General features: G+C 38.1%; 11 protein-coding genes across 11 annotated transcripts in view; 1 reads left to right on the top strand and 10 right to left on the bottom strand.

The window, feature by feature from the left end:
* Positions 1 to 3,438, bottom strand: part of LOC102810088 (aminopeptidase N-like) — a 17,639-nt gene extending 14,201 nt beyond the window's left edge. The window contains exons 1-3 of the mRNA XM_085497303.1: positions 2,762 to 3,438; positions 583 to 871; positions 52 to 184 (exon numbers count right to left, since the gene is read on the bottom strand). Coding sequence (XP_085353429.1) covers positions 52 to 184; positions 583 to 871; positions 2,762 to 3,438 — 1,099 coding nt within the window. The remainder of the gene's footprint in view (positions 1 to 51; positions 185 to 582; positions 872 to 2,761) is intronic.
* Positions 3,439 to 4,498: 1,060 nt separating this feature from the next.
* On the bottom strand, positions 4,499 to 8,283 carry LOC100373295 (uncharacterized). The gene is made up of 5 exons (XM_002741570.4): positions 7,797 to 8,283; positions 7,135 to 7,266; positions 6,198 to 6,281; positions 5,498 to 5,922; positions 4,499 to 5,246 (listed from the first exon to the last, which is right to left on the bottom strand). Exons 1-5 carry the CDS (start codon positions 8,167 to 8,169, stop codon positions 4,731 to 4,733), a joined length of 1,530 nt encoding a protein of 509 aa, XP_002741616.4. The 5' UTR covers positions 8,170 to 8,283; the 3' UTR covers positions 4,499 to 4,730.
* Positions 8,284 to 11,541: 3,258 nt separating this feature from the next.
* LOC146747495 (uncharacterized protein F54H12.2-like) lies at positions 11,542 to 12,075 on the bottom strand. The gene has a single exon (XM_085497302.1). It carries the CDS (start codon positions 12,073 to 12,075, stop codon positions 11,542 to 11,544), a length of 534 nt encoding a protein of 177 aa, XP_085353428.1.
* A 246-nt stretch (positions 12,076 to 12,321) lies between these two features.
* On the bottom strand, positions 12,322 to 12,870 carry LOC144349287 (uncharacterized protein F54H12.2-like). Its single transcript, XM_078007949.2, has one exon. The coding sequence runs from the start codon at positions 12,868 to 12,870 to the stop codon at positions 12,322 to 12,324; it is 549 nt and encodes a 182-aa protein (XP_077864075.2).
* Positions 12,871 to 14,001: 1,131 nt separating this feature from the next.
* Positions 14,002 to 14,478, bottom strand: LOC146747494 (uncharacterized). Its single transcript, XM_085497301.1, has one exon. The coding sequence runs from the start codon at positions 14,476 to 14,478 to the stop codon at positions 14,002 to 14,004; it is 477 nt and encodes a 158-aa protein (XP_085353427.1).
* Positions 14,479 to 17,254: 2,776 nt separating this feature from the next.
* Positions 17,255 to 18,004, bottom strand: LOC146747493 (uncharacterized). Its single transcript, XM_085497300.1, has one exon. The coding sequence runs from the start codon at positions 18,002 to 18,004 to the stop codon at positions 17,255 to 17,257; it is 750 nt and encodes a 249-aa protein (XP_085353426.1).
* A 96-nt stretch (positions 18,005 to 18,100) lies between these two features.
* Positions 18,101 to 20,074, bottom strand: LOC146747492 (uncharacterized). The gene has a single exon (XM_085497299.1). The coding sequence runs from the start codon at positions 20,072 to 20,074 to the stop codon at positions 18,101 to 18,103; it is 1,974 nt and encodes a 657-aa protein (XP_085353425.1).
* Positions 20,075 to 28,956: 8,882 nt separating this feature from the next.
* LOC144343147 (anti-lipopolysaccharide factor-like) lies at positions 28,957 to 33,041 on the top strand. The gene is made up of 3 exons (XM_078005867.2): positions 28,957 to 29,096; positions 29,792 to 29,881; positions 31,593 to 33,041. Exons 2-3 carry the CDS (start codon positions 29,810 to 29,812, stop codon positions 31,788 to 31,790), a joined length of 270 nt encoding a protein of 89 aa, XP_077861993.1. The 5' UTR covers positions 28,957 to 29,096; positions 29,792 to 29,809; the 3' UTR covers positions 31,791 to 33,041.
* A 3,400-nt stretch (positions 33,042 to 36,441) lies between these two features.
* On the bottom strand, positions 36,442 to 40,581 carry LOC100373449 (aminopeptidase N-like). Its single transcript, XM_002741571.3, has 9 exons — positions 40,459 to 40,581; positions 39,918 to 40,075; positions 39,621 to 39,709; positions 38,890 to 39,227; positions 38,183 to 38,259; positions 37,951 to 38,061; positions 37,550 to 37,816; positions 36,950 to 37,022; positions 36,442 to 36,600 (listed from the first exon to the last, which is right to left on the bottom strand). Exons 1-9 carry the CDS (start codon positions 40,579 to 40,581, stop codon positions 36,442 to 36,444), a joined length of 1,395 nt encoding a protein of 464 aa, XP_002741617.3.
* Positions 40,582 to 42,301: 1,720 nt separating this feature from the next.
* On the bottom strand, positions 42,302 to 49,289 carry LOC144343140 (aminopeptidase N-like). Its single transcript, XM_078005859.2, has 4 exons — positions 48,655 to 49,289; positions 46,976 to 47,246; positions 42,586 to 42,706; positions 42,302 to 42,498 (listed from the first exon to the last, which is right to left on the bottom strand). Exons 1-4 carry the CDS (start codon positions 49,287 to 49,289, stop codon positions 42,302 to 42,304), a joined length of 1,224 nt encoding a protein of 407 aa, XP_077861985.2.
* A 10,079-nt stretch (positions 49,290 to 59,368) lies between these two features.
* LOC102803151 (uncharacterized) lies at positions 59,369 to 64,276 on the bottom strand. The gene has a single exon (XM_006816199.2). The coding sequence runs from the start codon at positions 64,274 to 64,276 to the stop codon at positions 59,369 to 59,371; it is 4,908 nt and encodes a 1,635-aa protein (XP_006816262.2).
* Positions 64,277 to 71,680: the final 7,404 nt, after the last annotated feature.

Raw genomic sequence — 71,680 nt, 5'->3', positions numbered from 1 at the left:
CTCATAAGACAGACAATAATACACAGTGCATCCTCTACGGCGATTACTCACCCATTTTTGTCATGTAACCAATGTGATTGTATGGAATTTTGTACGTCTTCCCATAGTAATCCAACATAGAAGTTCCTACCATAAGTGAAAAATCCAGAGTGTGGACGAAATAAGGACGACTCCATACACGGAACTGTATCGAAAAGTAACCACATTAACAACGTGACAACGCGCAACGCTCCGCAGCTTAATAAAGCAGAGGTGTTCGGTATTGTGTTCTGAAACACTGAGTCACGATTTGTTGCCATTTAAAAACGATATTTTGATACAAAGAAGTATGTAATTAAAGAAATAACGAATTATGAAAATGCGCATGCGTTTTGAATTTCTTGTACGTACTAATAATTCACTGTGAATGTGCATACTTCATTACTTATATTTCATGACATGCATACTATTGTGTGTGCTACAAATAAATCTAATGAGTTTATTACGTAATGTTGAACTCGACATACAATACCCAAATTTATTCATTCATAACGAGACCAGTTTGCAATACGTTAACATTTTTGCTGAGAGACAATCGCTTACCAAAACTCCCTCCTCCGTATAGTTTTCTTTGTGCTCGAAGTCTGACACCACTATAGCGTTGAGATAGGTGGGCATTCTAACGGATCTATTAAAATACGTGGTTACCCAAGTGCTGTCTGTCACTATCTCATCGTCAAATTCTTGTCCTATTTTCGGCATGTTGCTCAGTGCATGGCGTCTGTTTCGATGCCGTATGACCATGTCAAACGTGGCCTTCAGGTTGGGCTCATCGAAACACGGGAAAAGCCGCCTTGCATAAGTGCTTTCTAACTGCGTCGCTGCATAATACCTGAAAATAAGTCACGTAATATACACAGTAAGGTCGAGGTACCCGGGTGATCTAAGTCTGTTCTGAAATGTTACATATTAGAATGATCACACTGACAATTGCGTGATATTGTTTCAGGCTGTTAATTATTTGAAATGAGGGGGGGTAAAGTTAATTTAAAGTAGTCGGATTTTTATCTGGCTCTACAAACTGGAAATAGCGATATTGCTGAGTAGAAATAGATGTGTAATTACAAGTTATTTATTAACAACTCTACGTACTTATTATTTTTACACGGTTTGTCATGGAGTGTAAGAAGCCGTACGACCAAGGATAGCAAAATCCGTATTCAGTCCATAAAGGTGTTATCATATACTAGTAACCTATAGGTGTAATTATAATTTTACTACGGAGTGACCTCAAACACACGAAGTAATAGACCATTTTCCGTTCACTGCGAGAATCACGCGTTATGCGTGAAATCGAACGTAAAAACAGGACAAACAAAGGTCATAGCGTCGTAGTGGCGTCAAACATCGGGTGGGATTCGACAAACGCGAAAGTATTTCGGGAACATTTCCATGCTTAATAATGTGCTGTCCACATTTGATGATAGGCAATTTCGATTAAGTAAGGGTATTCGGAAGCATATTCCTCTGTCGATGATCGGCCGGTCAATGTAAGCTACGAAATAAAGAAATTCTAGTTCAAAATCAAATCGTTCGATTTTTAAGGCAGACGCTCGGCGCGCGTCTTTCATGCATCTCGCGAGATCTCGCAATTGTACAGAAAATCGCATATTTAGAATGAGGCGTTTTGTTTTGATTGATGAAAATTCAAATACGCACACGTAACCCTGTAAGCAAGCCATGCTAAGAAGTTCGATTATCGACCGATAACTCTTTTTGTCTGGCAAGATACATATCGTAGCATTGAAAATCTAACATAAGCATCTTGAACAAATATATCAGTATTTGAGCAAACAATGATTTTGATTATCTGCATTTAAACCGTTTGTTTTTATCAGATTAATCGGTATAGCAACAAATCCTAATCATGCCCAGTGTGCCCGTGTGTCAATCGTCAACAATGGAGATAATAGAACTGATTTATGTTAATAAGTAGGACTGCCCTTGTACACAGTAAGATAACGTCGTCCTATATAAATCACATTGCATACTCATGTGACATCAGACCGGCTGGGCACAATTTGAGCTTTGGCTTTCCTTCAATACGCACCCGCCACGCTGATGAGTTTAAGAAACAAAATGGTATTTATGTAGGACAAATCGTTCAGATCGTCAGAATAATAATCTCTGACAGAGATTAGCCACTGTTTGTTTGTGGGTAATAAAACTAACATTTACAAGTGCCAAATATATACATGTACAACGCGATCGCCAAACTAGTGTGCATAGCAACAGTAGTATTCAATGTCAGGAAGACCGTATTTGTTTTTCGTGATCCACTCGATACAAGGTGGATCGGCCAGAAAACCCATTGAAATAACAGAATAAAAAATCAAATGAAAAAGATACTTAGCAGATATGTATTTATATGTACTTGATGTGAAATAAACTTAGTATGTTTTAGGTAATTTGTCAAGAAATTGTAAAATAATTGCATTATTTTCATGGGCTGATTTGGGTCAGGTCGGGTCATAAACGACGAAAACAAATATACGGATGGTTATTAAAAAGGTCGCCTGAACTCAACAAAATCATTTACTGCATTAAAAATGCAATAACAAACAAAAGACAGATTAATTGTGATTAAATAAGACCAAAATTAAAGAAGTGGTCGAATTAGACAACCGTTGCGCTGAAATGTGATTAATATTTTTTATGAATATATTGAAAGAATACATATTTCATATTTAATGTGTTTAATGATTTAACGTGGTCGTCGTACCTGGTTTCGTTGCCAAAGGGATACCAGCCTAGATAAAAACCGATAGTTGATGTCTGTTTCAGTGTTCCAGCATAGTTCATACTGATAATATAGCGCCGTCCAACCTCAAGATCTTGGTCTAACTCGATGATGTAGAAATCATACAGTGGGTCCAGGACCGTACCCAGTACACCAATATGTGTACCACTACTGTCAGTTACCAACAACGTAACGTCCTCTACAGTTATTGTGTAAATATGCAGTTTTATGATGGCCGTGGGTTTTAAACATTCTACCTCGAATTGCAATTCGCCGTCAAAGGTAAATCGTTCCTTTCCCAGGTCCTCGACGTCTTCCTCGTCAAAATACGGTGTGACTTTGATATAATAATTGATCGGTTTCAAAGTGTCCGGTATGCGTCCGTCAAACTCTTCGCGAGCATCATCTTCTTCCACGGGTTGAGGCCAACCTTCTGGCGGCAGTTCTGTTGAAACAGATTCGGGCGACTCGGCCACAGTGTCTTCATAGACTGCGAAATAAGTGATGACTGCCGTTGCCGCAATGGCCAGTATTACCACAACTACTATGGCGACAACGGCTTTAGTCGACAAGAATATTCCATTTTTCTTACCGCTGTTTTGAGGATCCTCGATTAGCATGCTTCGGGACTGACTAGCGGACTTCTTAGACGGGTCCATGACTGTACACTAAACTTATCAAACTACATTAATATGTAAAGTACGGGTGCTGTATTCTATAAGAGTGATGATGTTTCGCTTCCTACCTATGACCCCCACTCGCAACATCGTTGGCTTTTACGTTTGTTGTCTACACGCCCCGTTCCAAGTTTTTCCGCTAAATAAATAAATAAATCAATCAGTCAATAAATAAATCTGTCAATAAATAAATAAATAAATAAATAAATAAATAAATAAATAAATAAATAAATAAATAAATAAATAAATAAATAAATAAATAAATAAATAAATAAATAACCCCAAACGTAGGCAATGTATTTGTTTCATCTAATACACTAAATTCACCCAATGTACTCAATGTAGGCAGTGCACTTGATTCACTCACATGCATTCACGGGGATTTGTCATTTGACTGAAGGCCGGCAATGCACTGGTCATGCATATCCACCATCTTACTCATAAAGCCTTACATAAAACACATACCACCAATGAAAAGTAATAAATACTGTTTTCATCACAAAACCACTATTTTAGCATCAGTATATGTAAGCCACACAAGGGAGGTAATTGCTTATTATATACCTAATTTGCATATTGATTATCTCATTTCAGCCTGTGTAAACAAAATCTCAAGAATTTCCCATCAGAATTTGATAAATTTAGGTACATAGATACCTTCAGGGTAATGTGCAGACATTAGTTTTGGAGCATATTCTTTCATTTCAGCCTGTGTATGCACCCCCCTCAAAAAAACACGAACGAATTTGCTATATGTTGGTATTTAACATCAGCTGGTTGATGATTCTTATCTCTAATGCCATTACTCCTTCACTGACTGTTTGGTATTTTCTTTTCCTAGATATATATTTTTTTATAAAACACCAATGATTGCATATATTCTGTATTGACACAGGAGTTTTACAGAGTTGAACTTTGATATCTCCAGCGATTCACTCTGTAAACATGACATATCATTTTTATTTAGAATGTACACCTTTCTTGATATGACTGTTACTGTCAGCTAAACACTAGATAACACTGGATAAAAAAACGAATAATCTTGTGGTTGTTTTCTTGTTCATTTTTAATAATAAAATACATTACTTGCATCAATATTTAAAATACATTTGTACTCACAAATTAAGTGCAAATTAAGTTATTAATTCAATTTCAAAATTATAGTGTTAATAAAATAATTAATAAATTAATTTATTCAATCATTTTTACTCAAACTTACTATCTGGTGTACTCTTGATTAATGCCCATTTGTTTTAAAGTACTGGGATGTCTGTCTATATAGATGAATTCATACGTGACACTATGGGAGCATTGAACTCGTCAGCTTGACACGCTTTGTTAATTCCACCCATCTGGTTCACTGAAAAAGCTCTCGTAATTGACCTAGATTTGCCTGAAAACGGGGAAACGGTCGTTTTCTTAAGCTGTTGTCTCTCTAGGAACGCCACCTTCATATATTGCTCTAACGCTTCTACCCGCGGAATGAGGTAGTCGTCATCAATTTTAAATCGATTCGTTGAATCAACTATAATATAATGTAAACTAATCAAAGTGGATCGGACCGCTATATCTAATATTAAAAGAGCTATACACAGATTAAGCACTGACAATGGAGAGTCCAATAAACTATGTGTGCTTGAATATAGCTGATAAATACCAATACAAATAAGAGTTATTTCAAACGGAAGGATAAATAGAAAAGTCTTTCTGATATATTCCATTTCAGTCTTTTCTTTCGCTGATAATTTTTGTATATCTTTTCTGCATTGCTCCTCAATATAGTTGATCCGCTGAAAAACAAACAAAATATAAGACTTTATATAAAGGTTAATTTGTTTAATAAATATTAAACATCGGCATGTAACGTTGAAAATGCTTTAACGGGAATTCAAAGATGTCATATTTTTGTTGTTGATTAAAGAATATCTAACAATATCATTTTCGATTGAGGTTTGATCTTTCGTCAGTAGAGACAGGGTTAACAGAGAAACGAATTAACGGTGGAATACTGAAGAATCTATCAAATATAAAGTAGACTAACCCGCATAACATAGGGAGTGTAATGTTTTGCTTTAATCTCAGCTTTCTTCTCTTTCTGCCGTTCGCCAAGCATTTCCCGTTTCCGTAGCTCCACAACTATTTCCCACAACTTACGTACCATGGGCATCATCACCCAGTCCCCTATAACGGACATACCCACGGACAGATGCTCCAACACAGAGAATGCATGAAGAGAACTCCATAAAGTCAGGGTAGAGTTGAGGATGATTATGAAATCGTTAGCCAGTAAAAACAGAGCGACAATTCTGTTAGCCGCTGTGATGACGTGCAAAATAGAGCTCTTCATGCCGGTATCAATGCGATCTTGGAAGATATGTTGTCTGATGAATGATGTGATATCTGCTACAACCATCTTTAGATGTTGATAAATTATACATGGCACACTGGAAGACTGTCTTCTGCTGCCTGAAATACAGTTTATGATGCAAGTGTGATTAAATAATTACAACAACAACAACAACAACAACGACGACGACGACGACGATAATAATAATAATAATAATAATAATAATAATAATAATAATAATAATAATAATAATAATAATAATAATAATAATAATAATAATAATTATCATCATCATCATCGGAAAATTTGCGAATGCGGTAGCGATAAGTATTCAGCAATGTGCCATGCCATGTCAATGTCAATAATTTTGACATTGACTTTATTAATAACATACCTAGAGTTTCCACAGATTTTGGCACTGCTGGTCGTTGCAGCATGCTTGAAGAATATCCAAGAATATTATCGATACATCCTTTACCTAAACAAACAAACAAATAAAAGAACGAGCGAGCAAACAAACAAATAATATAATTTATTAATTGTATAATGGCCTCCGGCCCATTACAATCATACAAATGAATTATTGAATTATTGAAGAAATAAATTTACATTACAAAATATGTACGAAAATATAGATAATATAAGCACTATATAATAATGTGATGGGGATATTTATATATACATACAAGCTTATTAGGTTATTCTCATTTGATCTTTGATTAAAAAACACTTATAAATAAATAGAGCTAACGAGTTAATGATTTGGCTGTTAGAGGAGCTTAATAGTTGTACTAGGGTATTCAAATTCGGGGTTGTGTCTCATTAGGGAGATACTTTTTCCTGATTGTGTTCCATGCAATGCATTTTATTAAAAAAATATATTCATCATCAATTTCTTGCAGGCACAAAATGACAAATACGGCCCTCCCTAGGGATATTATTATGTCTGCCTCTTTCTATTTCTAAGGGGTGGCACGCACATCTTAATCTTGCTATTGCTCTGCGCAATTTTAATTGTGGCAATGACACATAGTTTTCAATCCCAAAATTTGTTTTGTATTGCCTATAATACTGCGTTTTTTCGCCAAAACAAACGTCTATATACCAATCTGTAATTCCAATATCTTTGATCCGTTCACAAAATTTGTACAAGAACATATCAGATTCCCCCACCCACCAGACATAACCAAATCCATATTTAAATAGCAATTCTTTAATTTCTGTGGCCCATGACCTTTGTCCCTCTTCGTCCAGTGAAAGTAGCATCCGGTAAGCAAACATATAAATAAAGAAAGAAAGAAAATTATTCAAACTCAAAAAGAAAGCCTCACCAGATGTTGATTTAACTTTTCTTGGTGCATTTTTCTCTCCTTTCGTGTCTTTTTCATGTGATTCTAGACTCTTTTTTGTTTTTCTTCGCCTAGCCTTTCTCTTGTTTATTTCATCATCTTCAGCATTAAAATCTGAAATTAGATAAAACAATAACTGTACCATTAATATTAACAACGTTGATATCATCAACAACTAGCAACAAAAATAGCATGACTAGAAATTAATAAAAAACTCATAATGCCCGCTACCCACTGACTTTCCTTTTCAGCCACACGCCACGCTTGGCGATTACTGTTTCTAAAAATAGACGGGTAGGAACCATTATGTTTGTGAATGATAATCGTGTCTGTTATTGGTGTGTTACGCCCACCTGTGAAAAAAATACTTCACAAACACTATTTGACGGCATAGAATAGGTTGGGATAGCGAAATTTAGGTTGTGGTTACACATCTATGCTGATTTAATGAATAATGATTATTATACGTATAGTAATTTATACATGGACTGGACATTATTGTGATATTCACGAATGAGAGACATCGTTCTAAAGTTAGGCCTGTTTACACTGTTGATACCGTATTTGTCACCATCCCTGAAGTGAATAATTTTCCAAATTACGTCTCATACAAAGAGTGAATAACATATAACAAGTTTTCTCACAAAAATTTGTTCCGGCTTGGTCCGGTGACGACGCCGCAGCTTTTCTTTTCAACTGACTAAAAATGGCTTCGTGGATGACCTCAACACAGTCATTTCGTTGCAAATCTCGCAACAAGTTGACGACCTCTCGAAACGTCTTGTCACCAAGAAATGTTTCCATAGCACTGCACGTGGGTCGATCACGTGTTGACGCAAACCTGATGTCATCGTAGGTCTGGCCAAAACCCTCAAAAAACCTTCGGAAATCCCTCCCATCGTCTCGTTTCACGTCAAGCAACGTAGAAAGCCGGTATATTAAGAGATATATGGACGGAAACAGTCGAATTGGCATGTCGCCTATTGTCGAACATACACTGTCCTTGCGTGTAAACATTTCGTCTAAACTCCTGTTTATGTTCCAAGCTGTGTATAATATAAACTATTACATAAACAAGATAACACCTTAATTACTAAAGCTAGAACTAAAACAGCACAAACTCGTAGTGACCCTAGTACGTCTTTATATGTCCGCAGTCTTACACAACCGAACAAAGTAGTTCAACAATTTTACCCGCTTCTTTTACAGTGAATGCAATTTACACTAAATCACAATGTTTTTAAACTGTAACCCAAAATATACACACTTCACGACAGTTGTAGATGATAAGTATGAATAATTGAAATGTACAGAAAATATTTAGCGGAGTGATTTATACAATGTCCTTGGGGGTGCCTCGTTTTGAAATGTCCCATTCGCTGGAACCGAGTCACCTGCATAACCCTATTTCGCCGAATCGTTCTGTTCAGAACAGCACGTCACGAAATGGTTTAGCACTGGAGTACAGTACTGGGATAATACTTGTGAATGTTGGTGTATACGAGAGAGAACAATGTTGATCATGTTATATATTTATTTATACCTTATTTCCAGTAGTAGCTTGAGAAGAACGGAATTATATATATCTCTAAGACAAGCCTACGTCACAAACTGGTCAAAATCCCCCAAACATTGCCAGCAACCAATCACAGACTAGCTTAAACAATAGCTTTCCCTGACGATAATACTTAGCAACGTTATTTCCCCCACGCTAACTTGAAAAATCTTTTGTTTTAGTCTCGTTTCCGTTTCCGGTCTGTCTTAGAGAATATTCGCGCGTGACACGTGGAATTTCCAAACGAAAACGGACACGAGTTTCTAATCTGAAATATCAATGGTGGGTTTGTTGTTTAAAGATGCTTACAACTGTGGACAAATTGACGTATCACACACACAACCTTGCTTGTATGTTCGTACGTTAACTACAAGCACTGTCCAGTTATCGTGTGGTAACAGGCCACCACGTTTATTTTTATTTATTTTATTTTATTTTGTTAAGCTACAGTCAACAGGCAGAAGAATAAAACATTACTAGTATAGGCTTGTACAATAAATTATTTCACAATTTTCACATTTAACAACAAATATTTAAAAATCAAAATAAATACCGACAAATTGCTTTCTAAAAATGCGATTTCCGATAAAATATAGGAATAATTGTACTAAGAATGGAGAGATTTGTATAAAAAATACCAATCTGATTAAAATCTGAAGTGTACACATTTATTGGAAGTGAATAAAAATATTCAATGTAATGAAAACAATTGTAAAATGCTGTGGAATTTCTTTTGTAAATAAAAATATACTAGCAATTTGTATTGATGGTTTATTCAAGTGGGCAAAATATAATGTACAGAAAGATAGCCCGTAGAGTATCGCTACACTGAAAAGTAAGCAACCGAAAGCCTGTATAAAAGGGGGGGCTGTGATTGGTTGTTACTTACGCGAGATTTGAACGGGACTTACATCAGCGTCGGATCAGATGTATGTAGGGCGGAATTAAAAAAAATCAAAATCAAAGTAAAATAATAAAATAAAAAGGCATTAATAACAAAAGTAATAAAAAATAAAATTAAAATAAGTTTATAGCCAAAATAATTAAAGCCCGTACAGTAGTTTACGTTACACTATAGGCACGACCATGAGGGCGCTGTTCATACTCGGATGCGATGACGTCATACGGGGAGGGATGACGTCACAATGGGAGGCCATGCATAGCTTAGCATAAATAATGACGTCACAATGAGAATTCGTGCATAAATTAGCATAAATGAGGACCATGGCCGTAAAGGGGATCATTTGAATGAGGATGACGTCACAATCGGAAATTGTGCATACATTTGCATACATAAAATAGATGTAAAAAGGGATCATTTGAATGAGGATGACGTCACAATGGGAAATTGTGCATACATTTGCATACATAAAATAGATGTGAATACGAGGTCGTGTCGAGGCCATCGTGAATACATTTGCATAAATTACCATCAATTTTTTTAATTATTTTTTTAATTATTTTTAATTATTTTTAATTATTTTTTAATTGGACAGGCGTGGACGAAAGATTTTTCAGAATGTATCGTAGAGGGCGCTCTCTCTCTCACACACACACACACGCACGCTAATAAATACACATCATTTTGAAAACTAACGGAGTTTATTACACAAAGAAGGGAAATCTACTAATGAGTAAATAATCAAAAAGAATGGATTAAAAACTGAGTAATTGAAATATATATAGAAAGTATACATTTTGTTTTTGTTTTGTTTTTTGTTTTTTTGTTTTTTTTTTGTTTGAGTAAATAATCAAAAAAGAATGGATTAAAAACTGAGTAATATAAGAATAAAAAAATGACATTTTGAGTATATAGAAAGTATACAATTTGGTTTTGTTTTGTTTCTTGTTTGAGTAAATAAACAAAAAGAATGGATTAAAAACTGAGTAATATAAGAATAAAAAATGACATTTTGAGTATATAGAAAGTATACAATTTGTTTTTGTTTTGTTTTGTTTCTTGTTTGAGTAAATAAACAAAAAGAATGGATTAAAAAACTGAGTAATATAAGAATAAAAAAATGACATTTTGAGTATATAAAGTATACATTTTCAAATGCGGATAAATATTCGATTATGATAAAAACAAGAAAACACGAGTAACACCGAAAAGTCAATACACACTTTTTTTCTAATTAGAATCGCTCATCTGTGATAAAAAGAAAAAAAAGAGAAATAATATGAAATCGATATATATATACATGTGAAATTTCAAAAGCATAAATCACACTTTTTTTTTCCTTATCAGAATCGCTCATCTGTGATAAAAAGAGAAATAATATGAAATCGATATATATACATGTGAAATTTCAAACGCATAAGTCATCTAGTAAAACTGTGTGGGAAAAAATATTTGTCATAAATAGGGAGGTTGAGTCCGGTCACGTTTTCGATATATCTGTTCACATAAAGGTCATTCAAATGTCTATCACGCGTAAAAGAGTCGGCTACGGACTTCATAGGTTCCCCTCGACATCTGCACAGCAAGTAATACAGGACGTATTGACCACAAACTGTAGAGAACGGAGCTTGTAGTATTTGATGATTGTAGACCCATGTACAAACGTTTTTATCGAGAAATCTCTTAAATTCCACGTAGTAGGGTTGACTACAATACGAGTCAAAATATTCTCCACGGTAGGGATCCTTCAGATAAAAAGCCACCCAATGTGTCTCACCTCCGCTACTGTCATCGGTGTTTGATACGAATGCTGCGGGATACTCCAACACTTTAGCCTTAGGCAGTTGATCTCTAGCATAAACGCCAAAGAACACGTTTCTAGTGTACGGATTAGTCGACAGAATACGATTCAGTTGATTCGTGTCCATCGCAGCTAGAAATCAGTCAATACGTTTCTATCTCTGTCAATCTCGATAACGTTATCGTATTCAGCATAAATCAAAACGGACACAGTCTCAGTCAATGCTTGTCTGAACTGAATCTCAAGACCAATCTTTCCTTCTTGTATCAAATTGAGGTGATAATCGCTGGCCGATTCGTCGGGAGTGAGGTCAAATGCGAAGATTGTGTATCCTTCGGGATATTCATCTCGAGTGATGCCGTTGCCTTGGTCTTGACCCATTTTATTTGTACCGGTAAATAGAGTGTAATAAGCCATGATGCAACTTCTGCCACCAGCTGCCGTGAAGTCTGTCTTCAATGGCTTTGCGGGAACTTGCTCGCCTCTAACGTTGAGAACGAGTGAAGTGATACCGTAATTCTGGAAGTTGAATGGATTGGTTTCGTAGGATCCATTGAAAGACTTATTAGAAACCAGACACAGGATGATTGTTTTGGGCAACTGACCAAGGAATATCAAATCTTTGTTTAATGACATAGTACCAGTCGGGATGGAAGCGATTTTCATAACGCATCGATCGATGGGGTATTTTGCAGTACCTTGTTTCAACGCTTCGACGTGTCCCAGTTGTACGCTGGGGCTCAACTTGACTTTTCTCACCAGGAGAGTAGCGTCGGTGATGACTACTTTGAATGCTGGATTTTCGGTTGAACTGATCAAGCAGAACTGATTTTTACTTCGATGTAATTTCAGTCTAACTTCCACCCCATTGAGTAAATACTTTGGTTGAAAAAATATGTCCCTGTGTATTCGTCAGATCATGTCGACCGTCTTACTGAGTGATGTATATGCGTATCGACGTTTGAGTCCCATGTTAGTGTCACCATCATCAGCCCTTGGGTTTGCAACATTCATTTTTCCAGCGGTGTCCTTCTCAAATATCGCAGCACCAATCTGCGTTGATTTGGCATCGCCTCCATAATTCAATAGCGTTTCGATCATGGCTCTGTAAGAATAGGTGGGAGATGCATCCGAAATCTGCTTTCCATTTAGGTACACGTCGATTTGATTGAAGAGGGAATGCAACCACAAGTTTGCAGGCCCTACAGCGGCGTCCGCAGCCAAATTACTTCCGTTTGCATTCGTGATTTTAGCCTTGATGTGCAAAGGCGTAGAACCAATATCGATGTAGTCACTTCCGGCCGAAGGTATTACAAATTCGATCGGACCATCGGCTATATTCGTGAGTGGGTTTACCTCTTCGTAACTTCCTTTTTCGATACTTGTCTGTGTCGGAGGAATAGTAAAGAGATCGAGTTCCGTCTTTGCGCATTCACAGGAGTGTTCGTGTACAAAAGCCATGATGTTCAGTCGAATATATCCGGAGATCTTCTCCTCTTCTTAGCCTTGGAAGAAATGACACGTCTCGTTGTTTGCTCTACTCAAAGCCACTTTTTTAAAGTTTTTCCCTTGTACAACATCACCTAGAATACCCAAACCGGCATCGAGCGCTGGTTTTGCCACTGCTTTCAGACCTTGTGTTAACAGAGGTGCGGCCGATCTCGCCAATACTTCCGATTCCATATCCGCGTTGCAGTCTCGCGCCAGAAAATACAGATCCTCGTCCAATCTGATTCATGTAGTAATTTCTATAAACCCCCACGTGAGGAGTGTAAGGGTGATGTCTGTTCATTTTTTCTTCACACTAGCGAAGGACGGGCTTTGCGAAAACTCAGCGTCACGATCACTCGTCCGCGTTGAAATGGCACCTTCTCCCCCATATCAGACCTTATATCAATCTCCACAGTCTCAAATGTTGACGTTCGAATCGGCAGGAAGTAAAGTTTGTTGTAAGTGTGATTGACGCTATCTCCGTGGGTTCCTTCAACATTGACTATTCTCAAGAGAGGTACGGAAACATCACCGACCATTTGGTGTTCGACTATATTGCAATACACGTAGAGGGAATACAAACTTCTAATGTCGGCAAGGTAGGGACTAGTGCGTCTTTCGTTTGTAATTGTTGTATTTGAGGGAAATCCTAACAGTTCAGCCAATCCACCCATCAAGATTACACGAGCTCCTTCTTCAACCGCCACGGTCACTCTCCTTGACCTCGAATTATATGTCATCAGTATTTCATCTGGTAGACCTTTTTCTCGAATCGCATCTAAAATCATTTCGATCGAGTTGTAGTAGCCCGGATTCAATTTCAGTTCTCCGTGATCTCTCATATTGGGTGAGGCATCGTAAAAGATCCTATTTTCGTCATGTACGACGTTGTACCACGAATTTGGGTAGTGGATGTCGGCCAATGCTACTTCCCCATCGCCATCTAGCGAAAGCGTTCTCGGTAGTTTGACAGTGTATTTTGTCAATGTGTTGTTCGGGAACACATCGATCGAGGCATTACTAGGGAGCGTCAAAAAGAAATCCTTTCCAGATATGATGATCTTTTGAAATGAATCGGTTCATCGTGTGTGTGAACGGTATTTATAAACGTTGCAAGTCCCTGATCCAAGAATTAAACGAATCATCACACCCACGCCACTTAACGAAATATTCCATGTGACCTTTACGTTTTCTCTTGCGCAGCACTTTCTCCACAATGTACAATGCATCGTCGTCTTTTACTATTTTCTGAAGTTCTTCTTCGTAGAAAGTACCTTCCAACATTTCGCCGTTGTAATCTGAAATTTTGTAAACAGGTGGTTGTGTGTTGAGACGTCCAACAATCGTGAATACCTCTTCGGTCCAATTGGGTAGGTAACCTTTCTTGAAAACGTGTTTGGTTTTACTGATTCTGACTCTGTCACCGAGTTTATAAATCTTCCTCTTCTTCAACCCCTTTTTCTCTGTGTTTAGATCACCGTACAATATGTCTCTGACCTTTTTCTGGTTTGCGTAGGTAACATGTGAGGGTTTGGTATTTATACTTCTGTGATGGGTATTGTTGTAAGAATGTACCATGTCGTCTAATACAGGTAGATAAGTCAACGTGTTGTTCTTCTGAACATTTTTCCCTTAATGGTTCTGTTGTATCTCTCCACAATGCTGGCTTTAGTCTCATTGCCTGTTGTAAAGAACTTAATGTCTTCGCTCTTGAGGTAGTTCTGAAAAAGTCTGTTGGTGAATTCAGTTTCTCTGTCCGTAAGCAAAACGTCAGGGCGACGCCCCTTCCCGAGTATTTTCCGAAATGCCTCGACCAAACTCGCCCCTCTCTTGTCTTTCAGAGGTACGACGAAAGCATATTTAGAAAAAACATCGATACACGTCAATAAGAACTTGTATCCACTGTTGTATCTGGATATCGAGGAGAGATCGCATAGATCAGCCTCCCACTGCTCGTCCACTTGGAAAACCACCACCCTCCTTCTTTTAAAGGACCGTCTAGAAGGTTTGTGCAGAGTATATGTATCCTGTTTACTCAACCACTTCTTCACGTCCGACTTGGTTATCTTTTTTCCTCTCTTTGTTTTTTTTACGGCAGCATAAAGGGAATTCAAACCCCCGTAACTTCCAGGACTTTGGACATCGTAAAACAGTTCGTCTAGGACGGTGTCCATCTTCTTCGTCATTGTTTACGGGTGTGGTTATTTCACACACGCAGAGGCAGTGGATACGTTCGATAAACGAAAGCAAAGCAGGACAGCATGGATCCATCACGACCGACTGAACCAAAGTGAGATCTAGCGGTTGCGACGAGGTTCTATTTAATACGTCACCCACGTGTGTCGAGGATGAATGGGAGTGGAAACCACATGGGGTCCACGTCTTTTCGGAACTCTCCCCTTGAGTGTGTTGGTATGCATGTAAGACCACCGATCTGTATTGCCAACAAGGTCTTGAGGTACATTTGACATTTTCATAACTTCGGCAAATTCTCTCCAACCTGTGGGGGTGAAATTCTTCCTTTTACGCAAGAAATCATTGACTAAATCGATGATGTGCGTGCCTGGCACGGATTGTCCATCAATGATTAATTCACCATTTTCACCCCAGTCGACCCGTTGGTTCTGTTTAACTTTCTGTAGTAGAAGCTTCGCTTTTCTCTGCATGCTCTTGGGAACACTTTGTAAGACTTCGGATGTAATTTGATCTGGCACACCATCTTTGTCGGGTTGAGATTCCTGATCGGCTACAGCAACAGTGCTGGGTAATTGCTGCGTAACGGAGATTGGAATCGGTTCGTTTTTCTTCTCCCGCAACAACAAGTACTTGCGTAGAACCTGTTGGTACAGTTTGACTTTTTCATCTTCAGGCAACTCTTCCATTTGCGTTATGTCGTTCATGTCTCTATCCAGCGAAGTCAATGATTTCACCACAGGGGTCGTCATTTGAGCATTCTGGCTTTGGATGGTAGATAATAGCTCAGCAGGGACTAAAGCCATCTTCTTCACGGATTCCATCTATTTAAGACCTAGTAAGGGAGGGAGTATGCTCGAAATTAAGGGAGCAATCAAGGCGGCCAGGAAACCTCCTTTCTGAACCAGAACTTTTTTCTTTTTCTTGACTGGAGTTTTCTTATTGGACAGTGCTCGGAGATGTTTCACGTACAACGCCAATTTTCTTTTCTGACTAGGTGATAGCTGGACGTTCCCTTTCAACACATTGAGCGAGCATTCACACAGACACTGTATCAAGTCACTAGAGGCTCCATCAATTATCCCCTTTTGTTGTTTTGAGTTGGCCTTGTGCAATACAGAGAGAAAATCAGCGTTCTTTCACATGCGGGATGACATGGTGAAATGACTGACGATGAAAGACTGTCTTTTTTTATACCTTTCTCACATACACTATCGGTACTTGAGATGAAAGTATGTTCGTTCGAATGCGTATTTCCTCAGGGGTGTCTGGCATCAGATCCACGAGGAGGTAACCGTGAGGTTCTTGGGTGGCATCGGTGAATGCCTCCTGAAGAAACATTTGCTTTGCCAGAACGTTGACTTGTGATGCGTCCCTTGGATTTTTAAACAGGAAAATGTAGTGCGTGTTGAGACTGATGGTTCTCGATTGTCTGCCCTGATGAAAGAGATTTTGCAAAATCAGTATCACGGATAAATTTCGATGGTGAGATCCCTTCATGAAGAACTGGGCGATTTGTTTATCGTTACCCGTTTCTGTCATCAGATCATCTATCACCAAGAAGTTTCTTTTAGTCGGGTCGATTATTCTACCAATATCTGGAGGTATCCCTTCGATAATGCGAATTTGAGGCACTGTCTTCATCATTTCCAAATAGGCTGGCTGAAACTCGCCGTAGCACCAATAGATAACGTCTGGTGGTAGAGATATGACGCTGTCACATTGTTCTAATATCTGTTTGACTAAAAACGTCTTCCCAGACTGCGTGGGACCGCACACGAGAGAGGTAAATGGGTGTTTCAATCTTGCATCCATGATGATATCATAGGACCTCGCTGGTTATCGTGTCTCCTTTTACGTTCTTCAATGTACTTTTTCAACATCCAGTTTAAAACAAAATAAGGCAGTGTACATAAGCCAGAATAGACGAGTGATAGAACCAAGTCCGATTTGGTAGAGCCCATGCCAATGTGATTGTTCAAGGTTCAAATGGATGAATGATGGGTAACCGACTATCTAGCTTCTATTTATATATTTTTTGTTTTTAGAAGCCGTATGGGAGGGTACAGTAATCATCTTGTATCACCCGTTTGTCATACACTAAACTGTACATTTTAACTTCTTCTCTATTGAATATTCTATCTCCCTTGCGCGTTATTTTTCAAGGATCTTTGACGTGTAGAGGACCGCTTGTTCTCCGAACGAGTCGATTCATGGAGTCAAAATTAATTTCCAGTTGATTTCTGTAATTGAGGGTGAACCCTCTCACTTTACACACCGTTTGGTTCCCACTTTTGTCCGGTTTGTGTAGTCGGTACGCGTAATTCTTCGGTCCTCTCGATACGAAATGTGTGATGTAATTATCCGTCGGAGTTATTTCTCTCGTCAAATCTCCGAGATAATCACCCGTCGGTGGATCCCATTCTCCAGCTCGTTGGATGTAAATGATGGAATCTGTGTCAAAGTACAAGACTCTACTACCTAATTTCTCCAGAACACTGTAGAGTTTAACTCGGGCATAGCTTGTCGTCATGGCAGCCAGTACAACGTTCGTATTGGGTTCTTCGGTAATGTAGTCTTCTTTATCGCAGTGCTGGACAAGAACCATTTCGTCAGAGACAAAAGAAAGATCTGTGACGTCCTTTGTACTATCCATCAACATTTCCAACAGTTTGGCGGGTGTTTCTACATACGTGCTCTGTCCAAAGTTTGATCTCTGTCCCAGCTTTCCCCAGAACGAGTTGAGATTTAGCTTGGCGAGAGCTCTGAGACCAGGATTGGTGGTTATCTTGCTTCTGTCCAAGACGATACCTTCTCTTTCACGGTACCTTTGGATGTACATGGTTCGGTCTTCCTCAGTGCGACACCACTCTGGAAAACCGGAAGACTCTTGTTTAATTTTCAGAAACATGTTGATGTAATCGGTGAACAACCCTCCTTCTCCAGTTTCAGGGTTGTATGTTGCCGACTCATCGTAATGCCAAACTTCGTATACCTTGGTGATGCGTTACCCTACTTCTTCAGCCTTTTCCAATTCCGGAGTGCACCAAACACTCGTCAGCTGACGTTCATTGACACCATGGTGACATTCGTCTTGATTCATGGTTTCCGCACATTTGGAACAGAGTGGGAACATCAGTTTGTTGTTCACCCTGAAAGGTAGAACTTGTATATACAATCTCCTCGGAGGTAAAACGTCGCACTTGATAATACCGAAATAGTCTGTGGGTTTGGCGATAAAGTCTTTAGTTACGACTGTCGGGTGGCCAACTGGATATCGCGAGGTTTTATTGATGTACGGGTAGAGGCTGCAAAAGTCAACATATTCTATCTTTTTGCCTTCCTTGACCTCGTAATACAGACGCAGGGCATTGGTACAACCCCCGAGAAAAGCCTCCCTGCCTCTGATAGGATTTGAGATATCTAACCTTCCGACAAACCTCTCGACTTTGTGATTGTTCTTCATCAGGTTTTTGAAATCGCATTCCCACATGGTGACTAGCGAGTATCCTTTCGATTTCAACCACTCTTCCCTCGCCAGTAGTCTTTCGTAGAGGGATGTCATACTGAGTTCATTCTTGCGATTCGTCTCATTCCTTCTGGGAAAACACTTTGGACAACCGTGGAAGTAACAACCGTAGTACTCATACAAGGTTTTGGTAGAAGCATCATATCCGTCTACGTAATAAGGTCCAATTTTCATCTCCCTTCTGGAATTACGAACATGTTGAATATGCGTGTTATTGACGTGTGCCTCATATTCCATCCATCTTATAGCATCTGCAGATTGATTCTGGGCGCTGAGGTACCCTTTCTCAGGCACAACCCCGATTGTGTCAGGAGTCAGGAAATGCTTTCGAAATATGACGTTGCACACGGAAGCGATCGTGATGCAACGGCTGAAGGGGTCAACTTTGGTGAGATCCATCATCATCGATCTAAATGCCAAACAACACTCCTCGAGTATGTGCACGTCGCTCCGACAGTACTTGAGTAGTTCTTTACGTAAATCATAAACAGAGTTCTTTTCTACTTCTCCATTGTACCATGTGTAGAATGTCTTTCTAGCCACCTCCTTCATACCATCTGGGTCAAAATAACGAGCCCCGGGTATCGGTCCTCTGTAATTGTCTCCAGTGGTTCTCAGAAACAGGTGAGGAAAAAAATTCTTGTGTAACTCGTCTATGCCGAAGGTCTTAGGAAGTTTAGATAGAGCCATGGGCAGGAAATTCAAGCTATCAATGAATTTGATATCTGCACGACGGATGTATAGTTGCATGACTTTCGAACCATTCATGATGACTTCGGGTAGTATATTGTGATCGTGACAGTATTTCAGAATCATAATTCCATCGTATCCTTTTGAATTATGCGCAATGAAAATCATCCCATTATGCTCTTTTTCTAACGCCCACTCGCAGAAATCTTCCAAGGTACGTGAACCATCGAACACTTTCTCCGTACTCGGTGGAATTCGTGCTACGCACAGATCTGGAATATGAGTGCAATGTTCGTCGGTCGTGCATTCAAAATCGTAAAAGACGTAGTTACCATGGCTGTCAGAGTTATCCTCCTCAAATTCTTCCATCGAATCGTCAGATTCTTGGTTCTTTTTTCTATCAGTGAGTGGTTGAATGTAACACAGGTGGTCGTATGTCTGAAAAGACTTGCAGGTTTTGCAGTAAACTTCGTTACATTTGTGAGACCCTTCACGATATTTGAGGAGTTTGTGACATTTTTCGCAACGTTGAACTGACTGGCAAAGAGTTTTTCTCCCATTAACTGACTTTTGATGCCTTTCGAAACATTCTTTGTTCTTGAAAAATCTGTGACAATTTCCGCATTTTTGCCATCGTGTAACCACGCAGTCCAGTTGATTTCCACAACTCAAACATCCCGTCGGACACATGTGATCGTAACGGTTGGAATAAGACTTGTCACACCTAGTGCAATAGTAGCCCTTTCCCAGAAAACCAGTCATTTTTGTGATGACGTTGTAGTGTTTATCTTTCAGAAACAGATATATGTCTTTGGAACCTTCTGCGGCATCGCCCACAAAGATGATGGAGTCAAAATGATCGTGTGACAATACGTGTATTCTGAAATCGGGTAACACGCTCTGGAATTTTTTAATCTCTTTGATACCACATGGTCCCTGTTCGACTCTGGCCTTCCGTAAAAGTTCTCTAGCTCGGACGGTTTGCATAAAGTAGTTTGCCGTTTTTTCCTCTTTATAGAATCCCACACCGATGGTGGATTTTCCTCTTTTGTGGCGTGTGCCATGGCGACCACGATCGCTCTGGCGCAATACATCTGGTCATCGGAAACGATTTCAATGACAGATTTGGAATTTCTCAACCTGTCTGCGATCTTTGTATCAAACTGTCGCTTCCTCCCACGTGTTTTGCCGGCACCAAGAGGCATTTCAACAGATACCGTCCTGATGGTGATGTTTTCCTCAAGAGATATATCTTGGTAAGATTGTAGAATCCTCTCCACTTTTGACATCACCTTGTCAACATTCATGTCCTCAACCGGTATAAATGGTAACCAAATTTCGTTGTTCAAGTTGGGTACGTTTATGGAAATGCGAATTTGGTCACGTCCGTCAAGGTCAGAGGTGACCAGCTCGAGCAGTTGATGAAAAGTAGCGTGTAATACGCTATGCACTTCATCGAACATATTGGCATTTGGATGCGAAACTTTTACGACCCAGTCCGTTCCACTCACCTTAAACTTTTTGACAAAACGTTTTCTCTTACTGACAAGATTGAAATTAATCTTGTCTGTGATATTCTCGTCACTAGCATCTGTGTCAGTATCACTGTAATAAAATTTCAAATTAAATAATAAATAAATAAATAAATAAATAAATAAATACACAAATATATGAATAAATAATCAAATAAACAAACAAACAAAACAAACAAACAAATATATAAATAAATAAATAAATAAATAAATAAATAAATAAATAAATAAATAAATAAATAAATAAATAAATAAATAAATAAATAAATAAATAAATAAATAAATAAATAAACATACCTTACATGGTCTTTACGACCCCCACGTTGATATCCCGAGGTAGATGGATGGTTAACAGGCCCTATTGGACTCGGAGGGTGGGTAGGCGTGTTCGTTTCTCTATATATAGAGTACAAATTTTTCTTAGCGGACTTGGGTGTTGCAAATCCAGTACTTGTAGAACTATAAAAACAACAACAACAAAGATTAAAGAAGAAAAAACAAATTTCAACTTACCTCACATGTTTTTTGTTTTTTTTTTGTTTTTTGTTTTTTGTATACTTACGTTACATGTGAGCAGGAACCAGATTTAATAAGACATTTCAACTTCTGATTGAAATCTGGAGTATCTATACTGCTGGCTGGAGACCATGAACTATGTAAAACTAATAAATAAATAAATAAAATAAATAAAATAAATAAAATAAATAAATAAAGAACTTACGAAACACTATCTTTCGTAGGTGATTTCTCAGATGTGTCGTCTTCACTGAAAAAATAAGAGTTATATTATTGTTATTATTCATATTGTTTACTAAATCTTCACACGCATATCGAACGAGTTATTCATATAGTATTCGAATACACACTTGCTTATAAAACCATATTCATGTTCTTGGTCTGACAAAGTTTTAAGCTGTGAATTGCTTTCCCTGTAAATTCAAAAAGTTAAAAAACATGTTTTATCCTGTTTTATTTTTTCCTCAGGTAAAATTTGAAATAAATAAATAAATAAATAAGTAAATAAATAAGTAAATAAATAAATAAGTAAATAAATAAATAAATAAATCACCCTTCATCTGAATTGTCGCTTTCTTCTGTTTGTCTGAAAATGACAAGAGTTTTGAATCAGCTACAACTTTGTGGTCAGTTCAAAAAAAAAAAACTTACTCAGATATAGAGGGCGTGCATTCATGCTCCGATTAAAAACAAAAGATTTTGAACGAGCTAAGGTTGGAAAATAACGTTGCTATGTTCAAACATGTTGGCGGGTAACGCTATACATTATGTTGATCTTCATGACAAAATAAAAGGTCAAGTCTAGTGAAAAGACACCCTAACTAATTCGGAAAATACCGCACACAATCATTGTTTTAAAGCTGAGGGGTATGCTCGATGAATGAGTCCAAGCAAGTCTTGATTCGCTGTGTCAAGGCATTCTTTGCGAATGACCGTGGTATGACATCATTTGAAAATATTGTAGTTTTCGTTTTTAGTAAACAAGTCTTCATTAATTATACATTTTCTACCTACTCAGACTTTCTATTTTCTGTGCCAATTTATAACAATGTCTCTCATAGCATAAAAAGATAAGTATTCTTTAAAGACGTAAAGACTCATGGTAGAAGCTTTCCCCTGGTTTCAACTGACAGTTTTTTCAAAAAACAAAAAACTCACATATCCCGAATTATTAGGTAGTGTTTACAACATGAAAACAAAAAGTAAAACATGAATTCCCTACCTTATATTATCTGTGGACGACATTTCATTCCGTGTAACGAGTGTGGCTCGATTAAAAATACTGGCTACGCTATGAAGTCACTGGGATAATACACTCCAACGATTTGTGTTTTGATAGCAGATCTGACACCCTGAAATGCCCTAGATAACAGACATTCATAAACCCCCCCCCACCCCCTGGATCCAGGAACAGATGTGAATTTGTTTATTTTACTATAAACATCTTTGTGTCTGTGTGGTCAGTTTGTGCACAGTTACAAACTACTGTAAAATCTTTATTAGAAGCCGCGGCTTCTATTAAAATGGTACAATGCAACAGAGGGGATGCGGCTTCTATTAGAGCATCTACACATATGAGAAATGATGAATTTTTAGTTCTCAATTATTCAAATAGTATGGATGCGACTTCTATTAGGGATGCGGCTTCTAATACAGATTTTACGGTAGTAACCGTGGTTTGTGTGATAAAAATGGATTATGACGACATAGGTCTGACACTCATCGCTCAACACCATAGCGACTTTGATTTCCCCCTGGATTCATGAACTGTTTTGAACGGAAGAAACCTGTTTATTTTACCATAAACATCCGGGGCAACAGAAAGGGGAATTTTTTTAACACGCGACGATAGTATTGCGAATCATTTTATCACTGACGAGCGTACTCGCAACATGGCTTCGAACCAGCTCAGCACCTACCTCAATGAATTCTCAGGCAGTCTCCTACAGGACGCGACTCCTGGAATGTCTACTCCAGCTACAGTACAGCCCGATGTTTCTGAAAATTCAACATTTTTACATATTTGCTTTGCCCAGTCAAGCAATTGTTTGTCACAGTGAATACTTTTCGCGGACAAACTTATGTTCACATTCGCGAGCACTATAATGGTCACCCAACAAAACGTGGTGTATCCTTACCGACGAACCAGTTCAGAATATTGAATGATATTATCCCTCAAATCAACCGGGCTATCAGGTATGTTCGTTTTCATTTAAAAATCCAAATATTCGTTGCTCATTTCCCGACTTCTAATGCATAGAACATTTTATGTATTAAAATGATAAAACCGTGAATTTAAAACCCACTGAATATGCCTGAAATGGTAAATCAGAGAAATAGTCATTTACAGTTTGTTTTTTTGTATTTTTCACAGGCAGCAGTCTGAGGAAACCACTGGATAAACTTGTTTCCAAAAAACTCGTCGCTGAATTCGTTTGTAGACACGTACGTTGCATCATCCAAACTAATTGTCCCGCGTGTGAAGTAGACCACCCATCACAACTCCAACATTGGTGTCTATCCTATGGATTCGCCAATAAAAATAGCCGGATCGATGAAATCCGGTTTTTTATTGACCAAGCTTTATCTGAGATTGATATTGGTAAAATTGCCATGTGTTATGACGCATTTCAACGCATTTACCCAGATTTGGTTGGAAAATTTTCCAAGCGTTATACATGTATTCTGTTTAAAAGGTATAAATCTAACCCTGAACTGTGTTTAGATTCCTGTGAAATTACGCTATCAACTCATGAAATGGATTCCCAACTCCTTGACATTATACAACAACATATATAGAATAAGAATGTCAATCATTCTCCGTAGTACAGTGAAAGACGCTCGTGAAATGTGTTTAGTTTCCTGTGAAATTACGCTATCAACTCGTGAAATGGATTCCCAACTCCTTGACGTTATACAATAACATATATAGAATAAGGATGTCAATCATTCTCCGTAGTATAATTATCGAATTCATATCATTTCTGTTTTTTTTATCACAGATGAGCGATTCTGATTAGAAAAAAGTGTGTATTGACTTTTCGATGTTTTTCGTTTTTCTCTTGTTTTTATTATAATCGAATATTTCTTATATTACTCAGTTTTTAATCCATTCTTTTTGTTTATTTACTCAAACAAGAAACAAAACAAAACAAAAACAAATTGTATACTTTCTATATACTCAAAATGTCATTTTTTATTCTTATATTACTCAGTTTTTAATCCATTCTTTTTGTTTATTTACTCAAACAAGAAACAAAACAAAACAAAAACAAATTGTATACTTTCTATATACTCAAAATGTCATTTTTTTATTCTTATATTACTCAGTTTTTAATCCATTCTTTTTTGATTATTTACTCAAACAAAAAAAACAAAAAAACAAAAACAAAACAAAAACAAAATGTATACTTTCTATATACTCAATTTCAATTACTCAGTTTTTAGTCCATTCTTTTTTATTATTTACTCATTAGTAGATTTCCCTTCTTTGTGTAATAAACTCCGTTAGTTTTCAAAATGATGTGTATTTATTAGCGTGCGTGTGTGTGTGTGTGTGTGTGAGCGCCCTCTACGATACATTCTGAAAAATCTTTCGTCCACGCCTGTCCAATTAAAAAGTAATTAAAAATAATTAAAAATAATTAAAAAAATAATTAAAAAAATTGATGGTAATTTATGCAAATGTATTCACGATGACCTCGACACGACCTCGTATTCACATCTATTTTATGTATGCAAATGTATGCACAATTTCCCATTGTGACGTCATCCTCATTCAAATGATCCCGTTTTACATCTATTTTATGTATGCAAATGTATGCACAATTTCCCATTGTGACGTCATCCTCATTCAAATGATCCCCTTTACGGCCATGGTCCTCATTTATGCTAATTTATGCACGAATTCTCATTGTGACGTCATTATTTATGCTAAGCTATGCACGGCCTCCCATTGTGACGTCATCCTTCCCCGTATGACGTCATCGCATTCGAGTATGAACAGCGCCCTCATGGTCGTACCTATAGTGTAACGTAAACTACTCCGTACACTACATCAGATTTTAATCAGATTGAAAAAATACACGTTAAGATTTTGTCGACGTATTTTCAAAGGACGTAAGTAAAAATGGTTGCAAAGTGATACATATTCTTATGAAGAATATAGTAGATTTGACATTGTACATAACAATTTGCTAAATTTCTTTTGAAATCATTCAATGTTATTAACAAGAAATGTTTGAGAAGGAGACCACACCAGAGAACAGTACTCAAGGTTGCTCCTCACTAACGTTGTGTATAAGTTGTTAATAAGATGGACACTATCAAAAGATTTACACGTTTGCTTTAGAAAACCTAATATTTTAAAAGCCTTGCTTACACAAGTGTTTATATGATCTCTAAAATCAAGTTTATTCGCGAATAAAACACCTAAATTACGTATAATCGTGACACTCGTATCAGGGGGAAAATCTCTCCTCTGGGTTCTCCACACGTATCAGGGGGGAATCTCGTCTCGTCTCTCTATCGCGTCCCCTTGAGGTACGGGACCGGGAAAGTCACTTAAACTTTACAGTCAAATAAGACGCACACAACAAAATACGTTTCAACTCTCGTCTTAGTCGGTCAGTCGAGCACTCTATAAGACACAGCGTCCTGGGGAAAAGTCCCCAAGACTATCGCAAGGCTGACCCAACACTCGCCCAAGACTGCGTCTCAAGACTCGTCTCAAGACTCGTCCCAAGACTCGTCCCAAGACTCTCTAAGACTGCGTCAAGACTGGCCCCAAGACTCTCCAGGACTGCGTTTCTCCTGGTGTACTCGCCAAGACCAACTAAAACAACTTTATTCACTTTCAAAACCTTAACCAATTACAAAGCAGTAAAAAGACTCTAGGGCGTAACCTTCAATCATACAGCCAATCACACTAAGTACTGAACACGTCATATCTTTTGATTGATCGTTTACTACATTAATAACTGCGAATACTAACTGTCAGAAATAGTAGTCCGAATAGCGACGGTTATCTCGTGATTAGTTCCAAATCACTGAACCAAGTTCCGTCCGGAACCTCGCATAGGCCTAAACGATGACAGACATAACACAGCCATTCACTCGTAATCAGCTAATTAAGTCAGTCAACAGATACGCAAAAACAATTTCATCACACTCATAACAATTTTGCGAAGTTTATATATCAGTAATTGAATTACGCTTAAATTTCCTGTGCAATGTCCATCCACACGTTACTCATTTTAAATCTGTGTCCCACTGAAATGAACAGTTAGTGATTTTTTGGCTGAAAATAATTACTCGTATCCAAGTAAATTTGAGATATTTGTTATAAAAGATATAACATTAAATTGACTAAAGTTAATTTAAGTTGCTTAATACACTCAGATTTATGTTTTATATACATGTACACCTTCAAATCATCAGTATACATAGAAAAAATTACGTACTCGATGGATAAAATTTCACTTTTAATGTACATTTAACTTGTGATAAACAATTGTTGTAAGTGACTTACATTGAAATTATTTGTAGATGTAACATAATGTAACTCCAAACTGAAGTTCGCCACCTTGAAATTACGTACATTTTTTATTCATCTCAACTCGTTGAGAACCCTTTAAAACTCAACATTCAATGTAATAATATAATTATTAAGCAGTTATAAATGTTTACCACTAAAGCAATGTTTCGAATCCAGACAATACCATGGTTATAAGTATCCCAGGGGTCGGTCGACTTCTGGAGATATCATCGTAATATTTCTAGTACAACAGTGATATCAGCTGCGGTGTTTTCAATAACAGCGATTGCATCAGTTACGGCATATCACAATTCAGTTCTGTCAACCTGTAAAATTTCTTTCTTTTTCAGTTCATCAATGAATTGCCGTACAGCATGCTCCTTAGCTCCTTGTTGACTTTGATAATGTCTTGCCTTTACACTTGTACCACTCTCTAAATCCCAGGCTGTGTTACAATGGTCTACAGTTACAATGGTCTACATGGTTAAGCACATTTCTTTCCACATTTCAACACTAATGCACTAAGTTTATTTTTAAAGTGTTAAAGGGCGGTAGTCGCCGCGCTGCGTCCTGTACGATATGGAACCTATAAAGACGCCGTACACAACGCGTGTAAAATACTAGTCTGGCATAAATAATTAATTGGTCTTTTAGTCCTTTTAGCGTAATCGCGAAAACTAACCTGACCGCTAAAGAAATCCCGACTGGACGCATCTGCGGGCATTTGACTTCTATTAATTATTCATTATGTCATTGATTATTCATGAGTGGGTGTGTGAAATTAGACATGACCTTTTAAAGGTTGATTCGATTCGATCGCAGAGATGGATACTTTAACTTTCTAAGTGCGAAAGCGATACTTTTATCGATGTTTACTGAAAACATTTCGATTTAAATGTCCAATGTATATAAGTAGTCTTTCAAAATCGCCGGGACCTCAGAAGTGAAAGGTCACGTACATGTACATTAACATAAATAAGAAATGACGTTATAGCTGCACTCTGATTCGTTGTCAATGCTAGTCAACATCTTTTAATTAGCATAATCACCGGAGTGATTCCGCTCCGGTTTTCATTCCAACGCAGGGGGTTGCCTGCAGATGCGTCCAGTCGGGATTTCTTTCGCAGTCACGCTAGATTTTGCGATCACGTTAAAAAGGCTAAATTGATAATTAATAAAATTTTATGTAAAACAAAAAAGTCCAGACATTGCCAGTCAGGTAAAATACATGTACATTGTTTACATGAAATTTGAGCATGCACTGAGCCCTCAGACGACTATTGTAAGTAAGTAAGGATTTAAGGGGGGTGATCAACATCAAAGAGCATCACAACTTGTCAACAAAACAAACTTACGACGTAATTATTAGGTATGAATCAGATGTGATCACGTGACTTGCTAACAAAACTGACTTTCCTCGCCTTTGGATAATTGAGAATCATTCAACACCATAACAGCCAACACGCACTATTTTCATCAATCCATACAACATTTGATAGTATTTGGATACTTATATAACGAAATATTCATCTTTCGACGAAATGGTCATTCGGCGAAATGAACTTTCAACGAAATGTCGCGCACCACTGATTTGCGCTCATGTGTAAAACAACACATATTTCCCAAGAAAGAAGAAATGTTCACATACATTGAAAAACAGCAAGAAGTTAAAATAATGTACAATTAGAGCTAAACCAATTTATATAATATGTGTATATATGTGAAATTGCATTATTCAATGACAGTCGAACCTGCTGCAAGATGATCCATGTTAATCCTTATGACGCTTTTCTTATTTCTATTTTGACATACAGGCATTTTAATATTGTAATTTGGGTATAAAATCACTTAAAGTAATAAGTAATATTCATAATAAGAAATTTTGTTTATCTACTTCTCTCCTGGCGTAACGTAAATACTATATTCCCGTGGCTTATCGTGAGAGAACTACTGCTGATTGCCATCATGGTGATTTGATTGATGAGACTATTGCACAAAGGACTGACATCACGAGGCCATGCGTTCATATCACGTGTTGTTACATCAGCGATTCCCGGAAACACGGGTATTTATAGCTTCAATGATTTCACTTTCGGCGGTGTAGGCTTATATAAGTACAACCTGGACACATTTTACACACTTTCTATTACTCTTGGCTCACCTGTGTACGTGTATCTCTCGTAGCAGCTCCCTAAGCAACGTAAGTACGGCATAGTTAATGGATTATTCGAGGAGGTACTTGGCGTGACCGGAGTGATTTCCAAACATCGTTGTAATGTACACAAGTTTTCCAGTTCTGTCGCCGAGAGAAGTTTGAGTCATATATCCAAAAGTTTTCCTGCCGTTTCATATCTGCACATATATCTGTATGTATGGGTGTGTGTGTGTGTGTGTGTGGGGGGGGGGTGCTGGGTGAGCTATACATTAACATAGCCAATTGAATTGTTGTCGTTGTTGTTTGTTGAGTTTCGTTGTAGTGATACATAAGCTACAACTGTTGCAATTTGACCGTGGTTGCGATTGAGGAGGGGGAGGGGGTTTACTACCAAATGAATATAATTGAATCGTAGCAGCCTTACAAAATCAAAAACACATATTTTGCATAACATCAGAAGCTGAACAAATTATTGTGTATGGCAGGATATTTTCGCGTCTAGCACTCATGGTCACGACCATGTCAATCATCTTGGCAAACTTAAACAAACCTGATATTATAAAATAAAACATTATATGCGAGTCTGTCGTGTGACATTTTTTTCATTTATATTTTACATTCACTAAAAAGAATATCTATATAGTCATTTCTAAAAAGCGTAAATCGGCAATCCGTATTGAAAATTTGGCATTATGGTGTTTTATAACTGTCCAATACATGGATTACTTTTTTTTATATAGGTTTCATATTACTGGAATATGTCTGGTACAATTGACACAATCATAACTATCAATGACCTCATTAATAAATTGACTGGAGACGCTGGAGAGGTAAGTTGTCTAATTCATTCTTAGCAGAATAGGCCGTGTAACGATAACATGATGCCATGATGCCGAAGGGCAATTTTTGCGTCTTCATCTGCAATTACATCTAAATACATAGTAGTATGCACTAGTACCTCCGATCGGGCATAGGTGTTTTTTAAATTAGTTAAATATCAATATTGTATGTGGCGTCTTATTGCTTCTTGTATTGTTTCCGAATGAGCAGGTTTAGTAGGTGTGTGCGCACACTGTTCAAACGAGATCACCAAAGCTATGCAGGGTCATCGGATAATGTACCGCACACCAATAATTCATTTGTCCCATTGACAATCCCATTTGGCTGAGTCATTATAATGTCGACATTATTTGTGTTTGTAGTGCTTTATTGGCCTAGTATTTGTGAATTGTAGACGACTATCGCCAGGTAAATGCATACACGTATATCAATGACCAGTAACTGTAGTGATATAGCGTTCCTAGTAACACATGGTAACGGCGTAACGATGTGACGTGTATGCAAAAGTTCTGGAAATCGTGCCCATATCGTCGTGTTTTCATATAATGTTGATTTCTTTGACGACGCCACCAGTAATAGTGGGCTTGTTATCAAAGTGAATAGAACCAAAATTTATATAGAGTAGAGGGTCTCAAGAACCGCTATCTACTATTTGCTATTTAGTACAAGTCTCTGATATTATCCTTCTAAGCATGAGGACGCACTTCATTAGTAACCACAGCACTGCATCACAATACACGGATCACCCATGTGTGCTCGCTAACATATATAAAATGCCTCCACCAGTTGCATCTTTGAAAATTCGTCTGTATGTTGTTGGGACGCGAACAAACTATATTCGATTATTAATTCGTGTCAGATTAGTATAAGTCGTTTATTTGCTTTAATTCATTATAAATATATGGACATACTTACTTGTCTTGACGAATTTATTAATTTCTTTTATTAACGTTATTAACACACTATTAGGCACACTATTATTACAATATAACAATATATCTGACCATACACGCAACCGTCAAACCATAGACCCTTCTGTTAGAGGGTCTATGATCAAACCTACGCTATTATCGTATGAGGGCGCTCTTGTAACTAGTAATCATAAACGAAAATTAACAAAATGACCATTTAAATACTGTTCGGTGCCAAGGGACGATATTCAGCCCGGGGAATGTTGAATGTTTGGTGAATTTTTTCAGGAAAAAAAGGATGAAAACCATAAATAAGCTGTATAGACTTAGCGTTAATTATTAGCATAAGTGTTCCTTGAAAGTATGAAAATACGGTTACTATCACCATAACGTTGACGGACTGACAGGGGTTATTGTTGAAGCGCTGAATGTGCAGCGAAAACGTTTCTGGTGAGTTTCACGTGTTGGCGCGATTCATGGTTAGATTAGCGTCGGAATTCAGTGGGGGTCATCGCCCTCCCCAAATCAAGCTGAAACCCTTGTATGTCAGCAAAATTTGTCTCTTAAAATGCAAGAAATAGCGTTTCGGGGGTCAAGATTTGAAAATTATGCAAATCCCCCTCCATGAAAAATTTCGTCCCAAACACCAAGAATAACTGAATGGAAAATGGACTCAGAAAATACAAATTGGGTTTTTCTCGGACATAGGAAATACTAATTTACCGGTAATAGAAATTCATGTTCATTAGTGAATACACCTTGTTACGCTCGTTTTTTTTTTCATACCCAGGTCTCCTTCCATAATCGTACAATCCGCTACGAGGTCAAAGGTCGTCTACATAAATTAAAATGGGTGTATGACGGCACGGCCTGGGATTTAGAGAGTGGTACAAGTGTAAAGGCAAGGCATTATCAAAGTCAACAAGGAGCCAAAGAGCACGCTGTACGGCAACTCATCGATGAACTGAAAAAGAAAGGAATTTTATAAGATGGCAATGCAAAGTTGTAATTTTTCAAAGTAATGTTTTCCGTTCACATTTTTCTTATAAAACACACTTACGTATTCTACATGTGTGTTACTGTGTTTAATATATTATTAATGTCAAGATAGATCTCACTATAATTATGTGTAGAGAACATAAACAATAGGTCGAATGCACCACTTGTGTACCAGATTTCCGGGAATATATTAAAATGTAAAAAAAAATGGGAAACAGACTACTGGCTGACACATGAATAGGCAACTAATCAAAGCACCGCTGTCTTTACATCGCATTGTATGCGACCTATGCAGCTTGCGTAAAATAGATTTACGGTGGCCCGTAAAACAATACGCGATGACTGACCAATTCTTTGATGACTGACCAAAATCCGCGGTGACTGACCAATTCTATGATGACTGACCAAAATCCGCGGTGACTGACCAATTCTTTGATGACTGGCAAAATCCGCAATGACTGACCAAAATCCGCGGTGACTAACAAATTCTATGATGACTGACCAAAATCCGCGGTGACTGACCAATTCTTTGATGACTGGCAAAATCCGCAATGACTGACCAAAATCCGCGGTAACTAACAAATTCTATGATGACTAGCCAAAGTACGCGATGACCGACCAATTCAGTGATAACTGGCCAAAATCCGCGGTGACTGACCAAAATCCGCGGTGACTGACCAATTCTTTGATGACTGGCAAAATCCGCAATGACTGACCAAAATCCGCGGTGACTGACCAATTATATGATGACTGGCCAAAATCCGGTATGATTAACCAAAATCCGCGGTGACTGAAAATTCTATGATGACTAGCCAAAATATGCGATGACCGGCCAATTCAGTGATGACTAGCCAAACTCCGCGATGACTGACCAAACTCCGCGATGACTGACCAAAATCCGCGGTGACAGACCAATTCTTTGATGACTGGCAAAATCCGCGATGAATGACCAATTATGTGATGTCTGGCCAAAATCCGAGATGATCAATTCCCGTGACATTTTTCGTATAATTTCTATGATGTTTTTTTATTAGTACAGAAAGTGACTAACTGTCTGTATAATATAACTGTAATGTCCAATTATCTACTAATATTATACTTATATATTGATACGTGACTCTTATGTAAAATTTACGATGTATTAATGACATAATGTCACATCCGGGTTATTTGAATAAAGGTGGGATCGAGGCTCCGGCACTTGACCGTTACACCAAGTCACTGTACACACTGTACGAAAGTTGTCTCCATGTACTACATTATAATAACTATTTATGAAATGAACATGACATGTGCAACAAGTATGAATGGAATTTTGGCAAAGAAAGAGATTTAACACGAACTCCAGATTCAACACATCACGGCTCACATGTTTGTTGAAGTTGTTCTTTCCGATTGAACTATATCATATGAAAAGTTGGCACGGTATTCCGCATACTAGTACGTTAATGATGTTAAAAACCGTTTTGTTTTAACTAATTATTGTCACAGCGGTGTTGAGGTTTTGAATAAAATACTGGCATATTAACAAAGTCAGATGTTAAGCTAGTATGTCCGGGATGCACAATCTCACTCCGTTTTCTTTTCTCAAGCAGTTTCCGCTTGTATTTTTAGCGTACTACCTTCACTGTGTTTGTAAGTGGATTAAACAGTTCGCAACAAAAAAATACGAGACAAATTAAATGAAATGAAAATTACGCAAAAAGTTAGAGATAGTGATGTGAGTACACGTGATGTAAGTACACGTGATGTAAGTACACGTGATGTGAGTACACGTGATGTAAGTACACGTGATGTGAGTACACGTGATGTGAGTACACGTGATGTAAGTACACGTTTTGTGAGTACACGTGATGTAAGTACACGTGATGTGAGTACACGTGATGTGAGTATAATTGTGGGTGTTGAAGTTATTTTCACTCGTGAAGCGGTGTATTAATACTGTACGTTTCACTCGTGATAATACGGCCGCAGAATAAACTACATCGCTCGTAAAAATGACTGCCATACCCCACAAATGTCTGAGCGATCGCGAGGCCATGGCGTTCTGTCATATTCTATAATTATTTAATGACGTACACAAGTAGTATATTATACGCCATACAGCGACAACATTTATTTTAAATACACACACAATGTAGCATCATAAATGTACAAAATGTTGAGAACAGCGCCCTCTTCGGGGCAATCCTCAATGAGAATCTCTAGGTGGGCGATGGACCCGGTGTGCGGGGTTCGATTGCGATGCGACTCCCACGTCATCACATCATTGTTTTCAAATTACTCAAAAGTAAAACCAAGCTGTGTCATTGAAATATATCAACAATCTGGAAGCCAATTAACTGTACAATATTAATTCATGTTTAGAATATATATCGAATCGTATCATTGATCATTTGTCATCCGTATTTTGATTGATATATTATCGATTCGACTTAATGTGAGCTTATCGTTCGATACCGTGACTTAAAACCACAGAAGCTAATTGTAAAACGACCCAATGTTGATTTATGATTGCAACGGTAATATTTGCTTCCTACACACATATTAGTATCAGGTCCTGTTAAAAGCAATAACAAAGTCAGTACGACATTGTACGTGTAACCTGATCTGTGTAAACGAATAAACACAGCATTTGAACGTTCACTCATCTTTAATGATGTCTACCGTCAACTTGAAAAATATCCACTCACGACACAGGAAATGTACACATCGTAAACAATTTGTACGACCGGCTGATACGAATCCACGAACACGACTGGGCTTTTAGTCAGTGTTAAATCTCGCTATACACACAGAATAATACATCAAAGGTGTCGAGAGCTCTTAAAGTTTGTCGCCGAACTGAATTCAATTGACCTAGATTTTCGCAACTTGCAGGGAGCAACGATGAAATTTTCCCATGCCAAGTTGACACTTACTGAATTATTGAGGAGGATCGGTCTATTTAAAAACCATCCGTAATAAACTTGGCAAATAAATGTGTTACGGAGTATTGTTGTAGTCCGAGATTTCACACGGTTTAAATTAACCATTTTTGTCATTTTTCCTTGTTCATCCTTCCTTCCTTCCTTCCTTCCTTCCTTTATTTGTTTATTCACTCACTCCGCCACTGAATCACCTCAAATGACACCCACCGCAAGACAGTAACACTCTAATAGTACCAGTTAGTAACAGTGAATACAAATATCAACAATTTATTGACATTTCACACGTGACGTACACACTGTGCAGCGATTGGCTGACGAAACAATGAATAGTATCAAACGTTACAGTGTACTGTGCTTGGATACATTAATACATCGAATTAGAATTCCACGATAACATAATTTTTTCATAAATAAAAATACACTGAAATTGAGAATACCGACACTGATTCGGAAATACAGAAAGCACGGAAAAACGAAAAAGTCCTATAGTTATTTTTTTCCTGATCAACTCATATTTAGTGGGGACCATTATTCCTATTGAGTTTGCTAGGGTAGATAAGATATAGTTTTTTTCAATTCGCGGTACTTAGCCATGATATTTCTCTTTGTGATAGTTTTTGTGTACAGCATATGTATGTCCAGATTTTGTTTTCGATCACGTTCTGTGTACAATAACGTGGCTACAAATAGTCTTGGTGTCAGTTCTAATCTAGATCATAATGCTCCAATAGGAATAATGACCCAAGGATTATAATATATACTGTACGTTTGACGTCGACAGTATACACCACAAAGACAAGACGTCATTCCACGTCAAATGGCTATAGCAAACATTTCATTCAACGTCCAGTACACAACTATGGAATCTACACACGTGGAAAAAAAAAATCACTGCTACCACGATGCACCATAACATATGTAATTTTTTACATTATAAAAACAGTCGAGGTCTGACGTTGTTGTTTTCAATAAAACATTTTCAATTACTATGCATAAAAAAACTAAAAAAATGATTTAACAGTATAACACGCTGTGCACGCACATGCACGTTTCAAGTTATCATGTAAGACGTAGTCACATTAAAATTGACCACAGTGCAACGACTACTTAAAAATGCCAATTCATTGGAAATACTAAAAATACGCATATATACTTTAGACATAGAGATAATTGACAAGTAATCTAAAAATACAAGCGAAACAAAGTCACATATAAATATTATAAAATGCACATAGACGATCAATTTACAGGCAAGTCACGTAATTCAGTCTATAAATCAACTGATTGTGATAAGGGAAAGTGCAATTTAACCATCGTATACATACAGTTATATATTGTCACGTGCGGCGAATTAATGTTTACACAGAGCACGGCCTAAATAAACAGGACACCCATGCGTAGAATCACAATTAACAATTCATATATTTATAACAAATATTTCAAAAATCAAGATTATAGACTACAAACGAGTTTCGATTTTACTTGTATGCATCATGTCATAGCGACTGTTCGTGTTAGAGCTTCGGTCACGTTATTTCAGCTTGCCGCCGTAACTCACCCCGCACCCACGCAACTGGGGCTTTAAAATCGACGGCTCCGATACTTAAGTAAATATACACCATGAAATTCGACATGCGCACATCCAGTGACGACGTCAAGAGACCGAATACTACAATGTTAGATACGTCGGTACTGTCCTTGAGTTGTCCTTCAACCGTCCTCAGCGGAGATTCCCTTCAACCAATCGTACACGGCGTTGTAGTTTTTATCCATCCAGGCGATATTTAGCTTGACTTTGTTTAATGACTGGTAAAACGAGCTGACTTCGAGTGACGGCATGTGAGAGTACGTGCGACCAAACTGCTCCAACTAAAAAATAATGATCAAATACCAATTTGTACATATTTGGATTGTATCGTAGAATCGAAATGCCGTCGTGAGTTCAGTACTATTTTAAATTAATTGGAATAATTCAATTTTACCGTAGATGGGTATACGAGCCACGAATTAATTAAATTCGCTAATGCGCATGCTCCTTGAATTATCAGTACGTATCAGTAATTCCAAGCGCATGCGCGTTGGCGTAGTGTGTGTAAGTAAGTAAGTGCAAAAACATATTAAAAGGTACTCAAATTTATCGAATTGTCTTCATCTTTATCTTTAAATTTAACCGCAAATCATGTACAAATGTGTGATAATTAGTGTATTCCATACTCACCATGGCTAAGTCCTTGCCTCTATTCATATTGCCAGCAAATTCCCATACAGCTTTATAAGCGCTCTCCTCCTTACTATTAGAGTGAAAATAAATCTGTTAGTTACTTTTCATCGGCAGTATACATGTAACGTCACCGCTAGTAAAACAAATCTTGAACGCATATAACCGCGTCAAAAAAAAAAAAAAAAAAAAAAAAAAAAAAAAACGCGGCACATTAATTTGGTATCAACTGCCTGGATTAGCGTCTTAGATGGTATCAAATGTAATGCCGAGAATACACTGATTTATTTACTATAAAGTTGCCACGAAAGACCGAGTAAACCATATATTTTTTAATAAAGAGGTCGAGTGAAGATGGGGCGGAATTGAAAACACGTTTACAGCCGTGAAGTAGGTTTTTATTTTATCGCCAATAGACATCCCGTAAACCTGATTATCAATGACCTATGATCGCGCGTGTATAAATGCCCTCGCGGTTTGGTTGATTTCATATGTGTTGTTTTGCATTATGTATCAGTTGGGGTAGTTATGATGTCAAATATCGTTTCCCGGCGCCCATGCGACTACTACCTGGGCAGACAGAGATCGACGGTTACTCACACGTGAACGAGCAGTTCAAAGTTATCCATTAGAAACTCCCAGGCCAAATGGTAGCCAATAGCGGACTGTTGCTTGATGTAACCAAGGGTGGTAAAGATATCGCTCATATGCAGGGACTCTTCCATGTACTCTTTAATTAGAGTGAAGTCTTTAGTACACGCCAGAGCAGATGTACTGTGCAGCATGGAAAGAGCGAATCGCCAATCATTCTCGGTTCCAGCTTTGATTGCTGAACACATCACCACTTCAATTATATCATCGGCAATTCTGTAGGGCAAAGATTTTAATTTTAGCATATTAAGAATGGAAAAAATGGGCAATTTTTGACATGACACCAACTGCCATTTAGCATGTTTGGAAAATCCTTTTGGACAATTAGACCACTGGTGCATGTCACTTACTTGTATTCACCCTGTCCATCAATCCATCGTTTGTATATACTGGTAGCAGTGTCTATACAGGGACCGTAGTCAGTGTAGCACGCACTTTCCACGGCACTTTTACGTAGATGGCTAATCACATAAAGGACATGAAAAAAAGAATCGTGTTTAAAATACTCTATATATAATACTGATACTCTAAAATACTCTATTAAAAACAATAAACAAACAAACAAATAAATATCGCACTCACTAGTCAACGTGATTCTCGTATGTGAAGTTCCATCCCAATTTGTCATACATCGGTCTGAACATATTTTGAATGTATTTCTGAAAAAAATGAAACAGAACAACATATTTCCCTGAATTGAATACAGTTAATAATGCGATGTATTATGATTGACAAATAACACTAGAATATTGGCAGTAAAATGCGTTAATCAACTCAATTCCTTCAATCCTCGTGAGCGTCAGTTGAGTATTGAACATATGAAAAATGGGTGGGACAGTAATACTTAATAGCATACAAGTGATTATATTGTGGTTGCATTCTTACTGTCAGTTACTTAAGACTAGATTTATGTCTTGCGCCTGAAGTGCTAATAAAATAAGGCGAACTACACAGAGCAACACTGATATACAGAATCGTATCTCTCAATGACATCGGGGATTATGACAAATTGGAACAAATCTAATTTATACTTCAACTAATATGAACTATACGTTTTATGTCAGCTTTTTACTAAGCTTTCCAGATTCAATGTGCCCAATATAATCCCACGTTATCTGATTTGAGTATTATAACGTGTCGTCTGTATGTCTCGCTGCAGAGCCGCTTTGTTATCTCACATACAATCAATTACCATATATGGTGGAGAATTGTTATAATATAGATAATAATTAATGTTTTATTTTGTCTATAAATTGTAAAAAAAAAATAAGACCGCCATGTCAACTTACTTTGTAGTACCCATAAGCCGTTGTGCGCTCAAGCATACTTTTAAAAAAGTCGAGATGGATGATGACAGCTTTAATTGGCGTATAATCTTCTTCCTTCTTAAGATAGTAGCCGACCCTGAGAGCAGTAACTGCGTCGATATCCATCGACTGGGACATTGAAAATACGTCGTCAACGAGAGCAGCTCGATTCGCTAAGGGAATCTTCTTGTGATCCTCGATAAGTTGTGCGATCAACTTCTCCCAGTTGTCCGCGTCGTAGTTGACCCTGAAGAAGCCAAGCTGGTTGATATTGCCTAGTATCCAGTCATCGTCCTCAGCGTCGGATAATTCCAAATCAGCTTTGAAAACAAATTCAAGACATAAATCATGTTAGTGTATTAAGAATTGATTGATTGGACTTTCTAATAGATTCATATCGTCTAATTTGTTTCCATGAAACTATACCTGTACATAGGTTTTAGAATTTTCCAAACACATACAACAAACCATTACTCTCCAATAAACAATATAAGTACACACAGCAAGGTTCAGTGAAATTTACCATTTTTTTATCTGACCAATCACAAAGTGGTTTCTGAGATTCAGAAGTTGTCCTTGTTAGAGGATTATATAATTATTATCACATCACTTGCATGGGCGATGCAGTAGCATCAGTTAACAACTATCTTGTATTCACATCATATAAACTCGCATGATAATATCTAAATACCAAGCAATTAATGTGTTTTTACCTGATGACTTTCGCATCCATACGTGCTTTGGATTGTCCACTATCATCCGCCCCGAGTGGGTATATGTTAATGGGACGTACCAGGATGGTCTAACAAAATCCACAAAAAAACACTATAATAAGAAACACATCGACGAATCTTCCAAGTAACGCAACTACAAGCAACCACCAATCTAGTGATACGATATTATTTTTTCTTCAACATAGTCACGTATTCAATGGTATGATTCACACATGACAAAACGCACTTCAAATTAATGCAAAAAAAAAAAGAAAAAGCGGGAAAATTAGTTATTACCCAAATCCTTCACCGTTTGGATCATTCGAGTACGGTTTCTGATCGGCCACAGCGGTCGTGTCAGTCGTTCGTGTGATTGTCACTAGTGGATACCCTTTTTGCAGCATCCATGGATCCATTACCTCCTTCACATCTACGTTAGATCTTCCAATACTCGCCTGTTATTGGACAATACAAATAACTTGTTTTAAAAATAACATATTTCATCGACTTAAAAAAACACATTATGCCTTAATATATAAACTGTAATGTCAAGACATAACACATAGTGTATATACAAGAGAAATAAGTTGCCGCAACAACACTATGTGAGGTAATTACAATTCCCGTCTATACTGACCATACGTTAGAGAATTAACGAGTTACCTGAGGGAGTTGATACCGGCTTGACCTACATGGTAGTATACTATGAACATTTACCTTAAAGTGCAAATTATATTTGTATTTCATTTGCGACTAAAGCAAATATATTATATAGGCTGCAAGGGAAGTAATTTCCCCTGAGATGTGTCAATCGACTTTCAATACACGTAAGATATACCTCTGTTAAGTATCTATACACGTCGTCAGATACTGCGTTCTTGTACATGAAGTCTCGGACGTAGTTGCGCAATCCTTCGTAGAACACCTCGTCGCCCAGAAATGCCTGCATCATTCGCGCCATGCACGCTCCCTGCAAATGAAAGGTCGACAATTAGGTTGTTAATTTGTTGTACTGTATATCTTTGCAGGGGGCACGCGAGTTTGAGCAAAGCGATACTACACTAATGTCGTGAAACGCGATGTATAAAAAACGTCCACAACGTTCGCATGGTATTTTATGTTAGTTTAGTAGAACAGTTGAGCCCCGCAATCACTGAAGCTCTTGCTGATAGAAATAAACATGCTATATCGTGTTTGTCTTCGATGCGTTTACTGGAAATTACTGACTAGATTTCATAATCGGGTGGAAACAGAGATCAATTCAAATATTTAGAGAAATGCATCCCACAATGAAAAAAAACAAATTAACTGATATTTTAAATTATATTCATAATTATGAATAAATAACAACAATAAAACCGACCAGCGGGGAGTAAAAAGCACTAATAGGAAAAATAAAAAACATGACGTTTCGGGTTCAACCCTTCCTCAGCAAGTGGACACACGACAGAGATACACCTCACTATAAAGCATACAAACACAATAAGGAGCCAATCAAGACAAAGGAAATGAGATGAAGTGACAATTAATTCTATATTCGCGTAGTGTTTCACGTACTCGTTGATATCCACGAGAGTCGAACATCTTCCATATATCCGGTAGCCAACCAACATCCATGACAGTGGGGTGGGAATCTGCTTCAGCATCGTCTTGCAATGCCATAAATGTCGCATCTCCTTGGAAAAACTGTTCAAACTAAAATACGAACACATCAATTAATGTTATGGTTTTACTTTTCACCGAAAGTTACACAAGCCAATTTTAGCCAATTATATTTATGCAACCAGAGGTACTGCTGATCTGCACTGGCTCGGAAGATGAATTCTGATTGGCTAAAAAACTAAAAAAACTTGTGGCGTTGAATGCACGTTCATTCTCAGTAATGTTATGCAAATTAGAAATTCAAACTAGCTAATCATTTACAACCTTCCGAGCCAGTGCAGATTAGCCCCAGAGGTACATTACTTGGGGTTTGCAACTACGGTGACATGATACCAAGATCCCGTTTCAATCTCGCTCTCGCATAAGCGTTCCAACTCAGAAAAATGCGAATGCGCATGCCCGAGGTAACTAGGATATATGAATAGTTGCTCACGGATGACGGATTACGATAACTATATTTTCTGTACATTTTCGATGTATTACATTTTTTCACTATGAATGTGGTAATACACGTTTTATTGTTTTATTACAGACCGCCTATGTCATGTCAGAAGGTCGTAGCATCAGTCTCGCTATCTACGAGATGAGACTTGAATGGGATCCTGGCATGATGTCACCATACAGTACTATGCGCGTTGCAAACTCCAAGTAATGTACCGCTGATGTAACTTATAGGAAACTTACAATGTCCCACGTCGGTTCCACTTCATCCACAGCAACAAACTCGAAATAACTAGCAAATGCTTCGTTAAGCCACGTATCTGACCACCAGTCCATCGTTACCATATTACCAAACCACTAGAAGATGCACATGTATCGTTTTAATATACACTACATTTCCCAATAATGAATATATATTCTTTAACAGTCGAGTGATATGTTTGGTATGAAAGAGATAACTCGAAATCGAAAAACATATTCGTGAAATTACAATCCAAGAAATCACCACATCACAGAACGACGCAACGCAAAGCAAACAAACAACACAACACAACATTAATCGTATCCACATGGAACTCTCATAATTTAAAGGGAAACGTTTCACTCGATACTAATATTACCTGGTGAACCAACTCGTGTCCTATTATCATGGCCACCTGCTGACCAGTCGGCGGATTGTCTGAACTGACGTTGTATAACATCCGCTGCTCGGCGTAAATAACAATCCCCCAGTTTTCCATTGCTCCAAAACGAAACTCTGGAGCTGCTAGCATGTCTAAATACAAAACAATCAGGTTTTTAGAATAACACTATGCAATTTAAAAAAAAAATTATCACGATACAATGTAATTGACAAACATACCCAGCTTTGAAAGGGGATACGGAATATCCCAGAGTTCTTCGAGAAATGTTAGCATCTTGGATCCAGTCTCTAGTGCATAAACAGCAGATTCTATCCGGTCATTCCTGGCCCAGACTCTCATCTATCAAGTAGTGAGAATACATAATAAAACCACTGAACTAGATTATTCAATGTGGCACTTGAAAAGGACACAACCACCAAACACCTGGTATCACTTCTCTGTCTTAACCTTGAACACACATTTCGTTTTTTGTAAATTAATTATTATTTCATCTCATGTAGCACATTGATTTTTGTAATAATGTACACCTTGATCCATGTTTTTCAGTAAATGTACTTTGTTCCATGCGTATTGTCGTATTATAAGTCCATTGTAAATTGTTCCATGCGAATTGTACTTTGTTGAAATTCATATATGACTATTGATTTTAGATTAATGAATATATAATGGGTATTTCGGATTTATGACTTGCGCCTGCGGTTTAGTGTAATTTAGTGTAATATAGTGTAGTGTGGTCCGGTGCGATGTAGTGCGGTATAGTGTAATGTGGTGTAGTGCGGCGTAGTGTAATGTAATGTGGTGTAGTGCGGCGTAGTGTAATGTAATGTGGTGTAGTGCGGCGTAGTGTAATGTAATGTGGTGTAGTGCGGCGTAGTGTAATGTAATATGGTGCAGTGCGGCGTAGTGTAATGTAATGTGGTGTAGTACGGCGTAGTGTAATGTGATGTGGTGTAGTGCGGCGTAGTGTAATTTAATGTGGTGCAGTGCGGCGTAGTGTAGTGTAATGTGGTGTAGTGTGGCGTAGTGTAATTGAATGTGGTGTAGTGTGGCGTAGTGTAATGTAATGTAATGTGATGTAGTGCGGCGTAGTGTAATGTAATGTGGTGTAGTGCGGCGTAGTGTAATGTAATGTGGTGTAGTGCGGCATAGTGTAGTGTAATGCGGTGTAGTGCGGCGTAGTGTAATGTAATGTGGTGCAGTGCGGCGTAGTGTAATGTAATGTGGTGCAGTACGACGTAATGTAGTGTAATGTGGTGCAGTACGGCGTAGTGTATTGTAATGTGGGGTAGTGCGGCATAGTGTATTGTAATGCGGTGTAGTGCGGCGTAGTGTAATGTAATGTGGTGCAGTGCGGTGTAGTGTAATGTAATGTGGTGTAGTACGGCGTAGTGTAATGTAATGTGGTGCAGTGCGGCGTAGTGTAATGTAATGTGGTGTAGTACGGCGTAGTGTAATGTAATGTGATGTAGTGCGGCGTAGTGTAATGTGGTGTAGTGTGGCGTAGTGTAATGTCATGTGGTGTAGTACGGCGTAGTGTAATGTAATGTGGTGCAGTGCGGCGTAGTGTATTGTAATGTGGTGTAGTGTGGCATAGTGTAATGTAATGCGGTGTAGTGCGGCGTAGTGTCATGTAATGTGGTGCAGTGCGGCGTAATGTAATGTGGTGCAGTGCGGCGTAGTGTAATGTAATGTAGTACGGCGTAGTGTAATGTAATGTGGTGTAGTGCGGTGTTGTGTAATTTGATGTGGTGCAGTGCGGCGTAGTGTAATGTAATGCGGTGCAGTGCGGCGTAGTGTAGTGTAATGTGATGTAGTGCGGCGTAGTGTAATTTAATGTAGTGTAGTGTGGCGTAGTGTACTGTAATGTGATGTAGTGCGGCGTAGTGTAATGTAATGTGGTGTAGTGTGGCGTAGTGTAATGTTATGTGATATAGTGCGGCGTAGTGTAATGTAATGTGGTGTAGTGCGGCGTAGTGTAATGTAATGTGGTGTAGTGCAGCGTAGTGTAATGTAATGTGGTGCAGTGCGGCGTAGTGTAATGTGGTGTAGTGTGGCGTAGTGTAATGTAATGTAGTGTAGTGCGGCGTAGTGTAATGTAATGTGGTGCAGTGCGGCGTAGTGTAATGTAATGTGGTGTAGTGCGGCGTAGCGTAATGTAATGTGGTGCAGTGCGGTGTAGTGTATTGTAATGTGATGTAGTGCGGCGTAGTGTAGTGTGGTGTAGTGCGGCGTAGTGTAATTCAATGTGGTGTAGTGCGGCGTAGTGTAATGTAATGTAATGTGGTGCAGTGCGGTGTAGTGTAATGTAATGTGATGTAGTGCGGCGCAGTGTAATGTGGTGTAGCGCGGCGTAGTGTAATTTAATGTGGTGTAGTGCGGCGTAGTGTAATGTAATATGGTGCAGTGCGGCATAGTGTAATTTAATGTGGTGTAGTGTGGCGTAGTTTAATGTAATGTGGTGCAGTGCGGCGTAGTGTAATGTAATGTGGTGTAGTGCGGCGTAGTGTAATGTAATATGGTGCAGTGCGGCGTAGTGTAATGTAATGTAGTTTAGTATCATGCTGTGTTAAATTGATAAAATACAATAAATAATATTATGAAGTTATCCCTTGATATCACTTAATTCCTAATTTCCGAGTTACTATTTTTCTCACGAAATTCGATAGAGGGCGTTCTCAAAGTACCCGGATGACAGTCCGTTCAACGTTCGTGGTGGGGTTGAAATTTGAGCGGCGTCTGCTTGTAAGCAATATACTAGTAGTTACTGTTGCCGAAGTCTTATTTTTTACAAATGTTTTGCAAGAATTGGTCAAAATGGTTAACTGGCATTGTAATGCCGCAGACTATTCCTTGGGTTCGATTAAAAAGAAAAAACAGCGAAATATCCTGAGATGAAAGGCGTAACTTTTCATTTCTTTAGTCCAAGAAATCAACACTTCAACGCCAGTGGATTCGAATGTGTCGTCGGGAATCTGAGTGGACGCCAAACTATATTCCCGGGTTTGTTCACGGCATTTTCCATCCTGCGCCAGTATTTTTTTAGTTCAATAACTGGAGACAGCCGTCTTTCAACTGCAGTTATACATCGATTGAAAAACGAAGACTCTGTCAGCTTCCCGAGACGAGCGCAAACATTGAGCCAGATTTGATGAAAAATTCGCTCGTTGTCGATTCCCACATCGATCTTCTTGTTCAGAATCCTTATGATGGCATTTTTTGCGAAGTTGAAGTTAAAATAACTACGGAAGGAAAAAAACGTGTGTCCATTTATGATAACTGCATCTGCTGATCGCCTGGTGAATAAAATATTAAATCAAACTTACACTACACAGTTACAAACACCAGAAACTATTTTAGAGTTTGATTTAATAATAAACCATGGCTTGTAAGGATTTTCCTTCATGGATCATTGCCGAATACACTCTGCCATAATGAAAATAAATTCTGTAATCTGCACATGATGAAGCTTTACGGAAATTATGAAGCCGAGTAAGTAACCATTAATAAGTCGATATTCTTTCAGTCTGGCTGTTGTCCAGTCACTTCGATGCAACAAATATGCGAACATATCAGCTATTTAACACAAAGGCATAGTATGAAGTTTTTTTTGCCAAGTTTTTACGTTACACGGATCTACCAGAGTTATCGTCGACTCGTGTTTTACAGTACGACGACGATTGTTTGACTCTTGGCGAACATTTAACTCGTTTGCTAACTCAACAAGTTCAAACAGTTTAGCTTTACGAACATTGCTGCAAGTTATACCACGATCCTGAAGAAATTTGCGGAGTTCTGGGACTTTTTTGCTTTTCCAATCTATTGATTTACGCATGTAAGAATACAGAACTTCAATAAAAACAACCCCACTCAGGCTCGTCATCCGGGTATTTTGGATGCGCCCTCTAGCGGAATTCCGTAGAAAACTAACAACTCGAAAATTCGGCTGGAAAATTAGGAATTGTAGCTGGTTGAAACGAGTGACGTCATGCCTTGAACCAAAGTTGAACTGACAATACAGCCCATAATGCCACAACTATCAATAAGCTTTACAAAGAATTATATTATCTGACAACCTTTTATCGCGTGACCAACTCCGTGTGTCAAAATAACAGAAATTCGTAATTTATAGAGTTCTACCCTTACAAATCACGTCGTCACCTGCGCATGCGTCAGATGGCCGTAGCGTGTCATTGTTTATAAACAAGCCTCTACCCATGAGCCTTTGCGTTTTAGCGTGTGTTGTTATCGTCGCTTGGGACTTCATTCCCGCGCGTGCGCATGTAACGGCCCTCCCGCTTTAATTTGTGCTCACGCGCGTTTTCAAAATGGACAGAAATATTATTCTTCATGGGAATATATTTTCAAATAAACTTTCAGTCGTCATTAATATGGTTATTGACATTTCACAATATTGCACGATTTGGTTGTCTCTACGCATTGTTCGAGCACACACATACTGATGACGTTTAGCGGGTATAGCAGTACGTTTAGTGTAAACTATTATTTATGTACAGAATATTGCACACTAAATGTCACTATTTTGTATGATGTGTATCATAGTCACGTGATAAGATGTTTTTTTCTTTTTTTGCAGCATAATGACACTACCTTAACTCCATTTGCTGTAGTGGTTTCTCGGAATGCGAAATCGGTAACAGTGAGACCCACTAAATACGTGGACATTATAGGAGACGTGTCAAAGGTTACTGTCAACCAATCGCCATTGACTTCAGTGAGAATAACCGGCATATTTGACACTGCCGTCCGCCCAACACGATGCGTGATGACTATGTCAAAGGTCGCCTTGTAGCGTGGTTCGTCAAATGCGGGAAATACCATTCTAGCAAATGTGGTTTCCAGCTGCGAGACAGCGATTGTCCTGAGGGGGAAAAAGAAACAACACACGTCGCAGTAAATCAATAAGCTGTGTGTAATTACACGATGGTGTGTAATAAATCGCATCACATTGTGCAGTCGGAGAAATAGCGTGTAATGATCTATTTAAACTAACATTTCAAGTAGCAAGGAGTTAACTATGCTTCATTGAACCCACTCCCTTTAGACGAATAATGCGATCCACGGTACCGTGGCGACGACTGTTGTAGATTAACCGACATGGTTTTGAATGAAGTAACTACTTGAGCTTAAAAGATCAAACATTTTTTCTCTCTTAGTGAGATATTCATCAACTGTATAGAGTTTGCTTGGAGAGCCTGAATGAACACTAGCCATGCGGGGATGGGTGGTACGTCAATTAAATAAATGTATATGGTGTCGCAATGTTGAGTTCTGCGGCGTACCTCTAAAATATCTATATTCATATATTAGTGGCTAAAACACGTGAATCGCCACAAAATGCGCAACATGCGTAACTCGAAATATGGTAGGAAACCGGAGACCGCATCTCACAATCCAGGAAAAATGGATGGGGGAATGGGACATATTTTCATACCATGCGGTGTGTATATACGTAATATAACAGTTTCTAAAGTAAAACATGTCGCAGGTAGGTCCGACAACGTGGCGTCATTTTAAAGCACGCTGGTGATTTGTTCAAGCGTATACACAAACACGCACGCGCTATCTCGTTGATCTTTGAAAGTTCAATGTAAATTTCAAACAATCTATCCAGGTACCCCTTTTTTAGAACCCTCGATTTGTCTATTGATCTCGGATATAAGGCAAGTGCAATACACTATACTCTCGCGAACTTAAATCCATTGCTCAAATAGTATAAACAATCTTGCTTCGACACGGATGAGGTACCCCACGTATTCATTGCGTCACCACGTGCAAAGTGTACGTTACATATAGGCCACCTAGACGGCAATTGAATTGTGAATGTAATATTACAGATGAACGGGGCAAGGTAATTTATAGACTCAATTTCCGTTTTTAAATGTCTTCAAATGGCCAAAATATTGACTCTAGTAAGTGGCGGATGTGTCAGCAACAACGCAGGTGATTAATACAGAATAGTGAGTACTAGGTGAGATCCCAAGACACCCATCATTAGTTCTGCTGCTGGTCAACAATAAATCTATATGACCATAAACAAACAAACCACCAAGGAATGAACATTAACGATTCCCCGAAGATCTTATGATTTAGGTGAAGGAATCCTTCTCCCTTCCAGTTGGCCTTGAATGAAGTACAGCAATCCTTAATAGTTATGCCACTTCATGCGTCCGAATCATTTGTATGTCAGGTGAAATGTGACCAACACTACAGACTAACTAACAAAATAAATATTAAGTCTATAGTAATTGTTGTTTTTATTGTTTTACCTTGTGGTGTTTCCAACAGCGTATGTACTTATATAGAAGCCCACCAGATCCGTGTTGTTCAGCGACCCAACGTAGTTCATCTCTATCACGTAAACTTTTTCCTTTTGCAAAGCTGGGTACGTTGATATCACGTAAAAGTTATACAGTTCATCAGTGGAAACGTCCCTTACCTCCAGCGAATTCAACTCGCTGTCTTTTATCTGAATTGAGTCCCTGTTAATATCCAAATATTGAGCGTGGAGAGTTATCTTGCTAGTTGGCCTCGCGCATCTGGCTTCTATCCTAACAGAACCATCGAATGTTCGCATTTTCCCTCCGTCCACTTCATCCAAGTACGGAGTAAGCTTGATGAGGTAGTTTATAGGTACCAAGTTGTCAGGGAGACGTCCATCAAATACTTTTTTTTCATCTATCACCAATTCCGGCAAAGATAACTCATCGATACAGCTCGGTTTGCGCGAAGCCGACACCAGCAGAATGGCAAGAATGAACGCAAGGACGATCAGGATCACGATCGCCGAAACGAAGCAGGTGCCTTTTTGCTTCGATATCAAATACCCTTCCATGGGCATCTGAATCTGTAAGGTAGTTGTCCTAATATCATTTTCCATTATGTTGTTTTCCTTGCAGTCCATTGTGAATTGATAATGTTCACTAACACCCTTCTAACTGTTTCAATAATTCATTCAATGATTTGCGACGATATAGTATGTCTTTCTGAAAAGTGAGATAAAGTCTGACGTGCGCTGTGTTGAACACCTGCAAGTGACCAGCGTACTACTATGCTACTTCACCAGTGGTAGGCTTTCAACTCGTTCAATAAACGCTGATATGAAGCACTGTCCAGGGACGGTGTATGAAGACACTTTACAGATTATCACTTCCTTGGCAGTCTCGTGGAAAGGAAAGCACTGTTCAGATAACGTACGCTCTAATAATCATACTGGTAATTGCTGGCAACTCCAAATTGATGGATATAGTCGACGAGATCGTTGGCTCGGACATCTTACGTTCTGAATAGTTCCCTTTGTTTCTGATGCCTTGGGATTTATGTCTCCAATGACACCGACTTAAGGGCGCAGTTTTAAGACAATGATTTATGTGTTTGTAAAGTGAGATCTACACAAGCGTTAAAACTCACTGACAGGGCTTGCCCTTATCCCCAGGAAATCTCCAAGTACCTGGGAACATTGATCAATCGTCTGTGCAAATAGAACCTCGATTGAGTGACTTTTTTCTATTTAAAGATATACGCTTACGATACCGTCCCTGGGTCTTATCAGCCGCTAGCCTCGTGGTTCGTAGCCCAGAAGAAGCTGGAAATCGTGTTATCTATATGAATGCCAACTACTGGAGCTTAAATAGGAAGGAAGGCGTCGACTCTAGCGCTGTATATACCTTGCATTCACGCAGGTATCAAACCTTCATCGAAGCTGCTATCCACTTGTACGGAGCATGTATTGGTATGATTTCGTAACTTACAGTCCTTCCCTCTCTATGTACTTTTATGTAGCTGTGCTGATTCAATATTCATGACAGACTTCGTTTTAAAATCTCGGGTGAACTCATTCGACTAGAGGGGTGGCAGCTTCTCCCACTTGTTCACTCAATATCACATTGTGACAGTGGTTTAATATGCATGTTAAACGGCCGCACAGACGTGAACAGGTTTTCACTTCTGGCATTAATAAACACTACGAATCACGGACGCTTGACCGCGTACAGTTATCGACGTATAGATGCTAACCGTATCGCCACTTCACCCGTATGTACGACGTTATAAAATCATTATAGAGTTATAAAAACTACTGAGGATAGTGAGTTATTTTATACATTCCAAATCTACCTTACTTAACATGCAAAGTCATTGCTTCTGCTGCCGCCATGGGGAATCCATAAAACTCAGCATTTAGGTACCTATGGGTGATAGATTACCTCTGAAAAACTCATTAGGCTCCTCACACTGCCAGTGAACATTGTCTATAATCTGACGAACAATCAGTCGTGGAGTTTTTTAACACCTTGGAAAATCTACCCAATGTTATCGCTCTTTGTTATAAAGGCTTCAGGCTCTGTCCTGTTTTTTTTTTTTTACACCTGTTTGTATCACACTTGTCAGTGCATCTCGTCGATCAACTAAAGCCAAACAATGCACGGCAGGAAATTTGAAAATTCACAGTCAGAAGAAGGAACTTCTTAATGTTTACTATTTGCGTATTTATCGCCGTTGTTTTATTGTTGAATGTTTTGCGGGAAGGAATCATCTGAAGATAGCCGACCTAGCTAGAGTAACGACTTTCCTGTCTTAGATTGAATATACTGTTTTGCGGAGAATTTTATGTGGGGCGTTGATATTGTGTAAATGATTCTGATGCCTTTTACGACATGCTTCCCACGTTTACGATCATAAATACCGATACATACGCTATGTAGTAAGAACATCCTAGTAACAAATCGTATACAGTTTATCTAATATTAACCGAAGTACCAGAATTGCAAGCCTTCGGGCGGGCGGGGCAAGGGGTGGGGGGTGGGGGTCATTGAATGTTTTGTGACACCCGAGACACAGGCAGACTGATGGCGGTGACGATTACAACCTTGAGTGTCTCAACACTTAACTTACTCTACATGTTTCACATGTAGTTTATGACCCTCGGTAGCATAAACTCTCCCTTTCACTTGCTGCCATCTCTTTCAAGGACGTCCGTACATCGCTCACTTAAAGTGAGAATGACGCACATACTGTTATAAATAAAGATTTCAGTCCAGGTACCTTAAATACACAAGTTAGAAGTTGACACATCAAACGCACACGATTAACACGACATACTTAATAATAATATAATATAATATAATATAATATAATATAATATAATATAATATAATATAATATAATATAATATAATATAATATAATGCGTTCATTGCATAAAATGTCAATTACAGAAAGGGAACAATGACCTACATTTCTAAGACGACGAACGTACATGCATCTAACCAAGTGCATAGCTATACTGTTGCTTTGCAGGTGATACAAATCCCAGCCCCAGTGATTAGTTCTTGCAAACAAATTATACAATTTGAAACAGACGTCCCCGGTCAACATTGTCAATCTAATTATAAAGATACTCGGATACATTTGTATTTTGAAGGATTGTTTGAAATAACAGTAAATATGCAGTTCTTTTTAATGACAACCAAGGTGGGTTAAAGTTGCACCGTCGTTCGAATTGTTGTTGATTATGAGGGGAGACCCGAAACAAAAATTCAATGGTTGGAGAAGATGAGGTTGTACGGGCTCACCATTTCTAACTCGCCGATCCTAACGCGGAGTGAACACTACAATCACATCGGCTTTTTCATGAGTGTCTACATGTTATAATGAGTGGCTCGAGAGCTCAACATTGTCTACATCATAATACATATACATGTCATAGCATCAGCGACCGACCACTTAATATTCAAAATGAATTAGCTTGTTGTTTGGATGATGTTGAACTAACTCATTAATATTAATTAGAACTCGCGATGTTCTCGCCATATTGTTTTTTGATTGGTCAATTTATATTTATGGAACGTCCTCGAGCTTAATTTATTTCACTGTAATTTTGACTACTAGTATATAGTATCGAATTTTCTGAATTCGTGCAGACATTTATATTTGTTTGTATCCTTTTTCTTTTCACTACCAAATCGTTGTGTTTTTTTGTCAGTCGTTAATTAGATTGTGACTTTTTCTTTTCCCCTTGGTGGTTTAGATGTGTTTGAAGTAATATTTAACCTTAAACTCACCTAGTGCTTCCCGACCAATCACAATGCTTCATCGCAAGACTTTAAATGAACATTAAATTCTCTGCGTCAGAATGTGACCCAATTTCAAATGTTTTTGTTCTCATACACTACACATTTGCTCTTCTAAAAAGAACACACATTGGATTTGTACGAACTCAGAGCTTGCATAATGGGCGATGTGTGTGGGTGATATTCGCTCACATTCGATCAGGTTCAAACTGCATGCATTGGATCGTAGAGTTACAATAAAGGAAGCGTAATGTACATTTAAACAATACACTGTTTATTATGGAAATGTTACAACAAAGAAACTACAATGTAACAAGAAGGCAACTGATAAATACACATAGAATGCCCTTTTTATAGGGTTGAGCAGGATTCACACCTATGGATTAAAATAGGAGGGAAACACAGTGATTGGTTTTCAGTATTGGCACATCAGCTTAAAATCGACCTTGCAACTGTTTCCTATTGCGTTCGTGCTGTCTGTTGATTATTATTAAATGGCTTATGTAAACCGAATCTGTGTTTCTTTACAATAGAGATACATGCATTACGGTATAGTTTCAGACATGTAACAACTTTCGATTGTTGTATCTCAGCTAATATAGCATGTAATTGAACAAAATAAAGACGAATAGCAAAACATGATCTAATAATATAACTAAATTGCGAATACGAAAGAATAAAACTGAATAAACAAGAACAAATATGAATCAATGAGGAAAAACACAAGTGGATAAGCAATCTGATTAAAATAAGATCCTGGTTGGCTTAATTTTTTTTTTTATTTTTTTTTTGATATAATTACTATAATTATTATTTATTTTAATTCTTGCAGCAAAATAATTGTAACGTTAAAAAATAATTAAAATAAATAATAATAATTATAGTAAACAATCAAAATAAATAATAATTATAGTAATTATATAAAAAAAAATTAAAAAAAAAATTAAGCCAACCAGGATCTTATTTTAATCAGATTGGTGGATAAGCATCCACGACAATGTGCTTATTGGCTTCTGGGTATATAATATTACGAGTTAGATCATGAACATCTATATGGTGTTCGGTATGTAGCTATGGAGTAGAGGTTCCACGCGCCACAATTCCAGCAAGCATTTGTATAACTTGAAGAACAATGACAAAAACATCCAGAAAAGTCAACGCTCAGACACACCGTGGAGAGGACTCACAGAATGTATTGAGAATTTAGTCAAAATACATATCTACAGATGGTTTGTAGCGGTGGTTTTTAAAGTCCTTACGCCTGCTCATCGACAATTTATGTCAGGTCGGACTTTATAACAATAATAATATTAATTGCATCTTTAGAAACACAGTATTTCTATCAGTACAGTAGCAATAAAAGTATAATAATAATCATACTAATAAAAATAAAACTATCAACTATATATTCTTAGCAAATGTGGTAGAAAATTAAATTCAGACATAAGTTGTTGGCGCAAGTTTCCATATTTTGGACAGATCACGAGAAAGTGGAATTTATCCTCAATCACATTCCTATTGCACTGTTTGCATTTTCTTTCTTTTGTGGTGTTATGAGGCGTGTGTTCCTACCCTTTTCAAGTTCAAGTTTGTGTGTGCTTGTTCTCAATTTTAGTAATGCATTTCTGTGATTAATGTTTTGTAATGTCAAATATGGCTCAAAAAAGTATTTAAATTTGATTTTTGCAAATTTTTAATTTTACTATTATATTTTGAGATTTGTTACTTCCACTGGTTTACATATTTTTGTTTTATATTTGCTTCAATGTTATTTACAATCATATTAATGTTTCTTTTCGGAATACCTGTTTATTTATTTATTAATTTATTATTAATGGTGGAGATTGCGGGTTCTACTACCGTGGTCGGTTTATTCCTTAAATTGAAAAAAAATATTTTCTACCCACTTTATCCTAGTTGGGATAATGACATCTTACCGGATGTGATGTAAATATGTTGACCCCGTCTACTATTCATGTCCCTAATTGTGACCCTAAGTGTAAAGTTTGACTTATCAAGGTTCGAAATTAATTTTAAAAAGTGATGGCCCATGTGAACCACTGTCTTTATTTTAAGGTCGTCCAAAACCGGAACATTATTGGCCTATTTAGTTGTTCTGTGTATAGTTTCTGGTTGGTTATGCAATGGATAACTCAATAGTTTTGTTCATGTGATCGGAAAGGTGAACACAGAAATATGCGCACTGAGACTTGTTTCCCTTTTCAACGTACATGGTCTATCTATTGGTTATGGGAATTATTTTTAGAGTTAGCATTTAGCATTTAGTTAGATCTTTTGTAATTGTAAAGTTATGACGCTCATGGATCAGAAATATCTGGATGTTCACATGTTTACATATACATTTTTGTAGTATCGTTAATAATTTCGTGACAACACAAACAAATGTCACGCATATGAATTGAAGCCCACGTATCGCTCTTCACTTTCACGCTCTCCATATTCGCACAGTGGTGCAAAGATTCTAATACGCGTATCTTTAACAGTTCATATTAAATAATCAGTGTGCGATGGAGGACATCAGATTATAGAGTACAGGTAATCCAAATACTGCTCATTTGCATCAATTCATGGCATCGTTTGTGAACAGTTTTATATGATTTATTTATTTATTGACTAGATCGGTTGGGTACCCATCGCGTTATTGTACAATGAAATGGCGAAGTCTTCTATATAATCATTTTCAAGTAGTATATTGGAATTGTCATAAAGTGATGCACAATAAATAAACTTTCATTTACCAGAAACTTGTCATTTTGTTTGTAATGGGGGGGGGGGGGTGTCCAATAAGCTACAATTGGGAATTACTGGATTACAACGTGTTTACGATTGCTTTGTAGTTTTTTTTTGCACGGCCATTGTAATCGCGTAAAGGTATTGTTTCGATGGGTAGAAACACATATGCATGAAAGTAAGATTTCTAAGTAAGAGTGTAATCAAATATCTATGCAGAATTCCATTTTTATTATTATTGGATATTTCCATATTTTTATTGGATTATGGCTTTTTAGATGTAAAAAATATGTCATTAATTGGCACATCAGTGAATGAATTATTATTATTATTATAAACCTATATAGTGCTTCTCGACAAATCAGAATATTCCATCACAGGATTTAATGTATACCAAATATGTGTTTCGAGTCTAAACTCATGGTCACAACGAATGTCAAGTTAAATATCAAGTAATATGACATTACCTTTGACACTTGTTACTGTGTTGATGGGTTGCCACATCACAATGACGTAATTATATTGTGTCTGCCTTGGCTACAATAACAACTTACTACACGATACATTGCATATATACAAATATTTGGAACACAAAGACAATCCTTATTGCGCTGTACGAATTAAATATATTCTTAATTAATTATATAAGATGACCTTTATGAAAATATTAAGTCACTATTTATAAACTTTCTAGAACATTTTATATACCTTTGTATTCATGAGGCGTTCTAGAATAAGTGTATAAATCACGTGACATCAATATAACGCACAGTACTAGGAAATAAGTTTACGAGTTTGATTATGAATATTCATAAGGTCTTAAGTATAAGGTACACCTGCCGCAATGAGTGTATTACTGGTCACAGTGAATACAGTGAAAGTAGTGTTGAATTTCCAGAACAATGACTACATATTCCGAAACGCTTGTACACATGTGTACACGCACCGGGTAATAACTGTTCTAGGTCTCCAGGATATCATGTAAGATGAAAAAAAAAGTCACATTCACAATCAAATTCATTAGAATAAATAATAGGATCGTCTGCATAAAAAATCATTCTATAGGACAGAATATATCCTACATCTTAGATATGTTATTTGATTGACACTACCTTCAACCTTTACAGTTCGGGGAGAAGGGGAGCAGCAAAATATTGAGGTGAATGTGAAATTAATATCTATAATAAATCAAATTCGTCATAATTGGGATAATTTGATGAAAATAGATTTGACGTAACCATATAACGTTGTACAGTGCGTGAACGGTATAGAACGCAACCTGCGCAAACGATAACGATTCTTCAACGTCGACAGCATCACTTCATTGCCTGTTTTCAGTGATCTGAAATTATTTACTGACTGTCGCAAGACTACTGAACAAATATTACAGCTGTGCAATGTATCACGAGCCATATTATATTATATTTCCTCAATACATACAGTTTATTATTGAATTGTTTGTATATTGTATATTTTGTTGAATTGTGGGTAAACTGACTAATCATTTCTTTGCATGAAACAACCCATCCATATTTTGTCATACGATTCGTTTATGCTTCATTATGCCAAGGGAAGCACGCCATCAACGTCGATGATACCACATGCATACGAACAAGGAAATTATGATGTACTGCGATTTACTCTTATTTTACATGTCCAACTATTGGACACCAGCGATAGGAGTCGACAAACGTCTGTGTATACGTGGTGATCACGTGATTTGAAGAGAACACAAATGTGTAGGTTTGTTGTTCCCACGTTACTTGATATATGAACGTGTTCTAAGTCTTCTACATCTCAAAATATGTTATTCACCGGTCGTAACTCACGAAAATAACCTAAAGCGGGGACTCGTCACCTACGCATGCATCAGGTGGCCATAGCATGTCACATGTTTACAAACAAGCGTCTACCCATGAGCCTTTGCGTTCTTGTCGCCGCTTTTGGACTCAATTCCCGCGCGTGCGCAGGTAACGACCCTCCCGCTTTAAAATCACTATCCCGAATTGAAAACTATGCCAATAGTGTATTGTGTATATTAGTATCAACATACAGGTGGATCTTTAATGGAAGACATGGCTTGCATCATTAGTCGTTTCAACGGTAAATTGAACAAAGACGAATATGAAGTTTTAGCGATCCGAAGAGCTCATTGTCGGAGGTAAACAATGATGAGCTCTGAGAATTACTAAAACTGCGTTTACACCGCTGTGGGATTACTATTGCACCGTATACATTCAAAACAATAAAAATATGACACTCAATTGGACATATACATTTTTCAGAGTACCTTGCAGGTAGGCCGAACGAGTTCAATAGTAGAGATCGAATTTAATTGTGTTTTATCATGAACGCTTTTTTTACCTATACGATTTTATTAATCTGTTTTGTTCCAACAGAGACGAATATAGAGCTTCATAATTTGGTTCAAGACTATTGTTGAAATCACTAACTAAATTTACATGTGCCAAAGCTCAAAAAATATGAAAGAAATATTATTCTTCTGATATCACGAACTCCTAAAATAGGTTTTAATTAATAGATGTTCCTACCCGTCCAGTTTTATCAAACACACTGATTATTATCGTCAGTTCACATGCATGTTGCTGTAACAGCTCCTGCTGTTCGGTTGAGGGTGAATATTGACACGACACAGTTGATTGGATAAAACACAACTTTCAACGCATTGATCACTTTAATCACATCTAGTAGATATACAAGGTCAAGTTACGATAGAATATTGGCAGTGACAATGACAATGGTTTCAACTGTAAAATGAATAAAAAAGAAAATAAATAAAGAAATTACAAAGGTATAAATAATGTACAAGTATAATGTAAATACATAATTTTAGACAATAAAATATGATTCACACATTGGTAATATTCGCGGCTTACAGACCAATAATAGCGAACAATAAAAATACAGAAGTAGGTGTTGCGATACAAGTCAATTACATCACACATGGAGATAGCGGTCACGTGATAAGCATCGAGTGAAACAAAATTGCACATAATCGAAATAAGGTTGCGAATCTTGAGATATAACAATAAATCGTTGAATCAGATTAACTAGACACGCATAAATCACTAATTAAGGCATTGGTTGCACAATCATCGATCAAAAACAAATACATAAAGTTTCACGGAATTTTCCACATCATGTCGACCTACGACGCCTCGTGTAAAATTGCATTTAGAAACCTCGCTGAATTCACTCATCAAAAAATTAGTAATTCTGAACGATGTCATTATTACAGTAACAGGAAATAAGATCACACTTACGTTTGTGTCTTGACCATGGAATAGCGTGAATTGAATGACGAATTGAGCGTTAGTGACGAGTCAAAATCAAATGCCGCGGTAGCGTGAAAACTTGTGATCTTCAAAAGGTAAAAGGTCAACTTTGAACAAAACGAAAGGGCCACTAGAGGGCGCCACATATCTAACTGTGTTGCAAACCGGCAGCAACACTCCGGCCCCTTAAAGGCGAACAATTGAGCCTTTATAACATTACTATCTAAATTACAAAGCAATGTAAACAATAAATACAAGTATGACTGTCATTAGGGGTAGACTACCCTTCAAGTCGACACTGGGGATTATTCTGCCCCTCTGTAAACAAGAACACAATAACAATCGACATACTGTCAGACACAGATATTGCCACTGTTCAATGTCTAGTCTTTTCCAGAAATTTCAAGGCACACAATCTTCGTAATTGGTCTTACTAGCATCCCAGTTGATGTTCTTAACTTCACTGAGCGAACCATATTATCTGAGGTGGTTCTAAATACTTCCACAACCTGAGCAAGAGGCCATGAACATCTTGGAGCTGATGGATCATGAACCAAAACAACATCGCCCGTCTTGACATTATCTCTTGCTTTGCGCCATTTTTGTCTCTCCTGAAGAGCCGGTAAATACTCTTTTATCCATCGATGCCAAAACACATCAGCAAGATATTGTGCTTGGCGCCAACACTTTCTCACGTAACAGTCCTCCTTGACAAATACTCCTGGTGGAAGTTTCGGTCCTGCTCTCAGCAAGAGCAGGTGGTTTGGTGTGAGGGTTTCACAATCCTTCGAATCATCTGATAACCTCGTAATAGGTCTCCCATTGACTATCATTTCAACTTCACAGAAAAGTGTGTGAAGGACTTCATCATTGACGGTCTGTTATGTTGTCAAGGTACTCAACACCTTGCGCACAGTTCTGATGCAACGTTCCCATACACCACCTTGATGTGATGCTGTTGGGGGGGTTGAATTTCCACTCAACCTGATTTTGTAGCAAGTATTGGTGAATTTGTTCTTGATTCCAGTTCTCTATGGCCAATCGCAGTTCCCTTTCACCTTTCACAAAATTTCCTCCATTATCGGACCTAATTAGCTGTGGCTTACCACGTCTAGCTATGAATCGCCGCAATCCATTCAAAAATGAGTTTGTGTCCAGTGAATAAGCTACCTCGAGATGCACAGCTCGAGTTGTAAGGCAGGTGAATATTATACCATATCTCTTCAACATGGACCTTCCATTTTTGACATAGAAGGGTCCAAAGCAATCAATGCCTACACAAGTGAAGGGAGGCAAGGCGGGAGTAACTCTATCTATTGGCAAATCGGCCATCTTCTGATTGGGTGGTCGAGCATGTCTTTTCCGGCAATCAACACAGTTCCTTGAAGTTGCTTTGGCAGTTGCACGCCCACCAATGGGCCAAAACCTTTGTCTGATTTCACTAAGAGTGTGATTTGTACCAGAATGACCAGTACAAATATGATAGTGGCGAACAATGAGTGTTGTGACATGATGACCCTTTGGTAAGATTATCTGATGTTTTGCATCTTCATTAATTTGTGCATTTCTCAGTCTGCCACCAACTCTCATAACACCTTCTACTAGAATTGGGTCAAATTTTACCAATGGGCTATTTGAATTAACTTGTTGACCATTGCGCAGGGACTGAACTTCAGCTGCATATGACTGTTGCTGGATATACTTCACTATAGAAATTTCAGCACCCTTCCATTCCTCCACTGAGATTGGTCCTGCGACCCCTTTTCCCTTTGACTCGACAATGTGTTTCCATCTCAGTATCCAGGCTACAACCTTTATTAGTTTTGGCCAGCTGGAGAAGTGATTCATTAAGTAACTAACACTGCAATCCCTTCTAACTGAAACCATAGATACAGCCTTCAATTCTGGGTCCCTTTCAGAGATACCCAGGTCAGCAGGATATTGTGGCCATTCACTTTCGTCTTGTTTCAAAAACTCTGGTCCAGAGAACCACAGATCACTCTTAATTAATTCCATTGCCCTCATCCCACGAGAAGCAAGATCTGCTGGGTTCTGCATTGAAGGAATGTAGTGCCATTGATCCTTGCTAGTATGAGACAAGATAGTTGCAATGCGATTGCCCACAAACGTTTTGAAGCGTGTTGTTTCATTATTTATGTATCGTAAGACGCATGTGCTGTCCGTCCATAGAATAGATTTATCGATCTTGATCTCCTGAAGTTCGTCGCGAATCATCTGGTCCAAGCGACATGCTAAGACTGCAGCCTGGAGCTCCATTCTTGGGATCGTCTGCATTTTCACGGGGGCAAGGCGAGACTTTGCTGCGACAAGCGCACAACTGAATATACCTTCTGCGTCCTTCTGACAAAGATAGGAAACAGCACCATAACCCGTTGATGATGCATCACCAAAGTGATGTAGTTCTCGATACACAACCGCTCCAAGTTTCGGCTCTTTATAACTACGCCGAATTCTCAATGTTGTCAGATGGCTCAAGTCAGACAGCCATTTGTTCCACTCAATCTCGATTTTCTTAGGAATGTCTTGGTCCCATTTACAATTAAGTAAGCACAGTTCTCGAAGCAGAAATTTTGCCTTCAGTATAAATGGAGATACCAATCCCAATGGATCATACACCGAAGCTACCACTGACAAGATACCTCTGCGTGTACTGGGTTTGGGTTTTGGAGAGATAACATAGCCAAGACTGTCTTCCTTGATGAACCACTGGACTCCGAGAGCCCGTTGCAAGTCACCACCTCCCAGAGATGATAGATCCTTTGATTTATCCTGTTGAAGGGCATTCAATAACTTTACGGAATTTGAACTCCACTTGGTCAGGTTGAAACCACCCTTTGCAAGCAGATGCTTAAGATTTAGAGCAGTGCTAATCGCCTCATCTTCACTATCTAAAGACTTGAGACAGTCGTCAACGTAAAAGTTGTTTTCAATAGTATTAGTGATATTCTGCTCATGTTCTCCTGCACGGTCCTTTGCCACATTTCTAAGGGCAAAATTGGCACAACTTGGTGACGATCGTCCACCAAAAAGATGTACCCGCATTTGATATTCTTGTGGAGAATTATTCAGATTACCATTTTCCCACCAAAGGTAAGTTAGGTAGTGGGAGTCAGTTTCAGGCACTCTAACTTGGTAGAACATTTTCTCAACATCAGCCGAGAAGGCAACTTGACTGAGGCGAAACCGCATCAACACACCCATTAGGGAACTGGTTAAGTCCGGCCCCTGTAGAAGAAGGTCATTAAGGCAAACATCTTTGTATTTTGCTGAGCAGTCAAATACTATACGCACCTTCTCCGGCTTTTGAGGATGTATGACTGGGTGATGTGGTAGAAACCACCTTGATTCATGGCCTACAGCGGAACACACCTTTCTAGCATAGCCGTCCTGGACTAAGCCTTCCATGAACTTGGTGTACTTCACCTTTAGAATGTAGTCTTTCTCAAGTCGAACCTTGAGAGAATTCAGCCTTTTCAAGGCCATTGACTTGTTGTTGGGTAGCACTTGAGGATCTGTCTTCCATGGCATAGCTACTTGATAATGACCATCTTTGAAGCAAATTGATCGTTTCATGATGTTGATGGCCTTCAAGTCATCACGAGACATCACAGTTTTTCCTATATTAGTGTCATTGAAGTCAATGTTACAAAATGTTTTAAATTGTTCATCAAGAGAAGAATACTCTAGGCATTGCCTATTGGAGTTAATGAAATTACACATGTTCTCTTGTTGGCCTATATATAATGGACCATTGACGACCCAACCACACAATGTTCGTGTAGCATAGGGACCACCATTAGTTGATGTTTTGACCTCAAGGGGTTGATGCAGTTCTGGAATGTTAGTGCCAATCAATAGTCCAACTTCTTCATTAATATTTGTCACCTGAACACCATCAAGATGTGGCCACTTATTGATTTCTTCCTGCTTAGCAATTGTGTGGCTGTCCACTGGCAAAGTTGGAATAGTAAATACTTCGGGAGCCATAACGACAATATCCCCATTCAAATTGGAGATTTCAAGTGTTAGTAGTCTCCGTTGATTGGTAGATGTGCGGTCTATTGTCTTCAAGTCAATTTCGGTTTTCTTACCCTGGACGCCTAATTTCTGAGCAAGAGATTCAGTACAGAAACTTATGTTTGATCCATTGTCCAAGAATGCATATGTCTTTACAGTTTTTCTTCCTCCTGAGCACCTAACACTGACAGGCACTGCTGCAAACCCAATGATGCTATTTTTGCAAGTAACGGCTGTAGATGTACCCTGATGCGACTCACTCAGATTTTGAGCTTGAATTGAAGATGATGCTGGCGAATTACTAGGTGTGGTTGTTTGATGTGTCGTAACTGGATGAAGAAAACTTGAATGCTTATCAGCACACAGCTTGCAAAAACTTCCCTTTCTGCAAGTACTAACAAAATGACCAGGGTTGAGGCAATTGCGACACAGCTTCTTTTCTTGCACAAACCTCCTACGTTCCCCAACTGACTTCTCCTTGAATTCCCCGCACTGTGACAGCCAATGTGAAGAACTACACAGGGGACAGTTCCTTCTAAATGGTTTTGATTCAGAAATGTGAGGTGACACACTAACTGCAAACGATCTACCACTTTCCTTTTGTTGATTGGAAATTACAGAGAAACTTGGATCATTTCTCATTACTGATTCTTGATGAATGAAATTGTAGAACACTTCAAATGGTGGAAATAAAACGTTGTTGTTTGTCTTGAAACTAGCACCATGCTTCATCCACGAAACTTTCAGGCTTGGAGGTAGTTTTTGTATAACTACATTGAGCCCATGGGCAGAGTCAAGGCTGGCAAGACCAGGATATTTTCCAGACTCCTTCATGTGAAGAACTTCTAGAAGTAGGTGATCTAAATGCTGCAGCTTGATTGATTCCTTAATGGTGAACCTTGGAAATTCTTGTAGACAATTCATCAAATCTTGTTCAATCACCTCTACTGCACCATATGTTTGGTCCAGGAGATTCCATATATGTTTCAGAGCTTCGATTGGTTTGTCTACATAAACACTTTGAAGTGGTGTAACCAGTTCTCGTGAACTGTTTCCCAACCATCGCATAATCAGATTTACCTCTTGTGAGGGGGGTACATTTAACTCACTTATAGTGTTCATCATTAATGCCTTCCAGGCCCTGTAAGAAGTTGCACTGTCATTGAAAGTTCGAAGACTGGAACTCAATAGCTCTTTTCTGAACATTATGTTGCCCATTTCAGTGATCACATTTGCTGATTGATCAGACTGACTCTTGGTGGACTGTTGGCTGATGTTAACTAACTGCTCCTCCACATGAGTGGATTGTTGTTTGCTCTGAGGAGTGCCTGATTGACCTGTTGTCAAAGGTAGTGCTGGGGATGGCAAAGTCACATCATTCACACCGAGTGGAGAAAGAAGATTCACATTTCCTTGAGGGGGTTGAGCTGACCACCATGGGTCTTCAAACGACAGCACTTGAGATCCCAGCTTCTCCTCTCCCTTTGTGACATCTTCGACTGGGTTTGACTCTAGGGCTTCATATACCCGTTCTTCCGCCTCTGACTCAGCAAGCTGAGTTTCTTGCTCGAAACGTATCCTTTGTTGCTTTAATTTGAGCTCCTCCAGTTCGAGTGCTTCTGTCTGGGCCAGTCTTTGCAGTCTAACTTTCAAAGCTGCACCCTTGGCTGCTGCTCTTGCCTTTGATGATGCCGTACTGGCACTTGAAGATACGGAAATATTGTCTGGTTGATCCATGACATCAAGAAACTTGAAACTGTAACAGCTCCTGCTGTTCGGTTGAGGGTGAATATTGACACGACACAGTTGATTGGATAAAACACAACTTTCAACGCATTGATCACTTTAATCACATCTAGTAGATATACAAGGTCAAGTTACGATAGAATATTGGCAGTGACAATGACAATGGTTTCAACTGTAAAATGAATAAAAAAGAAAATAAATAAAGAAATTACAAAGGTATAAATAATGTACAAGTATAATGTAAATACATAATTTTAGACAATAAAATATGATTCACACATTGGTAATATTCGCGGCTTACAGACCAATAATAGCGAACAATAAAAATACAGAAGTAGGTGTTGCGATACAAGTCAATTACATCACACATGGAGATAGCGGTCACGTGATAAGCATCGAGTGAAACAAAATTGCACATAATCGAAATAAGGTTGCGAATCTTGAGATATAACAATAAATCGTTGAATCAGATTAACTAGACACGCATAAATCACTAATTAAGGCATTGGTTGCACAATCATCGATCAAAAACAAATACATAAAGTTTCACGGAATTTTCCACATCATGTCGACCTACGACGCCTCGTGTAAAATTGCATTTAGAAACCTCGCTGAATTCACTCATCAAAAAATTAGTAATTCTGAACGATGTCATTATTACAGTAACAGGAAATAAGATCACACTTACGTTTGTGTCTTGACCATGGAATAGCGTGAATTGAATGACGAATTGAGCGTTAGTGACGAGTCAAAATCAAATGCCGCGGTAGCGTGAAAACTTGTGATCTTCAAAAGGTAAAAGGTCAACTTTGAACAAAACGAAAGGGCCACTAGAGGGCGCCACATATCTAACTGTGTTGCAAACCGGCAGCAACAGTTGCTTAGTGGCGGACCAGTTGATATCCTGGGGGCAGGAAGATTAAAATGAAGCCTACTTTTTTCCCCTATCTGATATGGAATTTTTTTTCAGCAGACCTTGTCTCGTTTTTTTTTTTGCACTCAACAGTTGTTTTTATTTTATTTATTTTTTTCAGTATTTTAAAGCGGGAGGGTCATCACCTGCGCACGCGTGGGAGTTGAGTCCCAAGCGACGATAACAACACACGCTAAAAACGGGCAGGCCCTTGTTTGTAAACAATGAATGACACGCTATGGCCATATGACGCATGCGTAGGTGACGACTCCCCCGCTTTAAGTAAGTATATGACTTGTATAATAGCCCTCTTTAACATCATGAAAGGGTTTTGCTATCAGTCCACCTCCTGGATGTTTTCTCTCTTTCAAACCACGATCTTCCAAACCAGGCTTCTAAACAGTACACTTAACTACTTGACATTTATTTACTGACCTATCTGAAAAAATTACAGACCATTCTGGTAAAAGGGGAGAAGCTGGGGACGCGTTTGCAGATATCAAATGCCTGGCTGGAAAAGAACACCAGGCTCTAGCTGTTGAAAAACTAAGGCAATTCCTCAAACAATCGAGGAAAAGAGTGCAGGACCCCTGAAAGGGCAGGAAACGCACTTCTAGCCTTAAATAAACCAGTGCTTCGGCACACAAACTAAACGGCCCTTTTCAGGACCACCACATTCTCCCAAAAGAAAACTACCATTATTATTAAGGACTCTGTCCATACAATCAATAACACAAAACGCAATAGACACTTCTCAAGTAAGAAACACATTGCACGATGCAAACGAATAGAGAATTACAATGCAAAATTGGCTAAAAATAAACGGTTGGCTGATCAAGCTCAGTTGGTTTCAAATTTTATTCAGAATTTTTCTAACCCCAACAGAGGTCATTGCCCTTGGCAACGGACTCAAATTTATACCAACCCCACCTAAGCCAACCAATCACACTTTGCTCAGAGACATGTCTATGCTGTTTAGGAGAATGCGTATCAAATATCTAATGCGTAATAAACAATCTCAACAACATCCTTTCAAAATGAAATCAACATGGAACCCACCAGACTCGCATAACAGTAGCCTCGAAAATGACATTGAGGCAACCAAAGTTGAGATACCCAAAATTACTACCAATAAAGCCAAACAAAACATGAATTCTGCCGAAAGAACAGCAATAAATACACTACATCATGATAACACAATTGTAATAAAACCATTCGACAAAGGTCGTGGCATTACAATCATGAATACAACTGACTATATATATGAAAGCCTTCGTCAACTAAACAACGGGCAATACTATACTAAAATTAGCGGTAACGATACCATAGTTACAACGAATTTTGTCCATGAGCTCGTTACAAAAATGTACAATCTGGAATTAATCGATTTTTATACTAAATTGTATAATGAAAGTAATAACGTCGAACATTCTGAAAGTTAAATAAATCGAACAATTCGGTTAAGTACTGTTCCGACTGATGAACAGCACCATCACACTAGTGAATGATCGAATTACGGATAAATTTGAGTGCTGTATCGACATAGGCGTTCTTCGTACTCAGTTTCGTATTCTAATATTGTTTCCGTGTTTACTATCAGGATCACACCTGAAATATTTTAACACGGAATAATACATATGTTACGTATTTAGTTAGCTAGTGCAATACTGCCCTCAGTCGGTGAGATGTTCGTCAATCCACCACCCCCATCGAAAATAAATGAATTGTAAGAGACAGTTTATACAGAAATACAGTAGAAAGTCATTGTGAAAGAACTGTTAAACAACATAGTTAATGAAATTGTTGAGGGAAAGGATTAATAAAAATCATGCTTTAATTTTTTTTATTTTTTGTCTTCTCTTGTTTTTTTCAGTGGGTCTGAAAGTTTCAGATTTTTTTTTACATGCATATAGTGTAGGATTGTTTTTTCAAGCATTGTCATAGAATTTTCTTTTTTACAAAATCTTCCTGGGCCCCCAGAATATCAAATGGTCCTCACTTAAACCAATTGAATATAGAGAGCGCTGCTCAAATTACCAGGATGTTCGAGAAGTTCAGATAGCTTTCATATCGTTTCCAGGTATGACCAACGAGGGCGTACTTGTCACGTGTTTTAAAAGTGTAGTGAAAATCCCGGCTTTCAACTTTCTCAAGATCAAATAGAGAGTAAGTGCAGGCCCGTAGCCAGCACTTTTGAATAGGGGGTTCGAAAACAACAATAAATGATATATTTGATGTGAAACGTGTGAATTTTATAATATTCAAAAAGTTTGTTTGAGCTCTGTTACATACATTTTTAGCTCCGCTGTCGACTTTGTCGAGCGGAGCTTATCATATGAGTGATTGTCCGTCGTCGTCCGTCGTCCGTGTCAATGTTTTACTTTTTCGACTTCTTCTTGAAAACTACAAGCCTGAATGCTTTGATACTTGGTGTATATGTACCTTGGGTAGACCTCTCTTAGGTTTGTTCATTTCATGTTGATATCTTCAATTCTCTGATTTTGGTGAAAATTGTTGTCATTTTTGGTAAAAAGTGATATTTTCGATTTCTTGTTAAAAACCGCAAGTGCAATTGCTTTGACATTACATATATAGATACTACATGTAGACCTTTCTCAGATTTGTTCATTTCGTGATGATATCTTCAATTCTCTAATTTTGGTGAATATTTTTATCATTTTTGAAAGAAAGTGGTATTTTTGACTTCTTGTTAAAAAGTGTAAGTGCGATTGCTTTGATACTATACATATTGTTCATTTTCTAATGATGTCTTCAGTTCTTTAATTGAAATGTGCATTGATAACAGCAAAGCTATCGCACTCAGCCGATAGGCTGCTTGTTATATTCTCGGTTTTAAATTCAATTGGTTTACTTTGTGTTACGTTGGTAAGTTATTCCACATAACATTTTTGAACTATTTTACCATTTTAGAGAAGGGGTCCTAGGCCATTCCCCACCCACAGACAAACACATCCACACCCTTGATCCATTACGGCAAAATGTACACAAAAAAGACAAGACTGTACGTAACTTAGCATTATTGTCCACGCATTTTAAGGTAGAATGCTACTCACGAGCTTTTTCGCTCTTCACAGATGTTAGCGCACATAAAAGTGACACAATTTCATGTCGAAATCTGTCTACAATTATTCATTTTAGTATTAGTCAATTATGTAATTTTATTTCTGTACAGGGCCACACCACATCGTATAAAATGTAATGGGTAGAACAGTGCATATCACGTTTTAAAAACAATACAACATCCATGTAAACATATGGTACTAAGTTAAGCTGGATTCATATTTATCTCGTCGCTTGAAAACTTACAGATACAGAGCTATATGATATATGGTGTGGCAGTTTGTGTAGCGACGAAGTAAGCCCAGACTGTCAGTATTTGCATAATTGCATAAAATTATTGACAAAAGATCAGCCCTTAGATCATTATAAAATGGACATATAAAAACAAAGTGAATTTCAATTGTCTACCATGCTAAATTCAAACGTATCACTGCAAAAACTAGAAAATTTATTGATCAAACTGTATTTTGGGGGGCCGACCTAATTCAACATTATGTTATAGTTATATATATATTTTAGTCTATAATTGCTTGCCAATGAATCTTCCAGGTTGTAATACTACATTGATTTTTCCGAAAGTACACAGCCTGGATGATTGTGAAATTGGGGCATGCCATTCTTGCTGACAACAATTTTTTTATTCTTTGAAATTCTTCCCTAGGAAATTTGCAGTATCTGCAACTTGTTTTTCAAACCAGACAATGCCGAAACCATATTTGAACAGACAATTTTTATGTGGGTATCCCAAGTAAGTCTGCCGGTCTTGTCTAATCGTTTAAGCATGATATAACATGTTTTGGGGTTCCAGCCATTTATTATTTAATTTTAACCAATATAAGATACAACACTTGAAATAACCACAGCATAATGGCAGCCTTCCACATTCGTCCAACATCGCTACATTGTTTGTACAACTATTAATGCTAAGTATATATATATGCAAGATGTTGTCTGTACCCTCTCGATTTCCGAATTTTGGTACCCCCATATCGCTACTATAAGAAATAGCTGGCACAATGATTGCATCAAACAAATTAATTGCACTAACCAATGGCATACTACAAAGTTTCTTGCAGTACGTAAATTTGTTGGTTTACTGTAAATCTGTTTTTAGAGGGCGGTAAAATAATATGCATATACCGATAGTAGCAGTTTAGCAGCGGTCTCAATAAACGTCAATGACTACATCTCCTTTTTATGAACCCACTAAAAATTTTCTAAGACATCCAAAAAAACGTGTAAAAAAATATGTTTGAAAAATATAATTTATCGCATAGTTTCAGTGCTGAAGCAACACTGTGGGATAAATTTTTGGCTGCAAGAAGCTCTTCGACCTATACAACTCGTGATGATAAATCTTCATCATTTTTTAAATGATGTTTTCAATCTTCAGCTGTACACTATTGCCAATAACACAGGCTACACGTACTAATACAATAAGTTGACTACATTTGGCTGATACACTTGGAATAAAACAGTATATATGCCATCATTAACTTGAAGAATACAAAACTAATGAACCAATATGAAAGTACAGTGTGGTGTTGCCGTCTCAGTCCCATTCGAACCCCACACTTTACTAACTGAGCGAACACTACCACAAGACAAACGGACCTATTCAGAACCACCACATCCTTCAGAGAGTGACTACCATTACATTATTGTTTCAATATTGCTTTAATCAGCTGCATGAACGCGATCTTCATTACACCACCGCGGAATCACCGAATAAAAGCTTGCCCATTTATAACAACCTGTTTTGATTGGCTGCTGTTGAACTGACACGACGTAACTTCACGATTGACATTTAAAGCTCGTTGCCACCTAAATGCTCATTACTGTGCAATTTCAACCGAGTCAAGTGATTTAAACAATGCTGATTATTTTAATTATTACTGTTTGTTTTATTATTTTCTAATCTACGATCATAAATCTATTCACTTCCAAAATTTAGGGGGTTCGACCGAACCCCCCGAACCCCCTCAAACAACGGGCCTGAAGTGTATATTAGTCCAGTCATTCTAGCAAGGGGGGGGGGGGCTAACCCGTCACAAATCGCAACAGAAATAATTTCTTCACAGAGCTTTCCGGAAAGGTTAAATAGATTGATATATTAAAAGTCTAGGAAAATCTTCCAAAATATACCTAATTTGCATATATTCAAAATGGCCATTTTGCACATTTTTACAACATGGAAATATAACTATTTGAACATATCTTTAATTATAGATGTGGTATTGTAAAAATTCATGATGCTATAGTACTTTTTTGAGTCGGAGAATGTGTGAGAGTGCCAAATGTGTTGATTGGGTAGATGAAAATTAGCATAAATCCAATATGGCCGGGATAATATAATTATTTAATGTATCTTCTCTTCTATGTGGCATAAGTAATAAGTTTAAGATGCTAGAATATTTTAAACAGAATCGTACAGTACAGAAAAGATGTAAATAAATAAATGGTTTCCTGGGTAGACGGATGCTTAATCTGCATAAATCCAACATGGCCGTCACACCTAAAAGAAAAACTAGAGGAATGAAACACCTTGGTTGGATCTACAAATCTGCTATACTATAAACATAATAGACCATTTAAACGTAAATTTTCAACTTACAAACTATATTTTTGAATTAACAAACTGTATTAAATAAAATTTGTCCAAAAGTTTATTGTTTGATTAATGTAACTGCTAATCTTCATTCGATATCTGAACTACATTTGTGCATCCAGATTCTCAACATTGACCAGAAACTGCAGAACATTCAAGGTTGTGCTTTCTGCAGGTACATCTGAGACTGCGACAGTCTGTGGAGCAGTTGCATCTCACTATCGTCAACAGAAATTCAGGTGCATCCTCCTTGTCAGTCATTACAGGAATTACGATCAGTTGTGGATCGCGTCCCGAGATATGCTTCCTGGCGAGAAACCCGATTCAGAAATCTGAGTGAGTCAACTGAGAGCCTTCATGTGTGTAAGTGGTACACTGCTGGGCTCAAGGCAGTGCGCCGTTTTGTTGGGACAGCAGATCCGGAAGTCCGGAAGCACCCCTGGTGTTTCGGTAACATTCAAACAGTAATGGAAACTAGACCTTGCTTGGCCCGTTGGGCGCCACCTGCATCAAAGTGCAGATGCGCTCCTGTTGAAGTTTCTCCAGTACCCAGTGAACAGCAGGAGTCGGGAGCTTGGCGTTCCGGGGTGTGATGATTAGGTCTAACCTTGGACTGTCCCACCACCTAAACAGTCTGGGAGCTACCCATTGGGGGTTCTGGGGGTGGAGCCGCCACAAGAGGGCATCTGCTTGACTGTTCCTTGCGCCTGGAAGGTGGTGTGCGGCTAGCTTCACATTGTATTCCTGGTGCCAAAGGGGAATTTTCTCTGCTAGGACTGACAATGATAGGGAT

The sequence above is a fragment of the Saccoglossus kowalevskii genome, chromosome 3, assembly GCF_978046115.1.
Source record: "Saccoglossus kowalevskii chromosome 3, keSacKowa6.1, whole genome shotgun sequence".
In the NCBI taxonomy this organism is placed as follows: Eukaryota; Metazoa; Hemichordata; class Enteropneusta; family Harrimaniidae; genus Saccoglossus; species Saccoglossus kowalevskii.
The sequence above is the reverse complement of the archived record's forward strand: the minus strand, read 5'-3'. Positions and strand labels throughout refer to the sequence as shown.

Excerpts from the sequence above, each read along its gene's own strand:
- LOC100373295 (XM_002741570.4), bottom strand. The coding sequence starts at position 8,169 with ATGTTTACACGCAAGGACAGTGTATGTTCGACAATAGGCGACATGCCA. Across the intron at positions 5,923-6,197 it reads AAAATCTGTGGAAACTCTAG|GCAGCAGAAGACAGTCTTCC; the intron begins GTATGTTATTAA and ends ACTGTATTTCAG. Across the intron at positions 5,247-5,497 it reads ACACTCCCTATGTTATGCGG|CGGATCAACTATATTGAGGA; the intron begins GTTAGTCTACTT and ends TTTGTTTTTCAG.
- LOC146747495 (XM_085497302.1), bottom strand. The coding sequence starts at position 12,075 with ATGAAAATCGCTTCCATCCCGACTGGTACTATGTCATTAAACAAAGAT.
- LOC144349287 (XM_078007949.2), bottom strand. The coding sequence starts at position 12,870 with ATGGCTTTTGTACACGAACACTCCTGTGAATGCGCAAAGACGGAACTC.
- LOC146747494 (XM_085497301.1), bottom strand. The coding sequence starts at position 14,478 with ATGGTACATTCTTACAACAATACCCATCACAGAAGTATAAATACCAAA.
- LOC146747493 (XM_085497300.1), bottom strand. The coding sequence starts at position 18,004 with ATGTTTCTGAAAATTAAACAAGAGTCTTCCGGTTTTCCAGAGTGGTGT.
- LOC146747492 (XM_085497299.1), bottom strand. The coding sequence starts at position 20,074 with ATGACTGGTTTTCTGGGAAAGGGCTACTATTGCACTAGGTGTGACAAG.
- LOC144343147 (XM_078005867.2), top strand. The coding sequence starts at position 29,810 with ATGTCTGGTACAATTGACACAATCATAACTATCAATGACCTCATTAAT. Across the intron at positions 29,882-31,592 it reads TGACTGGAGACGCTGGAGAG|GTCTCCTTCCATAATCGTAC; the intron begins GTAAGTTGTCTA and ends TTTCATACCCAG.
- LOC100373449 (XM_002741571.3), bottom strand. The coding sequence starts at position 40,581 with ATGGCGCGAATGATGCAGGCATTTCTGGGCGACGAGGTGTTCTACGAA. Across the intron at positions 38,260-38,889 it reads CGGCTTATGGGTACTACAAA|AAATACATTCAAAATATGTT; the intron begins GTAAGTTGACAT and ends CATTTTTTTCAG. Across the intron at positions 38,062-38,182 it reads TACGAGAATCACGTTGACTA|CCATCTACGTAAAAGTGCCG; the intron begins GTGAGTGCGATA and ends TTATGTGATTAG.
- LOC144343140 (XM_078005859.2), bottom strand. The coding sequence starts at position 49,289 with ATGGACTGCAAGGAAAACAACATAATGGAAAATGATATTAGGACAACT. Across the intron at positions 42,707-46,975 it reads CTACAGCAAATGGAGTTAAG|ATGAGAGTCTGGGCCAGGAA; the intron begins GTAGTGTCATTA and ends ACTACTTGATAG. Across the intron at positions 42,499-42,585 it reads GTATCCCCTTTCAAAGCTGG|ACATGCTAGCAGCTCCAGAG; the intron begins GTATGTTTGTCA and ends TTTTGTATTTAG.
- LOC102803151 (XM_006816199.2), bottom strand. The coding sequence starts at position 64,276 with ATGGATCAACCAGACAATATTTCCGTATCTTCAAGTGCCAGTACGGCA.